Source organism: Chiloscyllium punctatum, chromosome 13, assembly GCF_047496795.1.
Source record: "Chiloscyllium punctatum isolate Juve2018m chromosome 13, sChiPun1.3, whole genome shotgun sequence".
NCBI lineage: Eukaryota > Metazoa > Chordata > Chondrichthyes > Orectolobiformes > Hemiscylliidae > Chiloscyllium > Chiloscyllium punctatum.
This window is the reverse complement of record NC_092751.1, coordinates 41110852-41182940: the sequence shown is the minus strand read 5'-3', so window position 1 is coordinate 41182940 and position 72089 is coordinate 41110852. Positions and strand designations below refer to the sequence as shown.

Sequence of the window (72089 nt, the reverse complement as noted above, 5' to 3'; positions counted from 1 at the left end):
GAGATCAACACCAATGTCTGGTTACAGCAAAGAAAGGAAGCATTCAGCCCCTCCCGTCCCAGTGTTCTTTGCCCATTGTTTCCCCATTACTCTGTAGTTTATACTGCCTCACCTCGTTCTTGCTGCCAAACTTGATCACTGCTCACGCCCGCTATTTCCTGTCCTGCCAAACGGGTTGCCTCAAGTTCTTGGAATGAAAAACAGGAATCGCCTATTTCAAGCACTTTTCTAGCTTACAAGGACAGTGTTATCACCACTGAGCAAGCACATTGCCAGCTCAGAGAGAAGGTCTCATCCTTTAGAAACTGAAATGCAAAGATGATTGGATAGCCTCAGTATTGTAAACCAACCAACAAGACCGGAATCGGGCCGAGGGGATCACGCACAGAAGGATGGGAGAATAGAATGGCGAATCTCATGGTGTCCTGGGTGATGTTGACAGAAATCTTCCCTGGTAGTATAGTGATGAGGATTCAGTGATTTCACTGTCATGGCTTGTTAAAGGTTAACGTTTACAGTAATCAATATGAAATACTGCCTGATATTTCGAAGCAGAATGATGTTGTGCAGCAGACAGAATCGTTTCCCTGCATGACCTAATAAGAGAGCTCAGAAGAGCCAGGAGGAGACATGAGAGCCAGGAGGAGACATGAGAAGTTGTTGGCGGATAGGATCAGGGTTAACCCGAAGGCTTTCCATTGGTATGTCAGGAAGAAAAGAATGACGAGAGTTAAGTTAGGGCCAATCAAGAATAATAGTGGGAAGTTGTGTGTGGAGTCAGAGGAGACATGGGAAACACTAAATAAATATTTTTCCACAGTGTTCACTATATAAAATGAAAATGTTGGCGAGGAAGATACAGAGATACTTGCATCTCGACTCGAAGAGATTGAGGTTCACAGGGAAGAGGTATTAGAAATACTGTAGAGTGTAAAAATTGACAAGTCCTCTGGGCCAGATGGGATCTATCCTAGAATCCTCTGGGAAGCAAAGGAAGAGATTGCCGAGCCAGTGCCATTGATCCAGAAATCATCATTATCTACAGGAATAGGACTGGTGGATTGCAAATGTGGTTCCCTTGTTCAAGAAGGGTTTTAGAGACAACCCTGGTAATTACAGACCAGTGAGTCTCACTTCAGTTGTTGGTAAAGCGTTGGAAAAGATTATAAGAGATAGGATTTATAATCATCTAGAAAAGAATAATCTGGTCAGGGACAGTCAGCATGGTTTTGTAAAGGTCGTGCCTAACGAATCTTATGAGTTTTTTGACAAAGTGACCAAGCAGGTAGATGAGAGTAAGCAGGTTGATGTTCTGTATATGGATTTCAGCAAGGTGTTCGATAAGATTCCCACAGTAGGCTATTATACAAAATGTGGAGGAATGGGATTGTGGGAGACATAGCAGTTTGAATCAGTAATTGGCTCACTCAAAGAAAACAGAGTGTTGTAGTTGATGCAACATGTTCATCTTGGTGTCCAGTTACTAGCGGCATTCCGCAAGGGTCGATGTTGGGTCCAGGGCTATTCGTCATTTTTATAAATGACCTGGATGAGGGCTTAGAAGGTTGGGTTAGTAAATTTGCGGGCAACACTATGGTTGGTGGAGTTGTGATCGTGACGAAGGATGTAGTAGGTTGCAGAGAGACATAGATAGGATGCAAAGCTGGGCTGAGAGGTGGCAAATTGAGTTTAATGTGGACAAGTGTGAGGTGATACACTTTGGACGGAGTAATCGGAATGCAAAGTACTGGGCTAATGGTAAGATTCTTGGGAGTGCAGATGAGCAGAGAGATCTCGGTGTCCATGTACACACATCCCTGAAAGTTGCCACTCAGATTGACAGGGTTGTTAAGAAGGAAAACAGTGTTTTGGCCTTTACTAATAGAGGGATTGAGTTCTGGAATCAGAAGGTTATGCTGCAGCTGTACAAAGATCTGGTACGGCCACATTTGAAGTATTGTCAACAGTTCTGGTTCAGCATTATAAGAAGGATGTTGTCGTTTTGGAAAGAGTGCAGAGGGGATTTTCTAGCCTGTTGCCTGGTATGGAAGGAATGTATTATGAGGGAAGACTGAGGGCCTTGAGGCTGTCCTCGTTGGAGAGAAGATTGAGAGGTGACTTAATAGAGACATACAAGATAATCAGAGGTTTAGATAGGGTGGACAGGGAGAGTCTTTGTCCAAGTTTGGAGACGGCAAACACGAGGGTCACAACTTTAAAGTGAGGGGAGAAAGGTATAAGACAGATGTCAGAGGTAGTTTCTTTACTCAGAGAGTAGTTAGGACATGGAATGCTTTGCCTGTAGCGGTGGTAGATTCGCCAAGATTAAGTGCATTTAAGTCATCATTGGAGAGGCATATGGACGTACATGGAATAGTGTAGATGGGATGGGCTTCAGATTAGTATGACAGGGCTGCGCAACATCGATGGCCGAAGGGCCTGTACTGCACTCTCATGTTCTATGTTCTATATGCTACAGTTCCACATCAGCAATGTCATCGGCAATTGCCTGACGTTCAATCAGTTTAAAACAAGAACGGAGGGGGCGTCAGGAAAACGGAAGGGGAATAGTGGTTTGTGAGAGTTAACTACATGCCTCGTGGAGCCAGGTTCAATGTAGATACTGAATATCGGTTTTCCTGTTTACCTTGGTATACTGATCACTTCGGATCAATTGCCCAATATTGTCTGCCCTTTGTGTGCTGTTCTTTGTACATTGCACCTCGGTTCAGTGCTCTGGGGGACCACGCTTTTTTAAAATTTGGCACGTTTTACTCAGGTCTGTTTTGCAGCTTCATATTAAGGCCAACAATTTTAGGAACAAATAGTCACCATTCAGACCACCAAGTCTGTTCCACTATTGAATGGTTCCATATCTGATCTGATAAACTTGAACTGCACTTTCTTGCCTTTTGCCATAACGCTTGCTGTCTTTGCTCTTTGAAGATCTACCGATCTCAGCCTCATTACACTTAATGACACTTCCTCAACAGCCTTCTGCGACAAGAAAGTCCACTGATACAGAACTGTCTGAGAGAATAAATGTTTCTTCGTCTCTATTTTAATTGTGAGATCCGCATTCTTATACGAAGTTAAAAATCGCACAACACCAGGTCATAGTCCAACAGGTTTAATGGAAACAATAGCATTTGGAGAGCTGCTCCTTCATCAGTTGGCTGTGGAGTACACAGTGGTAAGGTACAGAATTTATAGCGAAAGGTTACAGTGTAATGTCACTGAAATTATACATTGGAAATATACCTTGATTGCTTGTTAAGTCTTCCATTTGTTAGAATGACTCTGTTAGGTTCATTTCTTTCTTATGTAAATCGAAAAACTTTCTTTTGACAGTTACATTCTCAGGTGGACTTTACCAGTTAGTGTCAGCACAGATAATATGTTGAAGGTGCTAGTCCCTGAGTGCTGCGTCTATGCCATAATATTTAGACTGACGCTCATCTAAAAAAACAACATGGTACATTGGTGAAGCTGAGCAGAGGCGACAGCAATGGAACGGGTGCTGCACATCAATCAACAGACAGGTGTGCCCCTTCCCAGTTGGAGAACACTTCAGTGATCCAGGACATTCGACCTCGGATCTTCGGGTGACAATCCTCCAAGGCGGTCTTCGGAACAGGCAGCAGCTAAAAGTGCCCCCGCAGAGACTGAAAGCTAAATTCGGTACCCATGGGCATTGGGTTCATGTCACAGTCCAGGTGATCCCATTGCCCTATCTACAAACAGAGACCCTCCTACACACGAGTGTGCACGCGCGCGTGCACGCACACACACACACACACACACACACACACACACACACACACACATACGTCTGTGGGGTGAATTTATACTTGCACAGTTACATTGTACTTTGCTCAAAAACTGCATGAATCCATGTAAGTCTCTGGTAACTCATTTTTATAAATTAGAATCAGTCTAAACATTTTGGAACAGACAGCAGCACACGGGTGCAGACACCAGTTGTTAAACTTCACCTGAGAGTGAAACTTTAAAATAAAAAAGTTTTGCACTTTACATATGAAAGAAGTGAAGCTCACATGGTCATTCTAACAGATCGGCGACTTAGCAAACAATCAAGGTATTTTTCAATGTACAATTTCAGTTACATCACACTGTAAACATATACGATACATTCTGTGACTTACAACTGTGGACTCCACAATCACCTGATGAATGAGCAGTGGTCCGAAAGCTAGTACTTCCAATTAAACCTGTTAGACTATAACCTGGGGTTGTGTGATTTTCACATTTGCATACCCCAGTCCAAAACTGGCATCTCCAATTCATTCGATACGAGGTGCTCTAGTCACAGAACCAAACTTTCTGCATCCAACTTATTAAATCCTTGAAAATACCTCTATGTTTCAAAAAGGATCATTTTGTAGTACTGAGTCTCAGCAGGCAAAGGCAACTGATTTCAGCGTTTCTTCCCATTTGATTTCATCTCCGATATGAAATTCTCACTGACTCTGACAGAACTGCTACCTTTGCTGTTCTGTGATGTCAGGAACTCATGTTCAATTTAAGATTTCCATAAGGAACAACAATATTTTTTTTCCCTGACTGGAAATCAACATTGGGAAATAGCATTGAGACAGCTGCATTTCAGCACTTTCGCACCAAGGACGACATATGTTTGCTTTTTGCTCAGGGGCCAGTGAATCGGTGGAACTCCTTGCCGAAATTGTTGCTGAGGCTGTTTTGTTGCGTTTTTTTAAACTGTGCCAGACAGATATTTAACCAGAAAGACGATGAAGCTTTGTCGAGGCAATGCTGGAGAATGGAGTTGTGGATTATCAGATCAGCCATGAGTTTGTTCAATGGTGGAGCAGACTCGATGGGCTGAATGGCCGACTTCCATTCCTACATCATTTGGTCTAACGCCTTATTTTATTGATACCTTTAGAATTCTGAGGGGATGGAATGAAGTAATAGAAAAGGTTTCTCAAACTGATCAGACAGATCAGGAACTAAGCTCATTAGTTCATGAACAGGAAATGTGCTGTGGCCTGGATACAACAAATGGCACTGGGCACACCGAGGATGGGTATGAGCAGATGTTGTGATTGCTAAAGAAAATTGGTAGATCTAATAGTGTTGCCAACTTGGTGATCATGCTGGATGATGGATCGCGGTATGATTCACACAGCAAAAGGTTTTAAAAGAATGAAAGATTCGTTTCATTGGAAAAGTTTTCTGCGGTTCCAATTCAATTGACAGTTAAAAATACTGATCAGAACTTTGTGTGGAGTGTTACATTAAAATTCACAATCCCACTGGATAAACTATTGCACCCGATGTCTCCTTATTTATTCACCTTTCATTCGATGTAAATTCATAGAAAGTCAAGATGGAATGAAAGGAGAAAAGAAACGTTTGCACTCCTTTTCATTATCCCAATGTAACTTAGAACAGAATCAAATTGCTTTACTTCGACTTTGATGAGGTATCGATTTATCACAAATATCCGGTGCAATGAAGGGCAAGAGCAAGATTCTCCACGTTAAATGTTGCATTCAATTTTGCTCCGAATTTATTTCAGATTAAAGAAAATACTGATGAGAAAAACAGAAGGTTATACTACAAAACAAGATGGCAGTTTTGATGCTCAGTTACTTTGGCTGATTTCAATGGGTATCAAATGAATCCAACATCATGGCGATCGTCGTCCCATCTTTATGGCATGGGATTAAAACAGGAAATCGATCTCCAAGAGACGGGTCACTTCCTATTCATTATGGAATAGCTGTCCTTGACAATAGACAAAATCTGCTCAGATGCATTTATAATGATTCATGTGGAATATTAATAGAAATCTTTCAATACTATGAGTTTTTGTTGCTGAATCTTACTCAGCTGCATACGTTTCCGGTATTTCTTTGCATCTGAAGTCGTCCAAATTAGATATTGTTTCCTCGCACCTTCTCCCCCCTACACCCTCCTTTACACTTTTACCTGGCCATAGGCTATCTCTCTCCTAGTGAAACTCACTGCTTCTGTGTCTCTAAATGTGCCTTTCCAAATATTTTGGAAACGGATTGTCTGAGTGAAAGAAATTCTGCTCCCATTATGTCTTTGTCCCACATCGATGGTTTTGAAATCTTGACTTTCAGAAATTTATGATCTTGAAAGAGTGAATTTGCCACATATTTACTCTCTCCAAACCTCAAATACTCCGGAAAACTTCCATTCGGTTTTTCTTGGTTTAGTTTCAAATTTTCCAAAACACAAATAAATAAAACTCCATCCCCACTAAATGCCGTCAGCATTGTCTCCAATGTCTTAGCAGCCCAGTAAATGTGGCAGTGTCCTCTCTGATAGAATCTCCGATTCCCTACAATTCAGAAAGTGCAGTTCAGCCAATCGAGTCTGTCAGGAGACTCTGAACAGCATTTCAAACAGACCTAGCTCCCGTCTCTATCCCCGCAGGCCACTGGCTTGTGATTTCAAATAAACCTGCTGGAATAAAACCTGGCATCGTGTGACTGCTGACCTTATCACTGCGTTACCCATGGCTAATTCACTTAACTTACTTAATTCACTCCCTGGACATATCAGCACAATTTAACATGGCAAATCCACCTAACCTATACACTTAAGAGCAGTGCGAACCACTGAACAAATGTACCATCACATTGAACACTATCTGTATCATTTATACACTGGCAACTCCGCCTAGTGAAAGCAAGCTGTGCCCACCAACCCGAATTCAATGCATCCAAACGCGGTTCTACGCTGTACAACCTCAGTAGTTCTGCTGGAAATGTATCTATGCTCAGATCTGAATGGGTTTATTCTGTTTTCTTCCTCAGATTCCTGCTTTAAATAAACATATCAGTCAGGAACAACTCTATATAATGGTTTTCATTGCAACACAAACACAATGTGCAGTTTGCTGAAGTTACGTGTTTGCACTATCACTGACAATTTGTCTTCCCAGGAGCTGCAGTCCTTCCCCAGGTGATTCAGACAGCACTGTCCTTCCTGTGACATGTCCCATCGAGAATGAAATGCCAGCCATGAATAACCTTCACTGGGGAACAGAGCGACAGGTTTAAAACATTTACGATGCCCCCAGCGGAGAATTGAGCCCTGTGACAGGAGGGGACACTAACCACGATACTGTGGAGGACAACATCATCGAAGGATGCCCTTCAGCCTGTTGTGGCCGCACTTGTCAAATACAACTGCTTAACGACCTGAATCAAGTTCCATCGTTTAGCCCAAAACCTTACATCTTTTGGCATCGCAAATTAACATCTCAATTTTTTTAAAGGTTAGAATGATTTTTGCCTCTCTGACCCTTTCCGCAAATCTACTCCAACCTTTCTGCCTTTTCCCGAAATCTCTTGGCCCCAGTGTTCCATCCCTCCATCAATAACAAAGGCTTCTTTCAGTCTATCCTATCCATATCCCTCAGCATTTAGTACATCTCAGTCATGTCTTCTCCAATCTCCTCTGCTCGGCGACAAACAACCCCAGTCTGTCCAATCTCTCCTCACAACTGAAACTCTTCAGCCCAGACAATATCCCAGTGAATCTTTTGCAACGTTCCTATTGCGATCACATCCATGCAGTACTCTGAATTGCAGAACTGCACACAGTAATCTAGCTAGGGCCGAATGAACTTTTGTTTCCTATTCTGTTACAGTATGAGGGCGTCGCTGGCTCGGCAGTATTGATTGCTATCCATAATTGCACAGCGGGCAGTTGAGACTCAACCATATTGTAGTGAGTGTGGAGTGACATGGAGGCCCGAGCAGGTAAGAATGACAGTTTCATTCCTTAAATGACGTCAGATGGATTTGTTTTTTTTCAACAATTGGACATGGATATATCGGAGTTATAAGAATCGTAATTCCAGATATTTATTGTATCCCAATTCTACCACCGAGCATGGTCGGAGTCAAACCCAGGACCCTGGTGTCTGAATTAACAGTTTAGTGTTCAGTGGTAATAGCGCTCGGCCATTGCAAAAAAGCAGTGAAACTGATCTTATCCAATTAAGTCGCTTTTCCCCGATACTGTTCTGTGCCAATTTTCTGAGCTTGACCCCCCCCCCCCCCCAAATAATATCTGGTCCATATCAGTAAAAGCTGCTACATGAGTATTGATCTCACAACAGTGGTAACCAAATGGATCAAATGGTCTGCAGTCCCGATGGAGGGGTTGGGGCACGTTCACCCAGCAACAGTGACCGCAGCCACACAGACTGATCAGTATCAATGGGAGAGTCTGTATTAGATTCTGCAATGCCTTAGTAAAATAGGAAATGACTCCGCAAACACATGATGAAAGAGCTGCGCTTCCATTAAACCTGTAAGACCATAACCTGGTGCTGGGTCATTTTTAACTTTGTACTCCATAGTCCAACACCAGCATCTCCAAATTAATGAAATGGGGGGATAGGATCGTAGGAGGGAAGAAATCTCTGAGAACGGGTGGATTTGAATTCTGACATATGAAACACAGAGATGTGAGCGAGCAGAGTTTGAAGGAAAAAAAAATCACCTTGGAGAAAATCAAAACATTAAAACAACTGATTCCTTTGTGTTTCATAAAAGACTGGGACACACAGAACAATTACTGCCGTAACTCGGATTCGAACCGAGGTTGCTGCGGCCACAACGCAGCGTACGAACCACTATACGGTCACGGCAAACCACAAACGAACACACTAAACTCATGCAATAAGTACAGTATCATACGAAATATTAGGCAGCGCACCAAATGCACAATATCAGTGCTTAGCGAACAGTAGCAGATATGTGGGAACTCAGAATGGGCTGACCGTTTAATATCGGTTCCCCCAGTGGCTGTGGTGATTCCATCATTAATGTGTTGAGGGCTGAGATAAATAGATTTCTCCAAAACATCAAAGACTCCGGGGACAGTGCAGCTTTTGTTTCCTGTATATCCACCAATATCATTTATTGTATCCGTTGCTCCCGGTGCAGTCTCCTGTACATTGGGAAGACTGTGCACCGCCTAGCAGAGCGCTTCAGGGAACATCTCTGGGACACCCGCACCAATCAACCACACAGCCCTTTGGCCCAACATTTCAACTCTCCCTCCCACTCTGCCGAAGACATGGAGGTCCTGGGCCTCCTTCACCGCCGCTCCCTCACCACCAGACACCTGGAGGAAGAACGCCTCATCTTCTGCCTCGAAACACTTCAACCCCAGGGCATCAATGTGGACTTCAACAGTTTCCTCATTTCCCCTTCCCCCACCTCACCCCATTTCCAAACTTCCAGATCAGCACTGTCCCCATGAATTGTCCTGACTTGTCCTCCCTGCCTATCATCTATTGCACCGATCCATTCCACACTCCACCCCCCCGACCTATCACCTTCATACCCTCCCCCACTTAACTATTGTACTCTCTGCTACTTTCTCCCCACGCCCACCCTCATCTCACTTATCTCTCCGCCCTTCAGGCTCTCTGCCTGTATTCTTGATGACGAGCTTTTGCCCGAAACGTCGATTTTACTGCTCCTCGGATGCTGCCTGAACTGTTGTGCTCTTGCAGCACCACTAATCCAGAATCTGGTTTCAAGCATCTACAGTCATTGTTGTTACCAAACTTTTGTTGAAATGTATATTTCAACAGCAATGCAGTTTAACATCGGTTACTTCACGAGTTTCTCCACACTAGTCAGTAACCACTGGTGCCACAGAGTCCCAGTTCCCAGCCCCAGAATCAGAGGAACTGAGTGGCGCAGTCGCGAATAACCAACTTGAAATCAAGATGGGAATGAGGTCGCAGAGATACTCGATGGCTCAAGTGACTCAACCGGAGAAAGTACGGTGTTTCTATGATGGTTTAGAGGCGCAAGCAATTCCGAGGTTGGGAGTGCTTCTGGTCAAAGGCGGGGCAGAAGGGAAAACCTGTTCCCGTTTATAATAACAGCAATCTACAGTGCATCTTGCTGAGACAGCAGAGTGCCACAACTGGACCGTGGGCAGCTGGTTTGAAGTTTAATTTTGCTTCATTATCACCCACGTCCCTGGAATGAATTGCTTTCACCATTTTTATTTCCAATTGTTTAATATCTCCCTGTAGTCTGTGGCTTTCTTCCTCATGGTTAATTGCATGACTAACTATTGTACGATCTGCACACTGCTGAATCACGGCCACTAGAAGTAAATATGAATTATTGATCGATATGAGAAAACAGTAGAACTCACAGCAGGCATGCTTCATAGGTTTGCAGGCTACACCAGTATTGTAGACAGTGAGGAAGATGATGTAAGTTTCAAAAGGATCTTAATCCAATGAGTCGTTGTACTGAAAAATGTAACGTGGAGTTCAATCTGGATAAATGGAAGGTATTGCATTTTTGTACAACAAAAAGAGTATGGCTTTGCGTATGTTGGAGAACACGGAAGCTCGGTGTGCAGGTACATAATTCCTTGTAATTTGCATTACCAACAGACAAGATGGTTCAAAGGCATTTAACATACTTCCCTTCATTGCTCAGTTCTTTGTGTATAGTAGTTGGGACGTTATGTTGAAGTCTTGCAGGATATTGATGAGGCCTCTTCTGGAATATTATGTCCAGTTCTGGTCGCCCAATTGTAGGAATGATATTATTCAGCTGGAGTAGGTTCACAAAAGGTATACACGCTTGTTGCCAGTGGAAGGTTTGAGTTATCATGAAAGGCTGGATAGGCTGAGTCTATTTTCAGATTCGAGATTGGGGTGCTGGAAAACCACATCAGGTAAGGCAGCATCCGAGGAGCAGGAGAATAACTTTTTTTCGCGCAAGTGTCGTTCATCAGGCTCTTTCCTGAAACGTCGATTCTCCTGCTCCTCAAATGCTGCCTGACCTGCTGTGCTTTCCAGGCACAACACTCCCGACTCTGATCTCTCATCTGCAGTTCTCACTTTCTCCTAGTTGAGACTGTTTTCACTCGTGGTTAGGGGTTTGTACGGTGACCTGACAGAAGTTTATGAATTATTGAGATGCAAGTTTAGAGTTAACGATAGCGGCCTTTTCCCAGGAGGGGGATTTCAAGACGAGAGGGCATATGTTTAAGATGAAAAGAGAGATTTTATTTTTAAAAAGACATGTGAGGCATTTTTTTTTAGGGATGGTGTTTTACGTGTGCGATTAACTTGCTGAGGAAGTGATGGATGAGGGTATGTTTGCAACATTTAATGGACAATTGATTGCAAACATGAATTGGAAAGTGGGATTTTTAAAATAAATTTATTCATGCTGAGTACATCAGTTATTTCCCAGAGGGCATTTAAGAGTCAACCACGGTATTATCCATCTGGAGTCTCATGTGGGACAGAGCAGATGAATATGACAGTTTGCTTCCCGAACTGGCATGAGTGAATCAGATGGAATATTCCACACAACTGATTCAGGTCATCACGAGACTCTTCAATTCCAGGTGCTTATTGAATTCAATCTCCACCATCTGTCAGGCCAGGGCTTGAATTCATTGTCCCCAAAATATTACCTGGTTTTTTGGATTAACAACACAATAATAAAACTACAAGGGCATTATCACCACTCAACGGGTACAGGAGGAGGCAGATGGGACTAGATTAGTCTGGCAGTGTGTTCAGCATGGATTGGTTGGACTGACAGGCCTGTTTTCATGCTGTATGACTCTATGATTGACGCTATGGAACAAATAGCTGGTTTGTATTAACAGCAGCATTGACAGCATAATTGAACACCTGATGGGATATGTAATCCTGCTGGAGTCTCCGGAGTTTGTTTTGCTCAGTGATCCCTTCCCACACACGGGACTGGTGAACGGTCTCTCCCCAGTGTTACTGATTAAATGAGATTCCATTTCTATGGTTAATTAACTCCCTTCCAGCAGTTCCCACATTGCCCTGCTTTCTCTGTGGTATCAGTGTCCTATTTTCTACACAGGGTGAACGATCCTTTCAACTTGTGTCCACACAGATACAAATCCTGTTTTCCATGTTGTGAATGTGTTTTCAATCTTCCTCATTCACCCACAGAGTGTGAGTATGACTGGTCTGAACAACATTTATTCTTCGCCCCTCATTCATTGCTGTCTGGCTACACCACAAACCCGGTTGTGATCCCAGCCTCGGGTGTCTGTCTGTGGGCAGTCTACACATTCTCTGTGGGTTTGCATTTTTATTTATCCCTCTGACCAAAGATGTGCCAGTTACAGGGATCAACAATGGGAAATGCAGGCTTATGGGACAGGGAATACCGTGGGGTCTGGCGGGATGCGCTTCGGATGTACCGTGTGCACTGGAAGGGCCGATTAGACTGCTTCCCCACGCGGTGGAGATTCTTGAATTAAGGATCAGCTCATGTTTTTCTGCTCCTGGAGTCTCTCGTAGGCAGGACTGGGTGAAGATGGTTGAATCCACTGCATAAGGGACATGAATGAACGGGATTGCAGGAAATTAAAGTCATTATCTCTTTTCCTGAGGTCAGGCTTGTATTTCATGTTTTATTCATCGAACGTAAACATCACCGATTCCGTGTCCCAACCCCCAAGGATGACTAGTTTAAAATATCACCGCCAGCAGCACCTTCTCCAGTCTTGACTGTGTGGAAGAAACTGATACTGAGCTGATGAGCGTATGGCTAGTGGGGAAGGTTTGAGTTATAACGAAAGACCGGATAAGCTGAGAATATTTTCACTCGAGCACTGGAGTTTGAAAGGCGACCTGATAGAAATTTATAAATTATTGAGAGTTCGGCTCGAGTTAACTGCAATTCACTTCCAGGGGCAGTGATGAATGAAAGTACGTTTACAATATTTACAGGATATTTGGATCGATAAATGAATTGGAAAGTATCAGTGGAATTAACAAAAGCTATTCATTCATGCCTAGCACATAATTTATTGCCCAGAGGGAAGTTCAGAATCAACCACGATATTATGGATCTGGAGTCACATACCAGCCAGACCAGATAGGTATGGCAGTTTCCTTCCCTATCAGGCATTAGTGAATCAGATCTACTGATTCAACATCATCATTAGACCCTAGGTATTTATTTAAATAAAATTCCAGCACGTGCCATGCCAGGGTTTGAACCCGTGTCCACAGAATTATATCTGGACATTCATATTAACAATGCAGTAATAATATCACAAGGGCATTATTAACCCTCAGCAGTTACAAGAGCCGTCAGATGCGACTCGTTTGGTTTGGCATTATGTTCAGTATGAACTGGTAGGAGTGAAAGGCCTGTTTTCATGCTGTTTGAGTCTATGACTTTGACGCTATGAAACTGACAGCTGGTTGGATTAACAGCAGCATTGACAGTTTAATTGATCTCCTTCTGGGATATGTAATCTTGCTGGTAACTCTGGAGGTTCTTCTATTCATTGCGTCTGTCCCACACACGGAATTGTTGAATAGTCTGACTCCAGTTTGACTGAGTAAATGAGGTCATTGAATCCCGCATTGCACTGGTTTCTCTGTGATATCAGTGTCCTTGTATCTACCTAGGATGAACGACTGGTTCAAATCATGTCCATGCAGACGTAAGTCCCGTTGTCCATGTTGCGAATATGTTTTTATTTTCCTGATATACCCATAGGTTGTGGATGTCGCTGGTCAGGACAGCATTTGTTGTTCATCCTGATTCGCTGCTGACTCGCTGCAGAAAAGATATGGATTCGATCCCAGTCTCGTGTGACTCTGTGCAGTTTGCACAGTCTCTCTTTGATTGTGTGAGTTTCCTCCCACAGTCTGAAGGTGTGTGGGTTACTGGGATCAGCCATGGGAAATGAAGCGGAACGGAATAGATATGGAGTGTGAGTCTGCATGGATGTGCGTCGGAGGGATGGTGTCGACTGGAAGGGCCGAATGGCCTGCTTTCCCACACGGTCGTCATTCTCGGATTAAGGGTCAGCTATGTTGTTCAGGTCCTGGAGACACAAGTAGGCAGGATTGGGTAAAGATGGTAGCATACCCTGCAGAAGGGACATGCATGAATGGGATTGCAGGAAATTAAAGGCATGTTCTCTGTTCCTGAGGTCAGGCTTCCATTCCAGGTTTTATTCATCGAACTTTAACATTACCAGTTCCGTGTGTGAGTCCCCAAGGATGAGTGTTTTTTTGATAACCACAACACCACCTTCTCCAGGTTGCAGTATTTATTGGGAACTAGAAGCTGATTCTGAGCTGATGCGAACAAAAGCAGATGCCAATTTCAAAACCACTGATCCAAACAGGAAAATGAAATTTCGAACCTTGCCACCTCAAAGTTAAAGTCTCCACACGCTTTAGATGCGCCAATCGGCTGTCTCAGCAACATGTACTGTTTATGGTCATAATATTATAAATGGGGGCAAGTATTCCCTTCCGCCCCTCTTTTGACCAGGAGATGTCCCAACCTCGGAAATACACGCGCCTCTCTCCCGTCATTCCAACCCAGTTTACAATTGGATCTTCGTGAATGCTTCAACGTGAAAATGTATGTTAGATTGTGCAATGCCTCAGTCAAATGGGACGAGGGACGGAAAAGAGAGTTAGGGAGAGTGCGAGGGAGAGACATCGTCGAGAACTTTTGGGTTTAAATCCTGATACATAAAACGCAGAAACATCAGAGAACAAAATTCGATGGCAAACAGATCATCACCTCAGAAAATATTATCATGTAAAACTTATTAATTTCTGACCGTCTTTCACCAAAAGTAAAACTTTGCATGAACTGACCGCCATGATGTCGATTCGAGCCAAGGTCGCTGCAATCACAACGCAGAATATGAACTACAGTTTCTCTGATTCCGGGTCTGGAACTGGGATGATGTGTGATTGCCTGCAGCAGTTGGTACTGCCTTGTGTGGGCACAGCGATGAAGAAGCCGATGTTCAACTATAATGCTATTGAAACATACGTTTCAACAATGTTCTGCACTCTCCTAAGAGTTTGGAGAGTTTCATTAATCCCATTCTCCAGTACTCTCATTCATGGAACCTCCACAGTCTCTGGGGACGCTAAAGTTAAAGATTTGGTTCATTCTGCGTTCCCACATGCCTGTCGCCAAGTCCTGATATTGTACATTCTTCCTGACATTCCCTCTGCTACCATACTGGTTGTAGTTTACAAGTGTGGCCTGTGGAATGCTGTAACCGTTTAGTACTTCATATTCTGCGTTGTGATTGCAGCGATCTCGGCTCGAATCGACATCATGGCGGTCAGAATAAAGAGTTCTTGGCTAATTGTTATATTCTTGGAAGTGTAGATGTGCAGAGCGATCTCGGTGCCCATGTACCTCAAATTCGGAAAGTTACCACCTACGCTGACAGGTTTGTTTGCAAGGAGTACGGTGTGTTAGTTTTTCTTGGGAGAGTGATTCAGTTTCAGAGTGAAATTATCACTTTGCAGCTCCAGATGTTAACTGGTGTGGCCGCAGTCGGAGAGTTGCGTGCATTTCTGGTCGCCACATTATACGATGGATGTGAAAGCATTGGAAAGGGTGCCGAGGACATTTTCTAGCATGTTGCCTTCTATGGAGAGATGGTCTTACGAGGAAAGGTTGAGGGACTTCAGGCGGTTTTTGATAGCGACAAGAAGTTTGAGGGGTGAATTTAGAGAGACATAGAAGATGATCAGAGGTTGCCATAAGGTGGACAGTGAAGGTATTTTTCTTCAAATGGTAATTTTGGCACAAGGGCACATCGATGTAAATTGAGGGTGATAGATACCGAGGTAGGTTCCTTCATCAGTGAGTAGAAAGGGTGCTGAACGCCTTGCCTTCAACACTCGTGGACTCAACAACTTTCAGGGCAATGAAATGGTCATTGTATAAACTTGCGGATTATGATGGTAAAATACTAGTTAGATTGGTATCACAGGTCAATGCAACGTTAGGGCCAAAATGAACTTTATTGCGGTGTAATATTCGGTGTTTGAACTGTTCTTCAGCTTGAAGTTGCAATCATCTCTGGTCACTATCAGTAAAACCAACACCTGGCGAGAACCGAATGTGCAACTTTGACACCTTATGCACTTCCAGTCTGTCGTGCAATTACATCAAACTGACGAATTGCACCACTGGAGCGGTCGTGTACTGATGACCAATGGCTAATGATCTTACCACTAGGCCCCTCAAACCAATTACTCTTTTTTTGCTGAAGATCTGAAATGAAACACATAGCAGAGGAGGTTATACTGATGATGGATCATCGATTATGGAGCATCAGGTTCAGGAAAATGAATTGTAAGATGTGGTGAAAATAGGCATAATTGAATTCTGTGTTCATTTACCGTGGCTTCCTGCGTTGATTACAGGCAATGTTATGTCGCTACTGTACTGGGATTTTCCTTCTATCGGTATCAATACGTCAGAGAATTCGATTTACTGGTACTTCACCAGCATCCTTTGGAATGTTCATACGGCACAATGACCCACACTGTACACAACGTCAACAATCTTCTGTATTACTACATCCAAGGGCACGTGGCATAGTTTTTTTATAAATAGTGAAAAATTAATCATGTTATGCAAGGGCAAATTGAATTTTAGTTTAATTAGTAAAGTCGCAAGAATCCAGAGTAAGTTTCAAAATGTCAGAAATTCACGTTCATTACCTTGGCCAGAATTCTAGCCCAGCAAGAGGGAAATCTGTCCCTCAATCCCCAGCATCCATGTAATCGCTTGCTCCATGTGTCCACTTGGAAACCGATATGAAGGGATGTTCAGCCTGACAGAGAACTTGTGAGAATCCTCCACTGTCTGACCTAAAGCTGAAACAGGAGCTATCTATTCCAGCTTATGGCTAGCGAGGTGGAGGTGAGACAGAAAATATTACTTGGTGTCGATTCACATTGTTCTCATTGTGATTGTAGAAAAACCTGGGCCAGAAAAGACTCAAGCAGAAAGGAGCAGAAGTAGGCCATTCTTAACACCGCTCCTGCCCCGTCACGCCATTCTGTACCATCATAGCTCACACAGCACTTTTATGTCTTTTTCCAGTGTATCCATATCATCGTGTTGCCAAGTGGTTAACACATATTTATCGATCTCTACCATAAATAGACATCGAAGTTATTCATCGCTGTGAGGAAAATGTTGCATTTCGAGACAGTTGGGTTTCTGCATGAAAGTTATAGGTTTTGCAGATGAGCAGCCGAGTCTGGTCTGAACACCTTTCAAACCATAAACTAAAACTCGACTCTGATGAGAGTTACATCCACAACTTTTGAATGGCAGTCTTAAGAAAGACTTAGAAATTCAACGCGCTTTCCATTGCACCACAGAGTCGCGGCCTCACCCAGTTTTCACCACAAAAGTCTGCCTTAGAACGATTTCATTTGGGACACCCATCCCAGGTCTGTCTGACCTCGTCACACTTTCCAGTATCTGGTCCTTATCCACGTGTGCTCTGGATCTTTAAGTGTTCGGATATATACTGCTGAAATGTCCTCATAACACTTAGCATTACCACACGTTCAAATAAGAAATTCCAGATGAACAACACTCTATGGGTGAAAACGTTCTTCCTAAATCTCCTCTAAACCGCTTTTCTCCTGCTTTTCATCTATGTCACTGGTTATTATTCCTTCCAGAAAAGCCTTATTCCTGTCATACATATCTATCCTCTTCAAATATGTGCATGTTAATCAGTTTCTCACTCAGCCTTCTCTGTGCTTAGTTACACAGCCCCAGCTTAGCTCATCTACCTTCACAATGGGAATGGTCCAGCCTTTGGCATTATTTTCATCTCCTGTGAACTTCTCCTCCTGCAATCAGACGGTTCCTGCAGTCTTGTGATTACAACAGAAAAAGAAATGCTCTTTGATGAAATGCCAAAATGTCTGAACAAAATCAGCAGTTCTTGTCCATCTATGATAAGAAAGGACAGTGAACGCTTCGAGTCCAATGATTCGTGTTCGGAACTGATGGGATGTATGGGTGGGTGAAAAAATGTGGAAGAGGGCGGACAGGATCCAAAATGATTGAACTCGATGTTGGGTCCTGAAATCTGCATGGTCTTTCAGTAGAAAATGAGTTGCCCGATCTTCCAGCTTGCGCTGTGCCTTGAAGAAGAACCGCAGCAGACCAGAGACTGGTATGATGGCTTGGATACACAATTCAATGTTAAAGTGACAGGACACTGGAAGACTGGGATAATTTTTGTTGATTCTGGGCAGAACTTAAGTGATCTCAGCTTTGTCATCAACTCTATTTTCCTCTCTCCATTGTAGAGAGATCACATTCTCAGCAGGAACTACAGTTTTCTGGATTGAATGAAGTGTAGACAAATCACTGGAAGATGTGTCTGGAAGTTTCCACAGTGAGGAGAGGCATCGGAAACCAGCAGGAAAAGTATCTTACAACATAGAAGGTTACAGTGGAGTACAGGCACTTCGGCCCTCGATGTTGCACCGACCTGTGAAAATAATGTGATGTCCATTGCAATGGAAAATTAACATTTCTTTTGAAACCAATAAAAGCACAGGGAAACAAAAAAAGTAAGGTCCTGACTTTGCAGAGGGCAAGTGTTGCAGACAGAAAGAAAATCTATATATATTTAAACCGAACTAATAGCAGACTTACAAGGTCAGCAAACTATCATATCAACAGCCAAGGAATTAGAAAAAAAACAACTCCATATCTGGAAAGGGACTCGAATGTTTCAGGCCACTGACCTTGAAGTGTTGATAAGAAGAAGCGAATTATACTTTAAAGGGAATATGTAAAAGCTATCAGGCGCCCATTACATGAGACGTTTGGCCAATGTATTACCTGGGACACAGGAATCCTGAATTTGATGGAACTCCACGCGCTACATGCTGAAAACTTTCTGGACCAAGAGAAGGAAAAACAGAAATTAAAGATGGAACAGCAAATACTTAAAGCTCATCTTACTATGATGCAGATGGTCGCCCAGCTGCTGGAAGGAGGTACTGCGTGAAAAGAAGGGCTGGCAGAGGTAAATCTGGCGGATGCTTTGTTTGCAGAGCATTGGACCACTGAGTGAGGCAGTGCACGCCCAGACAGCCTCAATCAGCCCTGGAGGCTGGGCAGCAGGGTGACTAATGGAGGAAGGCTGAGGTGGCGGTGGGCAGCCCCAAAGTTATGGGTACGCCTCTTTGCTTTAGGCTTGGCAACGAATACTCGCTGATGCTCATCTCTATTACTAACCTTATGGGCACTGAAATATGTTCCACCTCTATACTAAGCACTGAGTTTGCGAAGCGTGAACTATATTTTCAGTACAACGATGATGCATATAAGTCAATGCTTACATCTATGTTATGTGTGGAAGGTGCACCTCTTACTTTTTTGGAAGATACAAGGGCAACATATTCAGTTCATAAATCAAGGCAGTTCAGAGAGTCGACACAAATAAAGATGAACAGAAGCTTCCTAAATTTAATGGGCGCATCAGGAGTCGTGACACGAGAGAGGTTTACCGCACCCCTATTGTGTGAAACCAGTAATGGGGAAACAGTCCAATTCTCATTTTTGTTATCGGAATTCTGTACTTTATATCTGATGTCTCGGGATCTCATAGTGAGACTGGGGTCCGATTTGCGCAGTACCCCGACGGGCTTGCAGGTAATATAAAAAGAAGATTTAACAGCGCAGGCTGGAAAATACGAATCACGACCCCTGATGCGTGTCAGAGAGCGTTAGTTTCCGTGAGCGATTCACTCAACCAGGAAGCAAGTAGCCATGTTAATCCCATTAACACCGATTTTCTTGCTGGATATATGCTGCACTGCACAGCACTCATACACCGCGATGGTCCTGACAAATCATAAGAGAAGGCTTGGTTCAGGAGATTGGTTAAACCAGATCAGTTGTTATTGTGCGAATTTTATTGGAATGATCACAGATGTGCTGTCACCTTAAACTTTTTTAAGTACCTGTGACGGTAAATAGACCCTTTTTTTTATGTGGAAGGCTCTTTTCCTCACGGATCATTGGCGAAGGCATCCAGCGACAGGTGTCAGAATTTAGGACCATGGGTACGACAGGCACAAAAAATGAAAGAGTGTATCTTCAGGGTCGGTGTGGGTATCTGCTTCAATGCAGTTATAAGGACGTATAGGAAGAAACTAAATTGGCTACCTCAGGCAGACAGGGCAGTCCAGGTAATCCCTGGCAGGAGTGTCGTCTGGCGTTTACCTATGGTAGATGTCTCGGACCCAAGATTAAGAAGGGTCCCAACTGATTTCAGGGCAAAAGGCAAACACGATGTGGGACTCATACGAATCCTTAAGAATAACCCCGAAGTCTGAGTATCGTCCTTGCAAAGCAAAAGAGCCGTTAAAACCCGAGGCTGTGCAAGGAATTACTTCAGTCTTTGAATCTCTCTTATCGGCTGGAGTGATAAACCCCCATGAATAATCACTGGTGAGAACACCCATTTTTTTTCGTTCAAAAAGGCAAACATTCCAGGTGAATCGGGGGAATGGAGGTTTGATCATGACCTGCAGGTTATCAAGAACGCTGTTGTTCCTCACACCCCAAATGTTCCAAACCCCGATATTATTTTGGCTCAAATTCCACCGTATGTAAATGGTTCTCTATTCTGGATTTAGCAAATGCCTTGTTTTGTGTACCGTTACACGCCAACAGTCAATTCTGGTTCACTTTTCCATTCAAAGGCAAATGGTATACTTTCACGTGACATTTTCAAGATTACTGTGAGTCCCCACCATAATTAACGAGACTCGACACAGGATTCTGGAGACTCTTGTTTTAACGCGGGGGAGGTGGGGGGGTGTCAGCGCTTCTGCAGTATGTAAACGAATGCTTTTTCGCAGCATCAACAGAGAAACAATGTGAGAAAGGTAGGCTTGCGATGCTCTGCCTTCTAGTCTCACAAAACTACAACTTGTGGAACAACAGTTGAAGTTCTTAAGTCACTTAATATCTGAACAAGGAAAGACCATTGGTCAAGACAGAGTTCAAGCAAACCAGCAAAATTCAAAGCCTCACATGAAGAAACAATTGTTATCCTTTTTGGTCATGTGATCCTACTTAGAATGTTCAACCTGCATTACGCAAACCTTTAGGCGCCTAAAAGTGACATAGTTCATGGTTCAGGTTTGCAGAGCTGCAGTCCGTTGCAGTGACCCCTGAGGCCTAGAGTGCCTTTGTTGAATTGAAATGGAACTCCAAACTACACAGACACTGGGATTCCAAATCCAAACAAGCCTTTTGTACAAATAGTGGATGAGAAGCGTGCCTGCATGACATTTGTGCTGATGCAGAATTATGTGTGTAAAATTGAGGTCAGTAGCTTATTTTTCACCTCAACTTGGATCCCGTAACGGCAGGATTGCATAAATGCCTCCGTGTCGTGCCTGCATTTGAAAAGGCTGTTGTAGCTTCCAGGGACATAGTCGGCTTTGTTGAATTAAACCGACTGGTCCCACATGCAGTACCCTTACTGCTTTCTGAGCAAAGGACAGCACACATGTCGGCAGCACGTTGGCTCACATGCAATGCTATGCGATTGGAGAAGCCTAACATGACAATAAAGTGATGTAACGTCCTTAATGCTGCTTGTCTTCTCCTCAAAGAAGGAGACGGAGACCCACATGACTGTGTCGCTGTAATTAATGACATTTGAAGCCCGAGACCAGACGTGTAGGATTCACCAATTTAGAATCTGGACACGGCGTTTTATTGTGGATAGGTCAGCATTCAGAAGCAAAGAGATAGGCCAATGTCTGGTATGTTGTAGCAACTACCCACGAGGTAGTCAAAGCGGGATCACTTCCTTCTCATCTGTCAGCGCAAGCAGCAGAGCTGATTGCCTTGATTGAGGCATGTAAATTGGCCGAAGGAAGAACAGTGAATATTTACATCGACAGCAGATATGCATTCGGGGTTGTACATAATTTTGGATCCCTGTGGAAAAACAAGGGCTTCTTGACCTCCACTGGAAAGCCAATCACATAAAATGGCCGGATCTCTGACCTCCTGAAAGCAGTCCGATTGCCTAAATCAATCACTGTATGTAAATGTGAAGCCCACAGGAAAAAATATGATTCAATTTCTCAAGGCAATGAAAATGTAGACTGAGCGGCAAGGACGGCAGCCAATCAGCCGCTCATGTGTATGTCAAATATTTCTAATCAAAAGCAGACTTATGGGAGTTACAGTCTCAGGCCACATCAAAGGAGAAGCGTGAATGGAAAAGAGCATGGTGCAGAATGAGGGAATGGGTGTGGTGTGACCACAGTGGGAAACCCTGTCTACCACGATCTTTATTCCCTTTCTATGCCAAAGTAACACACGGTAAGGACCATGTGTCAAAAGTGGGGATGTACGACAATATTTCAGCACGCTGGTACAGAAAGGGATTTACTCATTACTCATAAAAATAATGTGAATAATGTGTTATCTGTGCCACTAATAATGTGGGGAGGGGAATACAAATGAATCAGGCAGAACACCCCCAATCCCAAAGACCCTTTGAACATTTACGGATGGATTTTATTGAACTAACACCCAGCGAAGGGAAAAGGCATTGTCTGGTAATAGTTGATGATTTCCCAAGGGGTGGAAGTGCTCCCACGTCTAAACAGGATGCCAGTGCAGTAGCCAAGGCTTTGCTAACTGAAATAATTCCGAGATGGGGAATCTTGAAAGGCTAAGCAGCGACAATGGAAAGCCATTTATAAATATTGCCCTTCAGCAGATCAGTGATTACTTGGGAATAAAGGTGAGGCAACATTGTGCCTACCACCCAGCGAGCGGTGGGGCAGTGGAAAGAGAGAAAACTATCCTTAACAATAAATTGGCAAAATGTTGTGAGGAACTAGAGGTGACATGGACAAAGGCATTTCCAATTGTGCTAATGTATATGAAGGAGAGGAAGAGTAAATATTAGGACGTTTGAGAATTTGTTTGGAAGGTGGCCCAATACAGGAATTGGCCAAGTCCGATTGTAAAACAGATAACAGACCACTGTGAGGACGAGATATTATGTTACGGTATAAAACTCTCCACACTTCTGTCTCAAATACAGAATCAAAAGAAGGGCAGCACTACCCCAATCAGCAGAAGGGAAGATGCACAATCTAGAACCTGAAGACTGGATAGTGCTGAAAGACTTCAGGAGCAAAAGCATGAAGGCGAAGAGCTGGCTGGGACCGTTCCAAGGGCTCCCTACAACACAGACAGCTGTTAAGATCTCCGAAAGAGCCACGTTGATACACGCCAGCCGTTGCAAACGTGAAGCTGACCTTGAGGAGACATTGGACAACACCGGATCCAAATAAGGTTAAGTAATGATTAGAAGACTCATAGAAATATGGGGCTGCATGGCAGGACGAGTCGTGAAGGCAGGGGTGTCTGGGATACAACAGCAGACGGTAATCTTAACCAAGGATGTTCAGTTGACCTTTACATGCTACCCATGCCCGTTTGGTAACCAGGACGACTATAAATAAGGCAATAAATATTTATGCAGAGATCCTTGTGTACCCAGTTACTGGCACTGAGTAGTATCCATCACGGCTACAGGTACACCTGACACGGGATATCGGTTTCCTGTTATCAAAGAAGGAGGTGCCATGGCAAGGGTAATAATAACCAAGATTCATGAGCGATGAGGAAGCCTGGTGGTGTGGAATAGATAGACCCTTCTCCGATATCTACAGACAGGTGAACTTAGTGGTACAGCCTCGCACCCACCCCACCCCAGATGCAGTGCAGAAGGTCCTCCAAAAAATAGTAGCTCCTGGACTCGAAAAAATGAATGTCCAATGACCCGCACTGCAGATGGGCGGAAAGGCCTTTTCCAAGCTGACAGAAATGGAAGAAAGAAATAAACTGAATGGGCAGTTAAAATGATCACAAATGAAAAAAGTAAAAGTGGATTCATTGATAAAGCATACAGCGCCATATTTCACTTTCTGTGGAAGTCTACTGTTAAGGATACGGTGGTCTCACTGCTGTAGCAATGGGGGATTTCCTCTGACCGTTTATGTTGTTGACAATCTTCCCAAAGCAGGGAATTTGTATGGAACTGGCAATTAATCCAGTATTGTCACAAACAGGATTCAGACCAGCATAAAACAAAGAAGTCTGAATCCTGGAAATCTGAATCAACAACAGGAATTGACAGAGAAAGTCTGCAGGCCTGACAGCATCTGTGGAGTAAAAGAAATTTATTGTTTCTTATCACAGATTCAGGCTATTTATGCTTTTTATTGTTTTATTGCCTGGGTAATTGTCAATTTCACTTCACAAAACAGTATACTCATCAGAATCTCTCAATAGCTGACAAATGTCATGTGTAATAATGCAAAATTCCTTTATCGGCTGTAATGCTGTTGCTGTTGCACTGAGCTGGTGAAAGGCTGGCATTCATTACCTTTTTCTTCTCCTTTATGTCGATGAGCATCCATGGTGAATGGAGAATTTCTGTTTGTGTCCCTTAGTCTCTCTGTACCACCTCACTCTCTTCTACATTCTCACACTCTCTGTCTGTCAATATCCCTCATTTTTCATTTCTACTCTTGGAAAAGTGTTAACATCGGAGGCTGTTCCGTCGCTTTCTCCGTCGCCCCCTCCACCGGCCAGAGTGTGTAGAACTGGGCTCAGTCTCTAAGTAATGTCTGTGTTACCTGGGTCTGAGTTCAGGTGACATTTGTTCATTCAAAACGTTATGAGCTTTTACAATTCTAAATAGTATTCATAATAGACCAGAAAAAAAGCAGTTTCACTCCAATTATAGGATTTCTATGATGCCATTGCTGTTTGCCGAAAATCAATGAATGGTGACAGCAGACAATGAGAGCCATTATCTCATTGGATGTGTTATTACTACAACATTGTCCTGCAAGTCTGCAGTGTCTCTTGCGTCTCTTCATTATCCCAAAAAACTTGAAAAGACGGACGGAGAATAATAGTAGAAGAGATAGACAAATCCTTGTCGAACAGAGTAAAAAGAACTCTGCGTTGAATTAGCAGGATAGAACATAGACTAATGGGTCCACATCAGGAGGTAGGGCTTGGTAGCACGAAATAATAACTGTCTGAGCTCTAACACAAGAAGCATGCTGAGCCGTTACTTTCGCGATGTTGGATAAACAATACGGCTTTTACAAGAAGTTTAAATAATGAACTTTCAATGTACAGAACATTTGACAACATTTGACACCATTAACGTCTGGTTATTACCACATGCTTTAACTGACGAAACCACAAACACGGTTCTTCAAATCAATAAGGGCATTTAATGAAGTATTTGATCACAGTTAATCGGACTACCTTTCTGTAATAAAGCTGTTAGATGAGAATTTATATCAACGTCCGTTTGTGCAGGAAAGAAGTTCGCAGCTGGTGACTGTCCACTGAAAATGTACAGGAAGAGGCAATCTCTTCTTGCTTTGATTTCAAACTGATGCCTTCACCTCTTTAACCTGACCGGAAAAACAGTATGCGTTCATCCTCTCGGGGCCGATTTACAGCCTGAATGTGCACAGAGGGAAACTCATACCAAGAGACCAGGGTAATTGTGGTGAATTTACCAGGAGTGGTGTGTGAGTTGGTGTTAACAGTGGGCAGTAAGGGCTAAACCATTAGCACTGACATTAATCCTTGTACCAACAGCTCCTCACTCACTTTCTGCCTCATTCATCTCAGTCATCATTGACTTTCAGTTTATCCTACTTTCCCTTCGAAACTTTACTTTTGTTCCGGACCACTTTCGGATGTCCACTTGAAAACTGCAGTTTTTTCCAAACGAAATTCTGGAGAATGCACGTCACTCTTTGGGAAAGGCTTCACTGCCCAACCATAATTACTCAAGAGACTGAGTTGGTAAGTTAGTTTACTTCGTCCTCGAAGTGCTCAACACAGTGTTACAGCCATGATGTCGATAGGGAGGGATTTCCAAGAATTAGACGCAGCGACATTGAATGAACAGCGAGATAGTTTCAGCTCAGAAAGGCGAGATCCTTAGATGGGATTTGCAGTGACAATTTATTCGGTGTACGTGCTGTCATGGCTGCCAGAGGATGTGGTGGAGGCTCGTACAATTGCAACATTTAGGAGGCATTTGAAATTGTATATGAGTAGGAAGGGTTTGGAGGGATATGGGCCGTGTGCTGGCAAGAGTGACCAAATTGGGTTGGGATTTCCGGTCAGCATGGACAGGTTTGAACGAAGGGTCTGTTTCCCTGCAGTACATCTTTATGACTCAATGATTCCAGTTGGATGCAATCAATCACTGGATTCCTTCTGGCAGAACCGGGTCTGTGCTCTCTGTTGAAGCAGAAAATGGTTTTCATTCAGACTAGCCACAAGAAGAGAAATAAATCTTCATTTCCTGACTTGGAATTTTATCTAGGCTTAGCCGATTCAAACCTAGACTCTGAAGCAGGGACTCCATGAAGTTGACAATAACCCTTTCGACCTAACCTGTACAAACTCTTGTGCCTATCGTTCTTTGTCCCCACATTTTGAAGCACTGGTCCTTGCCGTGGGTCATGAAGCAGCTAACTACTGCCTCGCAGAAAAACCGTGGGGTCAGAGACCCGATCGATCTGTCATGCAGCGGGGATTGCATTGCTCAGAACAGACGTGTTTGCTGTGTGGGACTGAAATTGAGCTCGAACACACACAGATACGGTGTAACAGCTGCCAGCAGATGTGGAGACGGTTGGGACAGTTTCATTCGCACTCTGGGAAAAAGACTGGATCTTAAATTCAGGGGAGATAAGTGTCACAAATAGAAGGCTGAAAATTGGTTTGGGAACTATATGAGTCATGACCGAATGGCGGGCAGACCATGGGCTGAAAGCTCTAACTGTCCTCCGATGCCTTCTGGTCTCTGACCGTCCAGTATCTAAGGAAATAGAAACAGAGTTAATCGTGCATTTCAAAGTCCTCCTCTCATAACTCGGCGAGGTGATAGATGGAACAGTTCTGTTATTAAATTGTGAGAATGGGAGAATGTTTGGAGACGGAGTAATAAAAGAGAAACTGATTACAAAGTTGAGAGTCAGGAGATATTCAATAAAATAGGTAGACGGAAATGGACATGGAGTAATAAGTGTCACTGGTCTTGAAGACTTAACTCGGTTTTCCATTCCAAGATTCTACAAGACCTGCTGAGATTTTCCCGCAATTTCTTTTGTTGGTACTGAAACAGAGGGAAAAGTCTGATCCTGGACCAATCAGCTATGTCTGCTCTGTGGACGTTTGAATTCCCTATTCGAACAAATCACTTCTGACCCACACGGAGACCTCACTATCCTGCATCACCCCCACCCCTGTTACTGACAATAAGCTGTTCATTACGTAAATGCATATGGGTACACAACCGAGTGAATTGGGAAAATTTCAGGGAGAGTTCCATTCGGTTTCCATCTGGGCATTCTCATTCAGTTAATTCTATTGCAGCACCATTTGACATGCAGCTGTCACTGTCATGTGGCCATTCACATTCGACGTCTCTGGACATTTTGGTTGGGGCACGTTTGGAATGGAACCTCACGTTTTGGAAGGGACATCGTTTATAGCATATTCGGCTGAACTGATAACCTTGTCTCTTGCACCTGCAGTACAGTGGAGCCAGCTTTCACTCAGAAACCAAGAGATGATCAAAAACGGAGGAAAAAATGTGTCAACAAAACCTGCCTCAGCAAGCGAATTCGCTCTTACAACATTAAAGGAGAGCGGCAAACCTATTAACAAACAACAGCGCCCTGCGTGGGTCTCGACCCCACACCAGTGAGATCAAAGCTCTCAAGCTGTACCGACTGAGCGTACCAGGACAGGATTGGTGTTGGTTAATTTATCATTTCATAATTAGTTTAATTCAGCTGACACGGCAATTTTCAAAAATCTCGTTCATTCCTCCCCAATGCAAATAACATTATCCAAGTCTTTCAATACTCAGATTTATTCCTTGAGACCATGACAATCCATTTAGGCCTTGCCCCGGGATTTTCGATTCTCTGTTCATATTTTCATATTTTGACCCTGATCCTTAGGTCACCGAAGTGATTCCCAGACAATCTGGCAGACTGCAAATCAATCGGGAAAATACCTCAGGAAACCAAACCATTTCTGATTAGAGTGTAGGGAATCCCATCTGCTGAAGAGACAGAGTCCTCACAATCAACACTTTATTTGTTCTACCTGCCTACAAAGTTTACCACTTCTAATATTCGAGAAAGGAATTCTGATTATAAAATGTTTTAAAAACAGGAACAATCTTCTGAAGCCATTTCCAATTTGAATTCGAATGTTTTACCCTTTCACACGGTAACAGCCGTTCCTGAGGAAGGAGTTTCCAAGAGCTGTGTCCCGGGGCTGGGAAGGAAGCCGCTGATTGAACCTGAAGTGGCCCCTTTCTGTTGGCAGCAGGGGCTTGTAGAGAGTGGGGTCACATTTTGTTGCACGTAACCGTCTCACTCATTGCGGACTCAGGGTCAATCATGGATGAGTTCTCGTGGTTGTATTGTCAGTTCATGGTCGATCTCAATACTTGTTGTGAAATATTTGAGGGTCTGTGCTCTTTTTGGGTTTGGACAACCAACATTTCAGCCAAATGCTCTGATCATTTGACACACAGCAACTGACAGCAAAATTGTGCGTGCACACATCCAAACGCACAGTGATCGAGAGGCTGTGGACAGCAGTAGTTCTCATTATTTTAAGAATCAGTTGTTCATGTTCCCGTGTTTATCGCGGAGAGGGTGAGAGACCCGAGGAGTAACAAACACACCCACAAAGCAATATCAGGGCCTGTGTAGTTCTGTCATAAAAAGCTGCCTGCAGTTGATCTATTGCAAAGTTGGGTTTCAAACCCACGACGCAATAGAGACTGGATCCTCAACCCAGCACATTAAAACTCTCTGGATTAGTGGTTCTGTAAGAGCACAGCAGTTCAGGCAGCATCCGAGGAGCAGTAAAATCGACGTTTCAGGCAAAAGCCCTTCATCAGGAATGCAGAGTTTCACTCGAAACGTCGATTTTACTGCTCCTCGGATGCTGCCTGTACTGCTACGCTCTTCAGCACCACTAATCCTGAATCTGGTCTCCAGCATCTGCATTCATTGCTTTTACCCACATTAAACCACTCGGAGACGCGCCCGGACGATAACTAAGCGCCAAACCTGTCAAGACGAATGTGTCAGCATCGCTTCACTTCTGCAATATCCCCTGGCACTTTCTATGAATACCTTAGCATAATTAAAAAAAATATTTACAACGATTTGAAAGGTTTACACGGTGTGGACATTATTGAGAAGCTGAATATTCTTCGACAGTTTTCCCCGGAGCTTCAGGCCTGAGGGATGTCCTTGGAAAACTTTACAAAATCATGAGGTAGGCGAGCAAAGAACATAGTCAATCTACACTTTTTCAGAAGTCACATGAGTTTACAGTGAGATAGCATAGGTTCAATGTGAGAGCAGTACAATTTGAAAGGGACGTGAGCGACACTTGTTTTTAATACAGACATTTTTGTGCGTGTGGAATAAATTGCCACATTTAGTGGCAGATTTTGGTGCACTCACAACACTTCAAAGGCATCTAAATGGCTATGCAGACAGGAATTGTTCGGACAGATAAGGGACAAATATTGGCAAATATATTTAGATTAGTTACTGTCATCTGTTGAACAGGTGCAAGTTGGATAGGAAGGTTTGCTTCCGTGCTCGGTAATTCTGTGACACTCCAGTACCTGACAACAGTTTGAATAGACCACTTGCAAAAACGCATGCTGTTTGTTACTAAGTCAGCGTGTTTGCATTTTATTTTTTTCTTGAAGCGTAATGTTTTGAAATGACACAGAGAGGAATGTTTTCCAGACATTTACAGATAATGACCATTCTCCTTGATACATTCCCAAGTTCTCCATCAAATAATTTCGTTGACTAAAAAAAGCCTCACAAATCGTGTTTTCGCCTTAACTCTCCAGTGAATCCAAAAACTGACAGCTCTTAACGTCGACCAGGTGCAAAACTCAAAAGGCAGAGTTATTATTAGTGTAGGGGGTAGTGTAATTTTTAAACGGTTAGCTGCCTTTTAGTCTTTTCTATCTCATAGTAAACACAAGCAGACACTCGAAACTGTTGCCGGACCTCCCCCACGTTTATATGAATGAAACAGTTGTAACAGCTTTCCTCGATAGTTGAGAGGCCGCCCTTAACCACAGTTGTACAACATCATCCATATAAGGGAAGAATGGGAAGCTCAAACACTGATTGGCCAAGTGAATGATAAAAGAATCGCAGGCACCAGAACCCAAAAAAGGAAAACAGTGCGGAATCCGAGCACTCGTTGGTCAAGGCAGCAGTAGTAAACCCAGCCCACATATACATGTATATAATGTGTGGAGATTACTATGCTTGTGTGTGTGTACCTTTGGGAACAGCACCCGACTTTGCAAAGTTGAATGAAAAGTTTTGGACTGACTCCTCCGTGTCTTTGTTCCTGGGAAGGGAAATGAAAAGTGCCGTAGATGGGGCTGGATAGCTACCTATCTCGCACAATTGGGGGCTCCTCCGGGATGAAATAATTATTGCCGGGGGGGCAGTCTCTTCGGCTCACGGATCAAGCCTGATTACAACAAAGACGCGTCTAGTATATATTTATACTTCTCACTGATCGGCTTGGTCCGTTGGCCGTCGGCCAAGGGACGATGTGACCCGGCTCATTTAAAAATAATTTTGAATCCTGGAAAAGGAACACACGGACGAGTGCTGGGACGACCGGTTAGTGACTATACACGGGGGTACACACATTTAAAAAGGCCAGACAACTCCGTGCACGGATCAAGGGAAGAGATTCTTTTGTTCTTCCTTGTTGGCCGCGTGGTTTTGACGGTCATCTGTGAAAACGCTTTGGGCGTTTAAGACCAGGACTGAAGATAAACCACGGGAAATTGTGGTTTTGACGGTCATCTGTGAAAACGCTTTGAGCGTTTAAGACCAGGACTGAAGATAAACCACGGGAAATTGTGGTTTTGACGGTCATCTGTGAAAACGCTTTGGGCGTTTAAGACCAGGACCGAAGATAAACCATGGGAAATCAGACTTCTAGATTTACTAAGGAAAAGTCAGGGAAGACTGCAAATGGGAAAGAAATACCCCCCGATAGTCCATTAGGTCGGAAGTTAAGTCTATGGACGGACAGTAGTAGAACGAAGGACTTAAAGAAAGAGACCATGATAAAATATTGTTGTTTTATATGGACCAAAGAACCTATCCGCGCCCCCTCGGTAGTTTGGCCCGAGTATGGGTCTGATGAAGACTGGGTGTGTCAAATCCTAAATGTATATGTTAACAGAAAACAACCGTTTGACCCAGAGGAGAGCAAATATGCCGCCGCCTGGTTGGCGGGAGACGGCGAGAGTCCCACGCGTCTCTATCCTCTGACTCCCCAAACAGACCCGAGGAAGCCCCAGAAGTCTTGGGACATCCTCACCGACGGTTTGCCACCGTCTTCCCCGCCCCCATATATACCACCCGCGCACGACCAGGCGTCCAGCGCGGACCTCCCTCCTGCGATGGATAATTCCGAGTCCCAGCAGGCTACGACCAGTGAGGAAGGGACTGCTGGGGGGTGTACAGGAGGGGGCACAGAACTCACCCCAGGCACTAGGAAATCAGTCCGACTCGAGATGCGGAGAGGTCGAGAAGAGGGATTGAGAGCTGGGAGGAGTGATAATATTGAACAGCTGAACCCCTTACGAGAGGTGCCGTTTGGGAACGAACGGACCGGGTTTGTAGTACAACCTTTAAATTCTGGGGATATCCGGCATCTCCGTAATGAACTACCCCGTCTACTGGACGACCCCATCAGTGTGGGAATACAACTGGACCAATTTCTGGGGCCCAGTATATACACATGGGCTGAACTGCAGGCCATGATGAGAATACTATTTAATTACGATGAAATTGTTATGATCCGGAATAGTGCAATGGCCATTTGGGATAGGGAGCATCAGGACGGCCCTCAGCGTGGAGAGCAGAAGTACCCCTTAGAGGACCCACGGTGGGATCATAATGACGCGGGGGGATGGGCCAATATGACAGACCTCAGAAGCCTTATAATCAGGGGGATCCAAAACTGCGTGCCCAAACAGCGGAATTTAGCAAAAGCATTTGAAGTTGGACAGAAAAAGGATGAATCCCCGAGTGAGTTTTTAGACCGTTTGCGGGAGTCCATGCGAAAGTATACAGGTTTAGACCCCGATGGGGAAATAGGCAAGAGCATGCTTAAGGTGCACTTTGTGACTAAGTCATGGCCTGACATTCAGAAGAAATTACAGAAAGTGGAGGATTGGGCTGAAAAGGATGTTGCAGAATTATTACGGGAAGCACAGAAGGTGTACGTTCAGAGGGATGTAATAAGGGAGAAACATAAGACAAAAATGATGGTGGCAGCCGTACGGGAAGCTTGTAAGTCCACCGGAATGGGGGAGGGAGATTATGGGGTGGAAAGAGGAACGTCGAAGAAAAGTTGGAGAGGGAGAGAAGCGAGACGGGGCAGAAGTGAGAGAGGAGGATCTTATGGAATTGAGCGCCCTCAGAAGGCCGGATGTTACCATTGCGGGAAACTGGGACACTTCAAAAGGGATTGTCCCGAGTTTAAAAGGGAAAGAGAAGGGATGTATGAAATGGAGTGTGAACAAATGGATTAGGGAAGTCAGGGGAGGATCGGAACATGGGCCTACCAAGAACCCCTGGTAAATTTACGGGTGGGCCCATTTAGACAAGATGTTACCTTCTTAGTTGACACAGGCGCTGGCAGGTCCTCAATTCCCCTCCATCCGAGGGGGGTTGGCTTCCAAGCTAAAACATTAAACATTTCAGGAGTTAAGGGTGGGGTTTTTAGTGCGAGAATATTCGAACCACAACCCTTGCGGCTGGAGGAGGAGGAACTCCAGGTGGAACTCCTTCACCTCCCCCATCTTCCCTATGGGTTGTTGGGACGGGATTTGATAGTCCGTTTCGGATTGCGAATAGAAGTGGGAGAAGAGGAAGAATTAGCCGTTACCATGTCATACCTTAGTGAGTCCCGATTGACAGAGATAGACCCTAGGGTTTGGGTCGCCAAAGGGAACCGGGGGGGACTCGCAATTCGACCTGTGGAGGTAAAATTAAAGCCCCAGAGCCCCGACGTCAGAGTGCGCCAATACCCCATCTCTTGGGAAGGGAGGCAGGGCCTGAAGACAGTTATGGAAGACCTAATAAAAGATGGATTGGTAGAGCCCTGTATGTCACGATACAATTCCCCAATCCTGCCGGTCCGGAAGTCGGATGGGAGCTACCGAATGGTCCAAGACCTAAGGGAGGTAAATAAAATTGTCCAAGTACGGCACCCTGTGGTACCGAACCCATACACTATTCTGGGGCGAATTTCCCCGGACCACGGCTGGTTTAGTGTTATAGACTTAAAGGATGCCTTCTGGGCGTGTCCCCTGGACAAGGACAGTAGGGATCTTTTTGCTTTTGAATGGGAGGATCCTGATACTGGCAGAAAACAACAGTACAGGTGGACCGTACTCCCCCAAGGATTCACTGAGTCCCCGACTCTGTTCGGGCAGATTCTGGAACAATTATTGGAGGGACTAACCTTGTCCCCGTCCCTTAAGCTTATACAATATGTGGACGATCTCCTTTTATCCGGACCGGCGGAGGAGGACGTCCTACTTGGGACTAATGCCCTGTTAAATTACCGAGCTGAGAAGGGGTTAAGAGTGAGTCAGAAGAAGCTCCAATATGTTGAGAAAGAGGTTAAGTACCTGGGACACTTGATAAGCCAGGGACAGAAACGAATAAGTCCGGAAAGAGTGCGGGCAATAATCGAACTAGGCCTCCCAACGACCAAGAGGGAGTTGCGGAAGTTCTTGGGACTCTTAGGCTATTGTCGGTTATGGATAGACGACTATGCCCCCCTTACTAAAGACTTGTACCTAAAACTCATTGAGGAGGCACCCAACAGAATAAAATGGGAGGAGGAGGAGAAAAAGTTAATTGAAATCCTAAAAGGAAAATTGATGGCCGCACCTGTTTTAAGCTTGCCGGATTTTAGTAAGACAGTTCGCCTCTTTGTGAACTCCAGAAAGGGAACCGCTCTTGGAGTATTGACCCAGGACTGGGGGGGTAAAAGGAAGCCCGTGGCTTTCCTGTCAAAAATTCTGGATCCAGTCTCCCGAGGGTGGCCGGAGTGTGTCCAAGCGGTGGCAGCCACGGCAAAGCTGGTAGAGGAAAGCAGGAAGTTGACTTTCGGGGCCCCCTTGACAGTCACTACTCCCCACCAGGTTAGAACTATCCTGAATCAGAAGGCCGGGAGGTGGCTGACTGACTCGAGAATTATGAAATATGAAGCCATATTGTTAGACCGAGAAGACCTCCGAATAGAAGTCGGGGGCTGCCAGAACCCGGCGGACTTCCTTTGGAAAGGGGAGGGCGAGGAGGAACTGGAACACTGCTGTTCACACATAATAGAGTACCAGAGTAAAGTGAGGGAAGATCTGAGGGATACCCCCTTACATGCAGGAAGGCGGTGGTACATTGATGGGTCCTCTCGAGTGATAGATGGGAAGAGACACAACGGTTATGCAGTCATTAGTGAGACTGGTTGGGAATTAGTGGAAAGTGGACGGCTACCGAATGCCTGGTCCGCACAAACGTGCGAATTGTACGCCTTGCACCGAGCTCTGAGGAATTTAAAGGGAATAGCCGGGACAATCTACACTGACTCTAAGTATGCCTTTGGGGTAGTACACACCTTTGGGAAGATCTGGAAAGAAAGGGGAATGATAAATAGTAGAGGAAAGGAGTTGGTCCACGAGGAACTAGTAGCCATGATCTTGGAGGATTTGTTGCTGCCACAAGAGATTGCTGTAGTACATGTGAAAGGACACCAGAAAGACGATAAAATAGAGACCCTGGGGAATCAATTGGCAGATGAACAGGCAAAATTGGCTGGGATGGGGAAGGAAGTAATAAACTGCCTGGTAAGGATTCCACAGATATCCGAAATTACCGAAGTGCCCACGTTTACTGACAAAGAAGAAACTCTTCTCGCGTCTCTGGGGGGTACAAAGGATAGGGAAGGCAAGTGGACCTTACCCGATGGCCGCCAGCTACTAAATCGACCGTTGACGCGGGACATTATTGCCCGTTTACACCAAGGGGGTCACTGGGGCGCCCAGGCACTGTGTGATGCCTTCCTGCGCCGATATGCTCACCCTGGTCTGTACACGGTAGCCAAGCAGGTCACAGGAGATTGCATAACGTGTCGAAAGATTAACAAAAGGGGGCTGCGGCAGCATGCAAGACAAGGGGGTAGGAGTCCGGCCTATAGGCCGTTTGAGTATATCCAGGTAGATTACACTGAGCTCCCCCCCATAGGTCGACTGAAGTATCTATTAGTAGTGGTAGATCACCTGACAGGATGGGTGGAAGCTTTCCCCACTACCACGGCAACGGCAACTCAGGTTAGCAAGATTCTACTCGAGCAAATCATCCCACGATTTGGGCTACCCCGCGCTATTGACTCTGACCAGGGGAGCCACTTCACCTCGACCATCCTCCAGAATGTAGTGCAAGCAATGGGGATTGACTGGGATTTGCACACCCCCTGGCATCCCTCCTCCTCGGGCAAGGTCGAAAGAATGAACCAGACCATCAAAAAGCAGCTAACCAAGCTCACTAGTGAAATCGGCCTGCCTTGGACCAAATGCCTACCCCTTGCCCTGTTGCAAATTCGCACCCAGCCAAGGCGGGATTTGGGCGTCTCCCCTTTCGAAATGTTATTTGGCCTCCCGTTCCATGGGCCGAAGGGGGAACCTCCTGTATTTGAGTCTCGGGATATGTTTGTGCAAAAATATGTGGTGGCTCTGGGGTCTGCTCTATCTCGTTTACGCCAACAGGGACTTTTGGCACAGACGCCGCCCCTCGAGTTTGCGGTGCACACCGTCAAGCCGGGTCAGTGGGTCCTGATTAAAAGCTGGAAGCAACGTACCCTCGAACCAACTTGGGATGGTCCCTTCCTGGTACTTTTGACGACCGAAACGGCTGTCCGTACGGCCGAAAAGGGCTGGACACATTACACTCGAGTCAAGGGACCAGTGCCACAACCGACGGAGGACGAACGAACCTCTCTGACAAAGGCATCTAAGGAACAGAGACCCTGAGAACGAACTAATCGGACTTTGGCGAGTCTAAAGGAACTGTGCCCTCGGGCTACGGGTGTCGCGACAAAATGCGGTCAATCGTATTGTTAACTTGCTATGCCATTATCCTTGGGCTGGGTCTTTGTGTGCGTGTTACCCAATTTGGCCTCTGGTTAAAACAAGCAGAGGACCGTCAGTGGTTCACCATCTCCGTGCTTGCCAACCAATCAACACAGACACTTAGCTTAGACCTATGTGAGTTGGTGCCCTGTAGGACTAAAAGTCAACTGAATCAAACTAAGCAGAATCTAGAGAGAGAAAGGGGATTCCAGGGTCAGACGTTAGTATTACAATTGCATGGTAGGGAAGGCCTAAGTAGGCCACCAGCCCCCGGGGTCCAGGCTATGGTGTCAGTTGTCCGTGATCCCATCACCCCTGGACGGGATTGTGGGCAGAATCAGTGCAATCCGCTTTATCTGACCATAAAGAACTTGGAAAAGAACGAGGCGAGACTTAATAGAACAATACTGGGTATTAGAGTTGGGGGCCAGGCAGGATGGGGGGGAAAGCAGCTGTGCTGCACGTATATCACGGTCATTGAAGCTGAGTCTGGGGGCTCATCCACCACTGATAAGCAGGAAAAGATTAGAATAATTGAGACAACGGATTTGGAAAAGACCTTTGAAATAGAAACGGGATACGGGGAGGCGAATGCCTGAATGGAATGGGTCAAATATACTGTGAGGAGCATAAAAAAGAGTGATTGCTACGCATGCACGAGTGCCCGCCCTAACCCTCAGGTGGTCCCATTCCCGCTGGGATGGGAGAAACACCCACGAGCCATGGACTGCATGATAAGGCTGTACCAGGACCGAGAGGCCTGGAACGACCCCACTTGTCGACCCTTGAGTTTGAAGTTTCCCCCCGTCAGGTCTGAGGGGGCGCCCCGCCCGCCATCATTCTCAGGGGTAACGGGTACGCACCAGGCCTGCGTCTCTCGGACGGGACTACAGTGGGACGACGATGTGGGGACATTTGACAAGTGCAGCGGATCAATTCGGCTAGTCAATGAAACTACCGGGGGCGGGAATTACTCCCACATTCATGTGCCTAGGGCAGACCTCTGGTGGTACTGTGGTGGGAGGGTTCTGAGACCGACTCTGCCCCAAAAATGGACGGGCACTTGTGCGATCGTTCAATTGGCCATCCCATTCACCCTGGTATTCGAAAAACAAGAGCGACCCCGTTCTAGTGGAAGAACGGAGAGAGCTTTGGAGACCTCTTTCGATGATAACATATATTTAGATGCCATAGGGGTCCCCAGGGGTGTTCCTGACGAATACAAGGCGAGGAACCAGATAGCGGCGGGTTTTGAGTCGTCACTGTTCTGGTGGGTGACCATCAATAAGAATGTGGATTGGATTAATTATATTTACTACAATCAGCAGAGGTTCATTAATTATACCCGGGATGCAGTGAAAGGAATAGCAGAACAACTGGACGCCACTAGTAGGATGGCGTGGGAAAATAGGTTGGCCTTAGACATGATGTTGGCAGAGAAGGGGGGTGTTTGTGTCATGATAGGCACTCAGTGCTGCACTTTCATCCCCAACAACACAGCCCCTGATGGGTCCATCACCCGCGCCCTGGATGGACTCACCACATTGGCGGACGAACTGGCTGAAAACTCAGGCATTGACTCTGGCCTCACGGACTGGTTGGAAGCTTGGTTCGGTAAATGGACGGGGGTGGTCGTTCCCTTTCTTGTCTCATGTATAGTGGTGGCAGGGGTACTCACTGCCCTTGGGTGTTGCGTTATTCCCTGTGTCCGGGGATTAACTCAACGACTGATCGAAACCGCCCTTACTAAGAAAGATGTTCCCTATGGGCAGGTTGAACGAATAAATCTCGAGATGGAACAACGTGAATCCCTCTTGGGCGGGGGTAGTATTAGAGAAGGGCAGTTTGATGAACAAGCTCGGGAGTTATTAAATGCCCTGGAGAAGAAACTTACGGTTGAAAAATTACAGGCCGTAAGAAAAGACACGGGGGATTTGTAGGGGGTAGTGTAATTTTTAAACGGTTAGCTGCCTTTTAGTCTTTTCTACCTCATAGTAAACACAAGCAGACACTCGAAACTGTTGCTGGACCTCCCCCACGTTTATATGAATGAAACAGTTGTAACAGCTTTCCTCGATAGTTGAGAGGCCGCCCTTAACCACAGTTGTACAACATCATCCATATAAGGGAAGAATGGGAAGCTCAAACACTGATTGGCCAAGTGAATGATAAAAGAATCGCAGGCACCAGAACCCAAAAAAGGAAAACAGTGCGGAATCCGAGCACTCGTTGGTCAAGGCAGCAGTAGTAAACCCAGCCCACATATACATGTATATAATGTGTGGAGATTACTATGCTTGTGTGTGTGTACCTTTGGGAACAGCACCCGACTTTGCAAAGTTGAATGAAAAGTTTTGGACTGACTCCTCCGTGTCTTTGTTCCTGGGAAGGGAAATGAAAAGTGCCGTAGATGGGGCTGGATAGCTACCTATCTCGCACATTAGACACACAAACTCATTACTTCTGTCTGTGGGGCAGTGCGAACGTGTATGTCAAGAACTGCTCACACAAATAACACCGAAGCAATTCCAAACGGAGCTTCCCGACATTCTGGAGATTTAGTGCATTGCCAAGTAACAGAAAGTGCTCAAGTAACATTAAACAAAACAGAAAAATGTACCATGCAAAGTGAATATGACCAATTATATTCTCGATTAAATTAGGTCAACAATGCGCTGGTGCCTCCATCTGATCGAGCGAGCCAATCTACAGTCTCCCTCACCAGGACAGTAATGAAGGAAATGAGAGAAATATAACAAAGTTTCACCTTGCAATTGCCCACCTTTTAGCCACAACAACAAAAAACGAGGGAGCAGATTCAGTGCAGGATCTGGCTTCACAACAGCGGTGAAATAACGACGTCCACTCACTTTCAGGGAAAACTGTGCACAACTCACATTGTCCAGAATATGAATATACAGCGCAGGCTGTTTGATTCCCATATTCTACTGCTGCCCCGACATTCATACGATAATGTACCTTTCAAAGAGAGCGTTTGTAGCTGTGGAATGACAGTGGCAGCTGTTACCCCTCGCTCTTACGGCCGCCCTTGGTCGTGTAGGGGCTGCAATTCTCATCTTACACGCGGTAGTTGAGTGTGCAATTCTCTGTTGTGGAAAAGCGGAGTGTTTTGGAGCAGAAAGATGTGAAGTTTGGATGCTTCTGGAGTTCTTGTTGAAAAGTTCGGTGACGCTAGGAAGATGGTTTGCAGACTTTTCCTCCTTTTCTGCGTGACATTCTCAGCGCTGCAGAGGTTCCTCTGAAGCGCTGCTCTCATGTTTTGGTACGAATTCATTTGGTTTCATTCCCGCTGCTTCCATTTGTTGGGATTGCAGATTGGGTCCAACGGATGGAATCCGTGGATGAATGCCCTGCTTCCATGAATTGTTTGGCTGTCTTGTGCTTGCCCTGTCCTATTATTGTTGTGCTATTCTAGTCGAATGTGTGGCCCTTGCCGTTTGTACGTATTGCTACTAGGGACGGTTGGACTGACGCCCACACAAATTCTTTGCCAAGAACCAATATCCACCCACGTTCATTCGCAAATGCATGGCACACAATGTTCGCAACGTGGATTCGCTATGAGGTAATTTTTAAATCATGCTTCCCTGTGTTAAAAACAAATTCTGGAAAACGATATCCAGATTCTTCCGAACATTCAGACATATGACAGCGCAGAAAACGAGGGCCTCACTCAGACAACTCACGAGAAAACAAGGTCCAATACCCCATCATGTGCAGTTCAAACGTGGTTGACGAGATTCCACGCAGGGACTGCACGAAACACGACATAGGAGAAAGAGGCTGACAACTAGAGAGCTGCATTCATAATTTCATCTGGACTGTAAAAACGCCTCGGACAGCTGTTCTTTGCAGTTATGCACAGAATATTGAATGTCTCTGATTCCAGGGCTTGGAATTCGGATGATATGACAGTCTGCAGCACTGGTTACTTCCTTGTGTGAGGTAACTCCTGATGGAACACATGTCACACTCTATTGCTCATTGAGAAATACATCCAAAATAGGAGCTTAGAGAAGCATTTCTGTTGTCCTTCTGGTGCTGTCCCTGACATGCCCTGTGGCACTGCACTATTTCTGTGTTTCCTGAGGGTTCAGCTCATGGTTCCACGATCCTTTTATCGGCAGAAATCTGCATTTTCGCTTCAATAACGGGTGTATGAAGCTTAGGTCCACCATTCTCTATTCTATTTTTCTCTTCTTATGCACAACTGCAATACAGTAAAGGATCAATTGATATTGAAAGATGATATACAGAGGCATGTGAAATACCGAACTTTTAATGACATTTATGCAATGGTTAGAGATTACCTTGATTCAGGAAATAAGGATGTAAAGTCTGTTTGACTGGAGTTGAGGAACAGTGAGGAATGGACTCACAAGCATGTGTAGTTTACAAGCCCACTCGCAGTAACCACAAAGCAAAATAAATCGCACAAGGGGAAAAAAAATGCGTGACAAAAATGGCAATAGTCGTGCGTGATCTTAACTTCCCATCTAAAACTCTCGGTTCCATTGTAAAAACGTTTGGAGAACCAAAATCAAAAAAAAAATCCCACATGTCCCATATAACATCACGAGGGATATCTTGGTAATTGATTACTCTACTGGTGACTTAATTTTCCTATTTTCTTGGAAACCATCTCTTTAATTGTGAGCATCAGAAAAGGCTTTGTTTTGCCAGCAAGAAATAAATATGTGATTAACCTTTGTCCGTTTCATGTATAAGAACACTGAGACTCCTCTGCACCGCACTTCTTTTGCGTTTCTATTGATTTTAACACTAGTGTGTCTTTTGATTCTTCCCAACAAAGTATATGACCTCTCATTCCCTACATGAAACTGCATCTGCCAAGAATACTCCAATTGTTGGAGGGAATCCTGAGGAACAGAATGTACATGTATTTGGAAAGGCGAGGACTGATTCGGGATTGTTAACATGGCTTTGTGCGTGGGAAATCATGTCTCTCAAACTTGATTGAGTTTTTTGAAGAAGTAACAAAGAAGCTTGATGAGGGCAGAGCAATAAATGTGATCTATATGGACTTCAGTAAGGCGTTCAATAATGTTCCCCATGCGAGACTGATTGGCAAGGTTAGATCTCATGTAACAGCAGTGGACCTAACACCAACCCTTGTGTTACGGCGCCAGGACCTGGACACCAAGAAGAACATGTTCCATCAACGACAACACTGTTTTCTATTGGCAAGCCAATTACTGATCAAAGCTGGAATCTCTCCCACAATTCCATTCCTCCGCATTTTGTATAATAGCCGATAGTGGGGAAACTTATCGAACAACTTGCTGAAACCCATATACACCACATCAACCAGGTTACTGTCATCTACCTGTTTGGTCACTTGGTCGAAAAAGTCGACAACATTCGTTCGGCAAGGCCTAACCATCACAAAACTGTGCTGACTGTCCCTGATCAGATTATTCTTTTCGAGATGGTCATAAATCCTACCTATAATAACCTTTTCCAACACGTTACCAACAACTGCAGTGAGATTCACTGGTCTGTAATTACCAGGGTTGTCTCTACGAAACATTTTGCACAAGAGAACAACATATGCTATGCTCCATTTCACGGGCTCTATTCCTGTAGAACAACGATGATTTGACGATCAATTCCAAAGGCTCATCAATCTCTTCCCTTGCTTCCCAGAAGTATCCTAGGACAGATCCCACCCGGTCCAGGGGACTTGTCTGTTTTCACAATCTTCAGTATTTCTATACCTAATCCTTGTGAACCTCAATCTCTACGACACTCGACGCAAGTATCTCTGTATCTTCCTCGCCAACATTTTCATTTTCTATCGCGAACACTGTCGAAAAATATTAATTTAATGCTTCTCCTATCTCCTCTGACTCCACACAAAACTTCCCACAATTATCCTTGATTGTCCAAAATTAAACTCTCGTCATTCTTAGAGATAATGCTTTAAATATGGAACATTTCTGATGAAGAACTCGAGTTTCCCAAGTCTAATCAAATTACCGGCCTGGTTTGCAAAAAAAGCTTTCTGAACTTCGAGTAGAAATTGTTCCAGCAGGAAAGCATTCACAACGTACGTCAGCAGGACGCGAACCTACGTGGGGAAACCCCAAAGGGCTTCTAATCCATCGACTTAACCACTCGGCCACGACTACAGACAGTAGCAGGCCCTGAGCACTGACCAAATCAGCCGTGATCTCATTGAAAGCCGCCGCTGACTTGAATTAAATGTTTCACTCTCCATTCATACCTTTGCTGTCATTTGTAAGGTGCGAGACACCAATGTAAAAGAAGAAAAGCACAAAGTTAGGAAAAGATATTTGCAGCAAAATTGAGTCAAAATTATTTATTGAAAGGAAAATCACACTTGGCAATTTGCTAGATCTCTTTGAGAACATGACTAGCAGAGGTAATCAAGGGAGCTATTGATCTGAGTATTCTTGGACATGAAACAAACAAAGGTTAGTGACAAATTCGTTTCTTTTTTTTAGGGAACGAAATGGTCTTTCCTGATAGTTACAATGAAAGAGATGGTTCCCAATAAAAGACAGAGATTAAGTCGCTTGTAGATATACTTCAATGTGATACGATTCACTTTCAGCTCCTAATTACCCCAGAGATGGAGGGGGTGAGTTGCTTTTCTTCACTCTTCAACTCCACAGCATGGAGGTACAGACATGAAACCGCGAGAGATGGAGTTCTTGCATTGGGAACCAGCGAAACTGAAGGAACTAGGCAAAAGTGAGGACTGCAGATGCTTGAAAACTGATTTTAGATCAGAAAATGCTGGAAAAGCACAGCAGCATCCGAGGAGCAGGAAAGTCGATGTTTCTGTTGCCAGTCTTTCTGCGTTCCGCAAACAATTTTCGTTTTTGGCTCAGATTTCCAGCAACTGCAGCTATTTATATTATACTGGATTAGTGGTGCTGGAAGAGCACAGCAGTTCAGGCAGCATCCAACGAGCAGCGAAATCAACGTTTCGGGCAAAAGCCCTTCATCAGGAATAAAGGCAGTGAGCCTGCAGCATGGAGAGATAAGCTAGATTATGTTAACATTCATAATGTTTTGGACAAAACCAATGACCTGCTAGCATTGGAAAATCGGCAGAAGTACTGGTACACCGACATGTTAGCTGAACAATACAACCATTCCATGAGCGGGAATACGATCAGGGCCACGGTGCTGAGAGTACCGAATCCTCACAAGTAAATTACAAGACAATGCGATAGATACTATCGTATTTGGTGTAAATAAAACACCGTTTATGAACATTTTCGTTGCAGATTATTTTCAACTTGTCTTCGTAGATTTACAAAGTGGGAAAAGGCCATTCCGCCTGTGTGCATTGCGGTTAATCAGAGAGCCATCTATTCTAGTCGCAGTTTCACAACTTCGGCCCAAAGTCTCGTGTGTTCTAATGTTCCCAGGGCAAATGTCAACGTCTTTATCCTGTGTTCTTACAATGGCACAATAATGGGGCAGATGTATGACACTTGCACAACGACTTGTAATTTTTTTGAGGAACTGACGCTCATTTTCACCCACAAAGGGAGACACACAGAAAGATACCCCCAAACCGACAGAGGTCTCCGTTGTGGTGAGCTGGAGTTTGAAATGGACAATAGGACAAATGCAACTTTTAAATGCGGAAGCACAGAAGCGACGCCCGGGCAGGACTTTACAGGGGAGCATCAACGTGGGGCATGCTTGAAGCAAGACATCCCTCTCGAGCCAGGTAGGGCTCGAACCTACAATCTTATGATCCGAAGTCGGACACGTCATCCATTACGCCAGTGGCCCAATAGACACGCTTGCCAACGGCAGAATGTCGATATGTAATGCCATGGACTTTCACGGAATCAGAATTAAAAAGGTGAACAAGCAGCGAAGATAATCACCAACACTGCTTCACTTCGAAGTTTCCAATTTGTGAAGCAGTGCCTTTCACTGGCAAAGGAGAAACATTTGTCCACAGCTGCCTGCTTCAGGGTCGCCTCCTTCTCTGCTGGAAGTGTCCATCGTTTTACTCACAGTCACGACGCGATTTCCTGATCCAGTCCAGTGAAAACGTGTCATGGTGTCGTCCAATCAGGACCCTGCCAAAACTCAGCGAGAGACCTCTGGTCATTTCGAGCTCAGGATGTGAAATTAGACGAGCTGCGTGACACCTTTTCTTGGCGCCGCCACTTCACTGCAAATTAGCGGCTCAAAACGAGCCGTTGTTAGCATCAGCTTGATTTGTACCTTCCTGCAATGCATTTGCGAAACAACATCAGATAGATCCCATCCGGCCCAGGGGACTTATCTATTTTCACACTCTGCAGTATTTCTAATATCTCTTCCTTGTGAAGCTCAATCTCTTCTAGTCTAGACGCAAGTATCTCTGTATCTTCCTCGCCAACATTTTCATTATCTATAGCGAACTCTGTCGAAAAATATTTATTTAGTACTTCCTCTATCTCCACTGACTCCACACACGACTTCCCACTATTATCCTTGATTGTCCCAAATTTAACTCTCGTCATCCTTTTATTGCTGACATACCTATGGAAAGCCTAAGGGTTAACCCTGATCCTATCTGCCAACGACTTCTCATGTCTCCTCCTGGCTATTCTCAGCTCTCTTTTTAGGTCTTTCCTGATATCGTTGGAACCCTCGAGCGCTCTAACTCAGTTTTCACATTTTGTCCTAACATAAGACTTCTTGTTCTTCTTGACCAGGGATTCCACTTCCTTAGTAAACCACGGCTCACGCGTTCTATATCTTCCTCCCTGCCTGACAGGTACATACTTATCTAGGGCACACAGGAGCTTTTCCTTGAATAAGCTCCACATTTTTAATGTGCTCACCCCCTACAGTTTCCTACCAAACTCTGCGCTTCCTAAATCTTACCTCATTGCATCGTGATTTCCCTTCCACCAGCTGAAACTCTTGCTCCGTGGAGTACACCTATCCCTTTCCATCACGAAAGTAAACCTGAGAGAATTGTGATCGCTGTCTCCACAGTGCTCACCTCCTTCCAAATCTAAAACCTGGCCAGGCTCGTTACCCAGTACTAAATCGAAAGTGGCTTCTTCCCTTGAAGGCATGTCTACATACTGTGTCAAGAAGCCCTCCCACACACACTGGACCAAAACTGACCCATCTATTGTACTCGTACTTTAGTGATCTCAGTCAATATTTGGATATTGTCTTGAGTGTTCCAGAATTTCTCATTGTCCCACAGTCCAGATGAAGTTTGTATTCCTCACGTACGGGAGCGAGAATTCTTTCAATGTCTCAGATCAGTTCCTGTGCCGAGAACATCAGAGTCAATGTCCCTTCCTCTACTCGGACTGACAATTTACACTTCTTCAATCTCATATGATCTATTTCCCAAAGAGTTTCTCAAGATTTCCAAAGCTGGAGCCTAAATTATATGGTTTGCTTCCTAAACATTTTTCCAACTGCCAACTGACAATATTTTCACAGTATCTCTTCACAATCCTCTGGCTTGCACCATGTCCGGGATGGGAAGTCCCATTTGGTGGAGAGAGTTCCTTGGCTGGTGAGTTTCACTTTGGAACAAAGATGGTTAAGTGACAATTTCCTGCGGTTGTTTGTAATGGTGGGAGAGGGAGCGGTGGGGAATGAGCACTCTGACGAGCAGGAGGAAGTATTGCCACTGATCAGAGTCAGAGAACAGAGGACAAGGGATTAAAGGAATCTAATGAAAAGCAGCACTTCTGCTCAGGGAGTTCAATAACAACTGCAGAAACCCGATGTGTCGAGCAGTGTATCTGGAAAGAGAAACCGAGATAATGTTTTAAATGTGGAGCATTTCTGATGAAGAACTCGAGTTTCTCAAGTCTAATCAAATTACAGGCCTGGTTTGCAAAACAGGCTTTCTGAACTTTGAATTGTTCCAGCAGGTAAGCATTCATAACGTAGTCAGCAGGATTCGAACCTACGTGGGACAACCCCAATGGATTTCTAATCCATCGCCTTAACCACTCGGCCATGACTACCGACAGCGCTGCGTGCTGAGCACTGACCAAATCAGCCGTGATCTCATTGAAAGCTGCCGCTGACTTGAGTTAAATGTTTCACTCTCCATTCATACCTTTGCTGTCATTTGTAAGGTGCGAGACACCAATGTAAAAGAAGAAAAGCACAAAGTTAGGAAAAGATTTTTGCAGCCAAATGGAGTCAAAATTATTTATTGAAAGGAAAATCACACTTGGCAATTTGCTAGATCTCTTTGCGAACATGACCAGCAGAGGTAATCAAGGGAGCTATTGATCTGAGTATTCTTGGACATGAAACAAACAAAGGTTAGTGACATATTCATTTCTTATTCTGCCGAAGGAGCTGGTATTTCCAGATGCTCACAATGACAGAGATTTTTCCCAATTAAAGACGGCAAATAAGTCCCATCTCACGCTGACACCATCGTGAGCGCTGCTGTTTCACAATGCCACAGAGTCAGGGTCAATTCCCGCCTCAAGCAACTGAATGTGTGCAGTTTGCACATTCTCCCCGTGGCTGTGTGCGCTTGCTCTGGTTTTCTCCCACTGTCCAAAAATGTACCGGTTTGTTGAAATGGCCATGCTAAATTGACGGAGGTAAAGGAGAGGAATGCATTTGGGCTCAGGCGAGTCGGTATGGAGTTGCTGGGCCGAAGGGCCTGTTTCCACATTGTAAGTATTCTAATCTACAGTAATCAATGACCAAGGTACGGCGCACGTTGTTCGATGGGGGCATATTAGACTTTTCGATTGTTTTTCTTCAAAGTTTCTTTACAATTCAAACGGGAGAGGAAGAGGGGAAATGAATGTCTCCCATAATTCTTGCCTTCTTTTATCATTCACAGGCGGTATTTTTTCCTGTACGTTTTTCTTTTACACTGTGGTTACTGTTAGTGTTCTTGTAAGCTACACCGGCTGGTTTCCTCTTTCCTCAATGTTCCTCATCTCTACCCAAACTCACTTTCCATCCTTATCTCCTGAATCAAAGTAATCTCAACCATTGCATAATTGCCACGGAAACTGGGCTTTTCACACGCATGTGTATGTCATTTTCCAATATTAATTGATCGTTTACTGTGTTGCAAATGCGCACGAGAAGAGTAAAACAAAATAGAGGCCGGTGGTCCTGGGTTTGAAACGCACGTAATTGCAGCTAAAACGCAGATTACTGCACACAATGCGATCACGGAAGCATGCAGCGAACCGCCAGGAAGCACACAATAAGTACAATGCTGAATGTCATGTCAGGAACAGGACTAGAAACACAACAGAAATACGTCTCTTGGGTACTATTTTGGACGTATTTCTCAATGAGCTATCGTGTTTTACATATGTTCCATCGGGAGTTACCTCACACAAGGAAGTAAGCAGTGCTGCAGACGGTCATATAATCCGAGTTGCAAGTCCCTGAGTCAGAGACACTCAGTGCCCTGTGTGTACCTACAAGGAACAGCTGTGCATGTGGTTTACAGTGTAACTGAACTGCATGAATGCAGCTCGATGGTCGTCTGTCTGCTTCTCCTCTATAGTTTTCTGTGCAGTCCCTGCGTGCAATCTTGTCAACTACGTTTGTCCGGCACAAGATGAGCGTTGGTCACTTGTCTCTGAGAGAGGCTGTTGGTTTATGTGTTGTCATAATTCCGAGTGTAAGGAGGAATCTGGCTGTCAGTTCCCAGAAACTTACTTTAATAAATGGAAGCGTGCTTTTTAACTTGCCGTGTGGCATGTACTCGTTGCAAAGTTCGTGCACTGAGAATCACGTTTCGGGACTATCCAATTTTGGCAAAGAATTTGTGTGGCATTCACGAGTTGCCACGACCAGCTATCCCTAGTAGCAATAGGGACAAATGGCAAGAACTATAAATTCGATTAGAGCAGCACAAGTTTAATGTGACAGGGCAAACAGAAGGCAGCCAGAAGATCTCTGGGTGTAGGGCAATCACCCAAGGTACCTTTACATATGAAAGTCTGTGCATCAGTGGAATCTGGGACCAAAGTAGTCTATGTTGGTTATTCATATTCCAGACAACTTGCGTTGTTCCCCGTTTACTCTGAAAGTGAATAGACATACTTATTTCACCGTTATTTCGAAAGAAGATCCTGCATTGAATCTGTTCGCCGTTTTTAGATGTTGTGGCGAAAAGGTGGGCAATCACGATGTGAAACGTTGCTATACTTTCATTTCCTTCATTACTGTCCTGGTGAGGGAGAAAGGTGATTGGTTCTCTCGATCAGATGGGGGCACCGGCGCATTGATGGCCTAATTTAATCACGGATATACTTGAAAATGTTCACTTTTAATGGTTCGTTGTTGTGTTTTGTTTTATGATACTTGAGCACTTTCTGGGACTTGGCAATACACTAAATCTCCAGTAGGTTTGGAATTGCGTCGCTGTTATTTGTGCGAGCAGTTCATGTCAGAGACGACTCACGGTGCCTCACAGACAGCACTTAATGGTCATTGGAAGCAAATATCCTGTAAACCTTCATCTCTGGATCGGTTGGGCTCACCCACCCTCCAAACAAAATAGCCAAACTCGCTGGCTGAGTTACAATCATCATGCGTTTTTTTGCAAATGGTGTATTCAAACTGTTGCCGGTGGCTTCAGCATCTCAGACTTGTCGAGCATGGAAACAAATCCCGCGATCCAACTTGCCCTTGCTGAATAGATAAACGAAATTAATCCATACATTTCTGCCAATATTTGTGCCTTATCTCTCCGAGGTCTTCCTGACTATACACCCATTCAAATGCCTTTGAAATGTTCTGAGTGCACCAGACTCTGCCACTAAATGTGGCAATTCATTCCACACACACAAAAGTTCTGTGTGAAAAATATTAGTCCCTCACATCCCTTTTAAATTTTTCCTCTCTCACATTAAACGTTTGCTATGTAGATTTGAACTCGCGTGTCTTGTGAAGAAATGCTCCCTGACTATTTACTGTGTTTCCTCATGATTTTATAAGCTTCTGTGAGGCCATATCTAAGCACTGAAGCTCCTGGGAATCTGACGAAGCCTATTCAGTTTCGTTCTCATGTCCAAGCTCGGCAAACCTTGCAAACCCTTGTAAATGTTTTCTAAACTTACACTTGCAAGAAGTGTGTCCAGCTGCAGCACTTGTTTGACCGTGTGGCCACTCTGGAGCTACGGGTGGACTCACTGTGGAGCATCAGCAATTCTGGAGAGTTATGTTGCCTCCCAGGTGCTCAGGCCAGGGATGTCGCCCATTGGCTGAAGAGATTTGAAAAGGGGATCGTGAACAGTCAGTTGTCTTGGTGCATACAGGCACCAACGAAAAAAAAACGAGATGAGGACCTGCAGGGAGAATTCAGGGAGCTAGGAGAGAAATTAAAGAGGAGGAACTCAAAGGTAGTAATCTCGGGATTGCTGCCAGTGCCATGTGACTGCCAGCGTAGAAGTGATTAAAAAACGGCACGGTGAACACGTGAGTTGAGGAATGGTGCTGCAGGCCGGGTTTCAGATTTTTTGGATTTTGTGACCAGTTCTGGGGAATGTGGGACTATAAGAAAATTGACGATCTACATCTGAACCAGACGGGAACGAATGTCCTTTCGGGAGTTTTTGCTACTGCTGTTGGAGAGGTTTTATACTAATGTGGCAGGGGGCTGGGAACCACAAGAGAAAACAAGTCGGCAGTGAGGTGGAAACTGGAAACGCTAAGAATCTGGAAGATAGCATTAATAATGGGAAGAGTAGGCAGACAGCAGATGAATGCAAAAGAACTGGTGGCCTGAAATGCATCTACTTTAATGCATGGAGTATAGACAGATGAACTTAGGGCTTAGGTTGGTGCCTGGGAATATGACGTTATTGTGATCACAGAGATTTAGTTGAAGGAAGGGCATGGTTGGCAACCAAATGTTCTAGGATATAGACGCTTCAGATAGGACAGGGAGGGAAGTAAAAGGGGAAGGAGTTGCATTGCTGGTCAGGGATGGTATCATGGCTGTGCGAAAGGAGGACACCATGTAGGGCTTGGGTCGTGAGACACTATGGATGGAGCAGTGAAATAAGAAGGGTGAGGTTAGATTTTTGGGGCTGTATCACAGAGAGCGTGAGGTGTAAGAAAAAATAGTTCAACAGATCATGGAAAAACGTAGAGGCAATAATTTAGTGTTGATTGGAGATTTCCTTTTTCCCAACATTGACCGGGATACTCTTAGCGTCAGAGGTATGGATGGGATACCATGTGTAAGAAGCCTCCAGGTGAGTTTTCTGGAGCGGTATATCAATAGTCTGACGAGGGAATAGGCCATATTGGAGCTGATATTGGGGAATAAGCCAGGGCTGGTGATAGCAGTTGCCGTGGGTGATTTCTTTGGGAAGTGTCCAATATTCTGTAAGTTTTAGAATACTCATTGACAAAGATGAGAGTTGTCCTGAGGAAAGAGTACTAAACTGGGCCAAAGCTAATTATATCAAAATTATGCAGGAGGTCGGAAATGTTGATTGGACACAGCTATTTGTAGGAAAGTCCACAGTTCATATGTGGCAGGCTTTCAAAGATAGGTAAAATATAGTGCAGGATAGGCATGTCCCGTTGAAGGAAAAGGATTTAAAAGGCAATATTCGTGAACTGTTGATGACAGGACAATTGTACGAATCGCCAAGAGGAAAAGGGAAGCATACATAATGCCTCGGCAGCTAACAACATAATGGTCCCTGGAGGAACATGAGAAGAGTAGGATATGTATTAAACGAGGAATCAAGAGGGTTAAAAGGGGTCATGAAACAACTTAACGCTAGCATAATTAAGGAGAATCCTAAAGCGTATTATTCATATATAAGAAGCAAGCGGGTAACCAGAGAAAGGATTGGTCCACTAAAGGAAAATTAAGGAAGGCTGTATGTCGAATCTGAGAGAGTGAATATGGTTCTGAATGATTATTTTGCATCAGTGTTCACTGAGGAGAGGAGCATGATGAATGTTGAGTCTAGAGTAAGACATTTGATTAGTCTGGATCATGTTGACATAAGAAGGGAAGCTGTGTTTGGCAGGCTAGGGGTACTTAATGTGGACAAATCCCCAGGAACGGATGGGATCTATTCCTGGTTCATGAGTGATGTGAGAGAGGAAATAGCTGGTGCCCTGACAGATATCTTCGTGGCATGCTTCAGCACAGGTGACGTTCTGGCCGACTGGAACGTTGCTCATATTGTCCCTTGTACATGAAGGATAGTCGGGATATTACTGATAACTACAGAACAATGGGCCTAACATCAGTGTTGAGAAAGTTGCTGGAGAAGGTACTGAGGCATAGGATCTATTCATATTTAGAAAATAATGTGCATATCAATGAGATCCATAGTGTTTTTCGGGGAAGTGCCCAAGTTGATAGATGAAGGAAAGGCTGTTGATGTCATATACATCCACTTCATTAAGGAGTTAGATAAGGCTCCCCATGGTAACCAAATACAGAACGTAAAGTAATATGGTGTGCAGGGTGTTCTAGACAGGTGGATAAAGAATTAGTTGAGCAATGGGAGACAGAGAGTGGCAGTGGAATGGGGTTTCTGGAAATGGAGAAAGATGACCAGTAGTGCTCCACAGGGGTCAGTGTTGTAGCCACAGTTGTTTGTGATATACTTAAATGATCTGGAAGAGAGCACTGTTGCAATGATCAGAAAGTTTGCAGATGACACGAAGATTTCTGGACTAGCAGAACTTATAAGTGACTGTTAAAGAATACAGGAGGATATAGATATACTGGAAAGTTGGGCGGAGAAGTGGCAGCTGGAGTTCAAAACAGACAAATGTGAGGTGACGCATTTCAGTCAGTCTAATTCTAGATGGGGTTATACAATGAACAGAAGAGGTTTGGGGTAAAAAAAAGTTGATGGACAGAGAGATCTGTGAGTGCAGATCCATTATACACTGAAGGTTGCTGCACAGGTGGATAGAGTAGTCACGCAGGCATATAGTATGCTTGGCTTCATTGGATGGGGTATTGAATAAAATGGCTGGCAAGTCATGTTAAAATTGAACAATACATTGGTCTGGCCACACTTGGAATACTGTGTAAATTTCTGGTCGCCACATTACGAAAAGGATGTGGACGCTTTGGAGAGGGCGTGTAAAAGGTTTAAGCGGATGTTGCCTCATATGGAAGGTGCAATCTAGGAAGAGAGGTTGAGTAGGATAGGTTTGTTTTCATTAGAAAAAAGTAGTTTGAGGTAGACCTTTTTTGAGGTTTACAAAATCATGAAGGGTACAGACAGGGTAGATAGAGAAAAGTTTTATTTCCCAGGTTGAAGGATTAAAAACGAGAGGTCACGCTTTCAAGGTGAAAGGTGAAAAGTTTAAGAGGGATACACGTGGCATCTACTTGACACAGCGGGTGGTGGGTGTCTGGAACGCAGAGACGGGAGAGGTAATCATGGTAGATACATTAAAGAAGCGTCTGGACAGATGCATGGGTAGGTGGGGAGCAGAGGGATACAGATGCTTAGGAATTGGGTGACAGGTTTAAACAGTAGATTTGGATCGGCTCAGGCTTGAATGGATGAAGGGCCTGTTCCTTGTCTGTACATTTTTTTGGTCTTCTTAAATTACGCCAACTTCATTACAAAATTTGCGAGGTCTAAGTGTCTGAAGTGAATCCATCCTGAAACACTAGTCATAACAAATCTGAGTGTTGGTTATTGTGGAGTAGCGTAGTCGAGCGGTCTAATGTGCTGGATTTTAAGCTTCAGTTTCTATCGAATCGTGGCTTCAAATACCAGCATTGTCAGTGAGCAACTCTGTGGACATGTATGTGAGAGAAACTGCGCATGTGTGGATGCCTTTTAATTTGAGTGTTTGCAGATCCTCAGTGTGCTTACCCTCTCGGTGATAAAATCAGCGACCGTCTCTGAAAACAACGCAAGTTCCTGCTGTCCAACATATCCTCATATCCCGTCGGTAACTTTGCTTTTGGATATCTGCGTTGCCAGTTTCTGTATCTGAAATGGTCAGCGCAGTTGGCTGAAATGTTGGTGGTTTGAGCCCACCCAGGGAATAAGCCTCAAATATTTCAGCACAAGCATTTACCCGACCATGTATTGCCATTGTAACCGGGAAAACTCATCCATGATTCACCCCAAGTCCGCAGGGAGTGAGACGTTTTCACGCAGCAGAATATGGCATCACTTTCTAAGCTCCCGATGCCAACAGAAAGCGGCCACTGCAAATTCAATCAGCGACTTTCTGCCAAGCCATGGGAAACAACTCGTGGAAACTCCTTCCTTAGTAACAGCTCTTTAACAGCTCCTGTTAAAGGAGCAAAACTGTCACTTTAAATTGGAAAGGGCTTCAGGACATTGGAATGTTGCTCCTGTTCTTGTAACGTGTTATAAATAAAACTCCTGACTTCAAAATAAGAAGTGGTAAATGTTTTAGGTAGAAAGAACAAAGAAAGTGTTGATTGAGACGACTCTGTCTCGTCAGCAGATGGGAAATGCCCAAAACTGTAAACGGAAATGATTGGGTTTCCTGAGGTAATTTCCCGACTGATTTACTGTCTGCCAGAGAGATTGGAAATCACATCAGTGACATAAAGGTGAGGGTAAAAATATGAAGATATTAAGGTTGAACCTTAAATCCAGGGAATAGATTGTAATTCTTTGAAGGAATAACTGAAGTGAATGGTGTGAATGATATTTTTGTGATTAGGAGGAATGAACTGGATCCTAACAAATTGCTGATGAATTATGCTTGCAATGTAATAGCAAACTAATCCACAGTGCACCGTGCTTGGTTATCTTTGTCGGTGCAGGGTGAGATGCTTCATCTGAGGGTGGTGGGTGCAAGCCTCACAATGGGCGCTTTCACTGCTTAATACAATTCCAGCTCTTCGTTCCACGTGCAGTATTGTTGCTCTTTCATTGACACATCTGTCCACCTGCTTTTGATCACACGTCGGTTTCTGAGTGAACACTGTTTCCATTTTACTGGAGGCGCCAGAGACAACTTTATCAGTGCAGCCAAAAATACAATGAATGATGTCCGTTTGAAAACGTGAAGTTCCAAACCAACCGTGCACTACCCAAAGTGTTCAAAGGCATGGAAAGCGAATTGCCACTTGCGAAGGGTCTGACAGAGACGGATCAATGTCACATGGGTCCTGAACCAACTTTCAGTGATTCAGATTGTTCTGATGGAAACCGAAGGGCACTCTCCCTCAACGTTTTGCAATTGCTCCTCTTGTGTTTAATGTAATGAACAGTTTATTGTCAGTAACGAGAATGGAGGTGCGGCAGGATCGTGAGGTTTCAGTGTGGGACATAGACACAGTAAGTCAAATATCGCCAGAGCACGGGAGAGCTGTTTGGTCCAGGATCACTGCCATCTTCTGTTTCTAAACCAACAAATGAAAATACTGGAAAATCTCAGCAGGTCTGGTAGCATCTTGGAAACATAAATCGATTTAAGACTGCGGGACTAGTGACACGTCTTTTCCATGTCCATCTCCACCTGCTTTTGCACACTCTTCCTTTTTATTGAATGTCTCCTGACTTCCAACTTTATATTCAGCTTCTCTTTTATTACTTCCTCTCCAACCATTTTCCCAGTCTCCAATTTTGTATCAGACCTGTTCCATCTTTCACATTGCCCAGGACTTAGAACTGAACAAATAACCCTGTGTCTATTTCCTTAGATAGCAGATGGCCAGAGACTGGAAGGCAGTGTGGTTCCGAAAACTCATCCATGATTCATCCCGAGTCCACAGGGAGCAAGACGGTTACACGCAGCAGAATACGACACCATGTTCTCCATTTCCCCCGATGCCAACTGAAAGCGGCCACTGCAGCTTCAATCAGGTCTTCCTGCCAAACCCTGGGACACAGCTCGTGGAAACTCCTTTCTCATTAACTGCTCTTCCCGTGGGAAAGGAACAAAACTTCAATTTTAAATTGGAAACGGCTTCAGGAGATTGGAAAGTTGTTCCTGTTCTTGTAACGTGTTATAAACAAAACTCCTGTCTTGAAAATAAGAAGTGGTAAACGTTTTAGGCAGGAAGAACAAAGAAAATGTTGATTGTGAGGACTCTGTCTCGTCAGCAGATGGAAAATTCCCAATACTGTGGACAGAAATGATTGGGTTTCCTAAGGTAATTTTCCGACCTATTTACTGTCTGCCAGAGTGACTGGAAATCACTTCATATGAAAATATTCGAGTTGAATCTTAAATGCCAGGACAAGTGTTAAATAGATTGTAATGTTTTGAAGAAATAACAAAAGTGAAAGATGTGAATTATGTTCTTTGTGATTGGGAGGAATGAGCTGGATCTTTGCAAATTGCTGTGCCAGGTGAATTGTGCTCAGAATAAAATAGCAAACTAATTCGTCGTGTGCCAAGCCTGGATATCTCAGTTCGGTGAAATGTGAGGTTTTTAATCAGAGAGTCGTGCGTCCAAGCTCCATAATAGTCGTTTTCACTGTTTAATAGATTTCCACCTTTTCGTTCCACATGCAGAATTGCAAACCAACGCTGGTGGAGCGTTCTTGTTGCTTTTGTTGACACATATGTCCTCCTGCTTTGATCACATGTCGGTTTTTGAGTGGAAACTGTCTGAACTTTACTGGAAATGCCAGAGACAACTTTGTCAGTGCAGCTGAAAATACTATGAATGACGTCCATTTCAAAACGTGAGATTCCACTACATCCGTGCACCAACCCAAGTGTTCAAAGACATAGAACGCGAATGGCCATTTGGTAGTGGTCTGACAGAGACGGCTTAATGTCTCATGCGTCCTGAACAACAATTAACTGATTCAGAATGTGCTGATGGAACGGAACGGAGCTCTCTCTGAACGTTTTGCAATTGTTCTTGTTGTGTGCTCATGTAAGTTTATGTCATGAACAGTTTATTGCCAGTAACGAGGGTGGGGGTGGGGAAGCATTCTGAGGTTTCAGTGTGGGACAAACGTGATTTGATCGAACGGGTAAGTCAAATATTCCTAGAACATGGGAGAGCTGATTGGTCCAGGATCACTCCCATTTTCTGTTTCAGAATCAACAAATGAAATTGCTGGAAAATCTCAGCAGGTCCGGTCGTATCTTGAAAACGAAAACCGAATGAGATTTCGGGACTGGTGACACTTCTTTTTCCATATCCATGTCCCTCTGCCTTTCTACAAACTTCCTTTTTATTGAATATCTCCTGACTTCAAACTTTATATTCAGATTCACATTTATTGCTTCCTCTCCAAACATTTTCCCAGTCTCTAAAATTGTATCATGCTTGTTCTATCTCTCACTTTGCCCACGACTTCCAACTGAACAAATAACTCTGTTTCTATTTCCTTAGATGCCAGATGGCCAGAGATTGGAAGACATAGGAGGACGGTTAGTGCTTTCAGAATATCTAGTCTGCTCCGCCATTCGATCTTGGCGAATATCGTTCTTAACCCCATTCTCCAGTCCTGTCCCTGAACACTTACTCCCCAGTCTTAGGATCCAGTCTTTTTCCCAGAGTGGGTCCTAATCCGTCCTAAAACCCTCCACATGTGTTGGCAGCTGTTACACCGTGTCTACGTGTCATCAATCTCAGTTTCAGTGATTCTCGGCAAACACGAACTGTTCTGAGCAGCTCAGTCTGGTCTCTGGCCCCACTGTGATCCTGCGGGGGAGCAGTAATCATCTTCATCTCCTACGGAAAGGATCGGCGCTTCAAAAAAAAAATGGACAGAAAGAAAGATAGGCTTGTGTGTCAAGATATGTGGAGGTAATTGCTTTCTCACCTGGTCAGTAAACCTTACTCTGTATATCCCCACACATTCTAGCTGTTGTGGTGAAAGGGAATACAAGTACAATTAATTGCCATCTATGCTTTTATTCGATATGTATTCTTCCTTGTTCTGAATATGCAGGGATGTTTCCAGCACTGATGGTCACCATTTCTAAGAGTGCATGCCGCGAGCCCTGATATTTTCTGGAGAGTAGCCGTATCAGTTTGTGCGAAAATGTCCCAGTACAAAGCTTAGAAGAAACATTGTTGTTCCCTCTTTCCGGACGACAGTCTTTCATATCATGATCGATGGGGCTTTATTGCATACTCATCAGCAAGCCTTGTTTTGAATTTATTCGCCCAATACTACTGTAGCGGTGGAATGAATATAATTCCGAATACCTGCTGCGTGAATTTCATTTTCAAATTACTATTCGCAGTGGTCCTTCATATGTGGTGATGTTTATATCACTGCTGGCCATCCTGTTTTAGAGTACAGTTACATAAGTTCCTCTGTCTTGGCACTGCAGGGAAAATTGTCTGCGCCTTTTCAGCCAATATTTCCTGGATAATTCAACATGCTATTCTTTATTTTTTCGATCATGTCCACTTTAAAGACACAGTTACCGGGCACTGATCCTTTCTGTAACAACAGTACCGCATTTGCTTTACATGCGAAGGTGTCCCGGATCAGTAACAAGGAGAGCATTCATTTCCTTCTGTCACAGCGAACACTGGATTCATGATGTTAGCCTCTGTCAAATGCATCCGAAAATGTGCTCTGAAAGCTTCATTTGAACGCTGTCTGGCGTTTCTCAACGTGTGTCAACCAAAACCAGAAATCCTCGATCATAGTTTGGAGCAGTTCACATATTCGAGTTTCGAAGCAGCAGACACGGATACAGTTAATTCACAATGAAAAGATTTACAGGCACAGATGAACTATCGACTCTTGTTCTCATACTGTTACTCATATTACCGTGTGGCCTGAAGTCTAAGCCATGTTGTCACTGAAAATGAGGAAATCACAGACAGGCTGCCGAATGACAGTATGTATTTTGTTTTCTTGTTCTCACAGAGTTCCAGGAAAGTATGACAGCTAGGGAGAGGAATGCAAGTCACGTGCAGCTCTGGTGAAACACCTTCTGTCTGATTCAGTCATCAACAAGAAACGTGAATGCGACTAAAGCGGGAAACCTTTTCACAATCGAACAAAGAGCAATCACGGACAGTGACCACCTCTTTGACATCTCAGATCGCCTTTGACCTTCCCTGAATATGTATAGGAACTAATTTTTGCACACCTCAAAGTGAGAACTGTTTGATTTACCGACAATAAGTGAGTCACATGTCCTTGATTCCCACATAGGTTTCCAACTCAGCTTGCAGCCAGGTGGCAGTTGCTCATGGCTCTGCTGGATAATGCACTATTATGGAGAAATAAAATGAAAGTTGGAACTCTTATTGGCTCTGGGTTTCGAATACTCTTGCTACGTGTTCTGCCATTCTCGGATTCCAGTGCTAAACCAGTTTTTCAGTTCATCTGAGCAGCAGGAAAGTCGGCGTTTCTGGCAGGAGCAGAATTCATCATCTCCAGTGATCACTTTATCTGAGGAGAGCAACGAGCAAAGTTTCACACAGCGACTAATCGGAATTGCATTCTGTTTCAACAAGGCAGCAGATATGGTCTAGCAAATTCAAAGCCATATTTGCTGATGAGAACAACAAGCACGACCGCTCAGATAGAGCAATTTCTCCCCACCGCTTTTTCTGCAGAACTGGTACAGTTGCTGTGAGTCTGCTGCAGGGTATCATCAGGTACATGCTCTTGGGTTTCTGGTTTTGGCCTGTGTGCTCGCGTGGCTGAGCGACCTGAGACTCTGATTTCAGATTTCAAATCTTAAGAAGGCTTGTGTTTGCATCCCTGCGTGGCCACGTGTACTAATGGATTAAGCTGGCAAAGTTTTGCAGGGATGAGTTTTGTTAAAGTTGAACAGAGAAAGTAGTAATTTCTTCTAACCCGGCTGTGATGTGGCACAGCAGAAAACAACCAATATGTCAATGCCCATGTTTTCTCCTTCTGCTCTACTTGTCACGTTCCCCTCCAGCTCGAAAGGCCACCAGCATAATATACGACTCAAAAACAGGCTGCGCCAAACTTTCATATTCCAGACAATTTGCATTTTTCACAGTTTCTCTGAAAGTGAATGGAGATATTTATTTCTCTGTTGATGTGAAATTAGGTTCTACATTGAATCTGCTCGCAGTTTTTGCGAAACGGAGGGAAATTGCGATACGAAACTTGGTTACTTTTCCCTAATTTCCTTAATTTCTGTCCTGATGAGAGAGGCTGGTGATTGGTCCTCTCGATCCGGTGGAGATATCAGCCCAATTGTTAACCTCATCTCATCGAGACTGTAATTGGTAATCTTCACTTTTCATGGTTCATTGTTCGTCAGTTCTGATTCATGTTACTTGGGCACTTTCCTGGAAGAATTGGTGCTCTAAGGCGCCAGTACGTTGAAAGCACCATTTGGAATTGCCTCGCTGCAATTTGTGTGAGCAGCTCATGACCCAGACGACTCGCTCTGCCTCACAGACAGCATTCATGAGTCCGTGTGTATGAAAATATGTTCTTTTTGTCAGTTCTGCTTCTGTTCATGAGTTGTCAGGTTTTGGTTTCGCTGGAGACACACACACAGGCAAAGATCCACATGCACACATATATTTTGCGTGGTGAATTTTTTTGGTACTTTCAGAGTTACATTGCACTTTGCTCAGAAACCACATACATTCATGTAGAACTCTGAGCTCAAAAACTGCATGAAATTATGTAAAACTCTGTTATTTCACTTTTTGGATTGGAATCAATCTAAATATCAGGTCATAGACAGAGAACTCAGGGGGCTAACATCTTCAACATATTGTCTAGCTATTGCCATTGTTAACAGCTAACCCGAGAATGCAATTTAAAAAAAAAAGGGTTTTGTGATTTACATAGAATACAGTGATAGTTTCACTTCTTTCAACAGATGAAAGGCTGAACAGACAATCAATTCTTCAGTGTATAATTTCAGTTACATCACACTGCAAATTTTTGCTATAAATTCTGTGTTACGATCGAGCCCTCCACAAACACCTGATGAAGGAGCATCGATCCGAAAGCTAGTCTGCTTCCAATTAAACCTGTTGGACTATAACCTAGTGTTGTGTGATTTTTGACTTGGTGCACCCCAGTCCAACACCGGCATCTCCGAATCACAACTTATTCTCGACAGCTTGCAAGTGTTCCCTTAGAAACTGCAGCTTTTTGGAAACGTATTACTGGGACAAAGTCATTGCTCAATGGGATGGGATGCACCGTCAATCCCTAATTACTCGAGATATTGAGATTTTGAGTTACTCCGCAGAACCCTGGATGTCCTCAGTAGCGGGGTATAGGCATGATGCCATGAGGCAAGGATTTAGAAGTAATGACATTGAAGGAACAGCGAGATATGTTCAATTGGGAAACGCGAGAACTTTGGAGGGGTAATTGCGGTGATAGCTTTCGCTTGTATTTGCTGCCATTGTCCTTCCAGACAGATGCTGATCGATCACTGAATTGTTCTGGCAGGACCCGTGTGTGTGTTCTGGGTGCAACCAGGATTTAGTTTACATTCCGATTAATCACAAGAAGAGAATGAAATCCTGTTCTGGGCAATGCAAACTCAGACTCGTATGCAGGGATGTCCATTGATACTGCAGTAGCCTTTGGGACCTGTACAAACTCTAGTGCCTGCTCTTCACGTCATAATCGTCTTCGTCAGCAGTGTTTCTCTCTCCAAGTTTCCAAGTCGGTTCATATTATCACCCTTGGTTTCACTGTGAAGAAGGCAATGCTGTGATAATCTGCTGTTGTTCAGCAGATATACTGCAGCAAGTTAAGTAAAGACTGATGCTAACACGAGCTCGTTTTGAGCTGCGCTGATGTGTTGGCAGCAAGAAAGGCACCGTTCAACTCGCCTCATTCCGGATGACGGGCCCGAAATGACCAGTGGGTTCTCGCTGAATTAGTTCAGGCTCTGGAATGTAAAACACTTCAAGTGTGAAAGTACAGTGTAATGAAATGTTTCACAGAGTGGGGCATTCCAAGTTAAACAGTGACGGTGATAAAGTTTGCTGATTTTTCACCTTGTGAAAGCTGTTTCCCTGATGTGGACGTTTACATTACCTATAGACAAATTGTCACAGCCAGACCTGGTCTTTGGGTCAGTGACGGAATTGATAACACGCCTGACATCGAATTAGGGGATTGTCGGTTCGCATTTAAAATCACGAGGATGCAGCGAGCTAGTCCATTCCTGTTGTCTGTCGGGAATGGAAGGGTTTGGGTTTTCGAATTTTCAGTTTCTTTCGTCCAATTCAAATTCTAGCTCAGATCAACGTCTCTCATTGTCTGTAGAACTGGCTTTGGTTTAACCAAAAGCTACCTTTTGGCGGTTGAACTTGCATGTTGGAGCGGACATCTGAAGTGAAGCACAAGGAGCTGGTGAAATCCTGAGAACTCTGCCACTCTCTGGGAATGTGTCTGTATGTCTCTTTCTGTGGGAGACACGACGTGGGGAATAACACAGTGTGACTATGTCAAACTTCAATCCCATTGTTGTGTCATCTAAGATCAAAGCGAGAACCTCACTGCTATTTGCACTGGAAAAATCAGAACACATAAGGTTATGGACCAAAGCTGGAAACTGGGAATAGAATCGATTAATGTCTTTAAACCAGACTGCACCATGAGCCAAATGGGATTTTCCATTCTGCAAACCTTGAAGACGAGTAGAAACCAATCTGCAGTGAAACTGATCAGAAATGAAATGGCAAATCCATTTCATTGAGAATAAGTGCAAGAGCGTCTGTCTTCATTCCATGTAATCTCGTAATTAGGATTTGGAACTCGAACCGCAATAGTGTTGGTTCTATTCTCGGACAGGGAATGCATGTTTTATTGTGCAAATATATCGTGGTACCAGTATTTCTTACCACTGGTCCGAACCTGGTAATGCTTGGTTTTGTGCCGGGTTATCAAAAATCAAAAAGAAATATGAACTAAAAACGAGAATTGATAGAGAAACCTGCTACACCTGGCAACATCTGTGGAGAGAAACAGGTTTTTTTCTTAAGATGGACAGGAAACAGGTTAGTTAGAGATTTCTAGATTATACTGTTGGGAAAATGATAATCTTACCTGTCGAACCAGGATATTTATCAAAATCACTCTTGACCTTACAAACATCGAATTTACAATCTTAAAAGGACTTAATCAGCTGTCATGCTGCTTTCATTTTCCTGAGCTGGTGGAAGGCTATGTTTTAATGGCTACATTTGCTTTTAGTTTCCATTATTTAGCAGTCACGCCGAATGGAGAATTGTTTCTTTCAGTGTCTGCCTCAATATGTGTTTTTGTTTTTTCTATATTTGTCTCTGTATCCTCCTGGGCCTTTTGCACATTCTCCGACTCTCTGGCTGTCCATATCCCTCATTTCCTATTTCTGCTCTTGAAAAGCCTGACATTCAGAGACAGTTTGAGATTCGAACTGCTGAGAGGCTTTCCGACGTCTGGCTGGAGTCGGTCGAAGTAGTCTTACATTCTCTGGATAATGCGTCTGTCACTTCGACCTGAGGCAAGGAGACATTTCTTCCTCAAAATCTAAAGACTCTTTCGATGTTAAAGTTGATTTCCTTATCCAACAGAAAAAGAAAGTAATTACATGATAGCTGAAGAAGAACAACGATGCATTTACTGTTGGTGTACAACGAATAAATGCTGACAGCAGAGAATGAGGGTGATCATGTCGTGGTGTCAGTGCCATTACCACAACATTTCCCGGGAATGCTGCAGTGTCTCCAGCCTCACCACTTAATAATCACAAAACTGGGAATGAAGGAATGAGAATAAGAGGATGAGAAGCAGAAGTGCTTGTGGAACTGCGGGAAGAATCTCCAGGTTAAAATAGTAGTTAAAAAGAGCAACCTACTGGATTTAAACAGGAAAATGAAGCCGGAACGCGAAATCAGAATGTACAGCAATTCAAACAGGACACTGAGTTTCTCGATCAACAACACAATACTTGAGAGAAATAACGAGCTTTCAATACAATGAGCAGGCACCAGTGTGATGGGAGCTGCTTTCACCAGCTAAGCCATGGCGCCACGTTAAGAGCCAGCTTTCTCGTCCATTTGTGCAATGCCTGAACCACTTGATCACAGGAATTCGAAAACGCGTTTTCTGTATTAATGTTGCTCAGTATGAATGGCAATCAAACTCTGCTTGTGCAAAAACAGACGTTTCAATGCTGAGCATGCACAACTAAAAAGGCACAGAAAAAGACAGTATCCTCTTGCATTGGCATCCAACAGATATTTTCGTCTGTTTAAACTGACAGAATAAAGAGGATGTGCTCATCTCCTTTCACGTCCCATTAACCACGTTAATACACACGCAGGGATTTTCAAACCAAGATGAACAGGCTCATTGTTGTGAATTGGCAGCAGTGGTGTGTGAGTCATTGCGAACAGTGAGCAATAAATGCTGAACCAATAGCACTGACACTGAGCCTTGCACCATCAGCTCCACACTCACATCTTGTGTTATGTCTCCTCGGCATCAGTGCATTTGACTTTAATTATTCTACCCTGCACCTCTCCTCAAGTTATTCCCGACCACTTGCAGTGTCGAATTAGAACATGCATTTCTGGGACACAGTTGTCTTTCAATGAGATAAGATACACTGCCCATCCCTAATTATCCCAAAGATGTAGGGGACGATTTACTTTTATTAACTCCTCAAATCCTTAGTATGGAGGTACTGACAAGAAACCACTAGAGATGGTGATCCAGGATTGCGGAAAGCAGACCGACCCCAAACTGCTAACGTAACTCACCCAGGGAAGAGCAGATGGATCCCACTCTGTCAATGTAACTCAACCAGGGGACAGAAGTCTGACATCACACGATCAATGTAAATCAACGAGGAAATTATGGCCTGACCACACTCTGTTAATGTAACTCACCCAGGGAAGAGAAGACTGGCGCCACTCTGTCAATGTTAGTCATCCAGGGAAGAGCAGACTGACCCAACACTTTATATGTAACTCACCCAGAAGCTTATATCTCCACGCTTCAGGCTCACTGCCTTTATTGCTGATGAAGGGCTTTTGCCCGAAACGTCAATTTCGAAGCTATTTGGATGCTGCCTGAACTGCTGTGCTCTTCCAGCACCACGAATCCAGAATCTGGTTTCCAGCATCTGCAGTCATTATTTTTACCTCGTTTTCACTCAGTAAATGGCAGAATGACACTACTCAGAGAAGAGCAGGCTGTACCCATTCTGTCTCTGTCACTCATCCAGTAAAGAGCAGGCTGATCTGATTCTGTCAATGAAACACAAACAGCGAGACGAGCCTGACCCCACTCTGTCAAAGTAACTCACTCAGACAAGAGAAGACTTATTCCATTCTGTCTATGTGAATCATCCAGCGAAGACAGTAATGAAACCATACTTGCTGTTAAACTCAGACAGAGAAGAGCAGACTCTCACGACTCTGAGAAAGTAACACGCCCGTGGAGAAGCAGACTGACACCACTCTCTTAACGTAGCTCACCCAGGGAAGAACAGACTGAGTGGACTCTGTGATATTACTCACTCATAAAGGAGCAGACTGACCCCATTCTGTTAATATGACTCTCCCAGGGAAGAGCAGATGAAGCCCAATCTGTCAATGAGACTCAACCAGAGAAGAGCACTCTGACCTCACGCGATCACTTTAACACAACTAGGAAATTGCAGCCTGACCGCATTCTGTCAATGCAACTCACCCAGGAAAGAGCAGACTGATCCCACACTGTCCAAATAACTCACTCCGTGAAAAGCAGACTGACGCCACTCTGTCAATGTAACTCGCACAGGAAAGAGTAGACTGATGCCACTCTGTCAATGTAACTCACTGAGGGAAGAGCAAACTGACGCCACTCAGTCAGTGTTACTCACCGAGGGAAGGGCAGACTGACCCCACACTCTCAGTATAACTCAGCAGACTGATCCTACACGGTCAATAAAACTGCACTGAAGAGTAGTCTGACCCTACTCTATAAATGTAATTTACTCAGGGAAGAGCAGACTGATCCCATTCTGTCTATGGCACTCACCCAATGAATGAACACTAACCCCACTCTAACAATGTAACTCGCCAGAGAAGAGCAGATAGAAGCCAGACTGTCAACATAAATTATCGAGGGAAGAGAATACTGACGCCGCTCTTTCTGTTTCACTCAGGCAGGGAAGAGCAGACTGTCACCACTCTGTGAAAGAAATTCGCCCAGGGAAGGGCAGACTGACCCTACTGTATCTGCGTGACTGACACAGGTAAGAGCAACTAATCCAACCCTGTCAAAGTCTCTCCCTCAGGGAAGAATACCATGACCCCTCTCTGTCCATGTAGCTTACCCAGGAAACAGCAGACTAACCCCACTCTGTCTATTTAAGTTCACTAAAATCCTCTGAAGTACGTCCTATTCAGACACTCTCCACATCACTGTCTCTGTAACCGTGTGCGTTCAATGGTGAATCCAAATAACCTGCAAATGTTTAGAATGTGGCAGCAAACCAGAGCTACCACACAGAAATTGGGCGAATGTGCAAACTTCCATCAGGCAGTCACCTCAGCCTGGAATCGAAACCAAACCCGACAGCAGTCGTGATTATAAAATGGTAGAACAGAAACCCAGCAAAAAGAATTGCATCACTGTGTGTTGCAACGATTCTGAGTATTAATTAAGCCCCCCTCATTGTAGTTAATTTCCATTTTCATCACTGCCAACCTTCTTCAAAGCAAAGCACGCACTTGCTTTTTTCAGACTTCTGATATCCCGCTTTCATCCCGCTTTTTACCTAATCATATTTCTGACTTTACAAACTACGTCATAACAGGTTTGAAACTGCAGAATGAGCTTTGTTCCGTTCTCCACTGATGTTGAGAGTAGTAACACAACATATTCGAGTAGGACTTGATGCGCTTGCGTGTGGTGTATTCGCGGCATTATGGACTCTTTTTTTGATATTCGGTCTACTATTTCGAGTTCATTGCGCAGACTTCTGAAGAAGACATTTTGGAGTCGAAATGGTAACTGTGTTTTCTCTCGAAAGACAGACGTAGCTTTATTTCTGTTCTCTTATAAGTTGATCTTCTTCTGATCTTTGCAAGTGAAATTGGGTGCATTACTATTGCTCGGTTTTAGTTTCAAGAGAAACATGAAGGAGACAATATCAAAGAACACAAAGTTCTGAGTTGTTAAGATAATTTTTGCAGCAATGGTGGACATTAAGATAACGGTTCAAAAACATATAGTCTGGAAGTGGTATGTGACTTTTGTTGCAAATATATGTTTCCGTTCTTCCAGTACATCTTTTTGATTCCCAGAAAACATTGATTGTCTTCTGTATTCACTTTGTTTCGTGATATCTGTCTTCTGGTCGACCGGGACAACTTGAATTTGCGTCTGTATTGAATAAGATTTCGCTCTTGCTTTCGAGAAGCAAACTTGTGCTTTATGTAACACTTATTATGCTGATGGCTAAGAAGTTCAAAATGAATTACGGTTTATGGATCGTGAGCAAGAATGAAGTGATCCACTTGCGAACACATGTCACCACGCCCTATTCCTACATCGGGCCTGAACGGTCTATTGGCAGAGTCTGCAGAAAGGAAATGTCTAAGTGAACTAGTCCTTTGTTCAGTTTGATTTGATACCAATGGTAGTGCTGTTTTGGTGCAGAAATGTGTCCACATCTCTGACGTTAGAGTCAAAATTTAAGTCACATCTACTCCATGGAGTGTCTTCTCATATCGAAACATGCTGACATGAAAACATCTAGCTCTGATAGCAAAGGTTTTTACATTAAACTGGGAGTATGTTTAACTAAGCAATTCAGACAGCCAAGATGAATAATTGTCATTTGGTTCTTCAAGCTGAGCTCTCCACACCAACTGCTCCAACGAAGGCCGTGGATAAGATCCCCATTGATTATTTTGGTCAATTTTAGCCTCAACAACAACCTATTGTTCTGAACAATGCTTCACCACAAGCAGAGGAGCAGAGGGCTAAGTCTGATTTTCATCGTTAATTTTCAAATTCTGTTCTTAATGCAGTTTCTTACGAATATGGACAGCAGAAGGCCGTTAACATTCCATTTCTAATATTTCCAGAAAATTCTACTCCGCTGATATCGCCTTGCCTTATCACACCTCAAGCCAGGAACCTGGACCAGTCGAGTTCCTTTCCACAGAGGGAGTTGCTTTTTCTAATTCATTGACTGCTGATATAATAGATTATTGGCCTTGAGAGTCAGTTGTAAATTAGGTTGAACTTTCTCAGCTTGACTTTCGACTGATCCTAAAAAAAACTCATGACCTGCAGGTAAATGCATTGCATTGCTTCTTGTTTTGCTTAATCCCCACCCCCCCCGCCCCCGAACATTCAAATTTCACGATAGTTCGACAAATGTTTTGAAACTGATTCGTGTTGGAAGTTGGTGGCTTTTTATGTCTCGACATATAATTTATTCAATTAGACGTCTTGAAATTACTTCGGATTCTTCACAGTTGACAATTTACTTTCGATTGAATGCAAAGCTCAAGCTCCACGAAATCCAAATACTGCAAAGGAATTAATGACTTTTAGAAGATTCAACGCTGTGAACAGGATTCGACCCTGCGCAGGGAGACCCCATTAGATTTCAAAGCCAATGCCTTACCTTCTCGGCCATCACAGCTGCAGCGAAGTTGCCAGTTTTCATAGTAAAAGAACTGAATTCATGAAATACGTAATTTATTTGAATAAGTTAGCACTGCTGCCTCACAGCGCCAGAGACCCGGGTCAATTCCCGCCTCAGGCGACTGAATGTGTGGAGTTTGTACGTTCTCCCGGTGTCTGCGTGGGTTTCCTCCGGGTGCTCCGGTTTCCTCCCACAGTCCAAAGATGCGCACGTCAGGTGAATTGTCCATGATAAATTGCCCGTAGTGTTAGGTAAGGGGTAAATGTAGGGGTATGGGTGGGTTGCGCTTCGGCTGGTCGGTGTAGACTTGTTGGGCCAAAGGGCCTGTTTCCATACTGTAATGTAATGTAATCTAATCTAAACAAATTGTCAAAACCCAAAGATTTTGCCAAATCCTTTGCAGAGACCCCGACGAACGTTACCTTAGCAGATTGACACGCTTTCACTGCAAACTAGATTCTGACACAGCTGAAGTTGTGGGAATGATACTTCATCGAATTTTAGAGTCACGGATGCACACCACATGAAGAGAGGATCATTGTCTCACTGTGTCCGATCGACTTTGACTCAATTGCTCATCATCTGGTGCCAAAGTTGTGTTTTAATATTCATCGAAATATGGTATTAGAAATATTGATGCTGAGTCCATAAACACTAGCTACATTCGTAAAAAAAATCGGAATTAGAAAGAATGCAGAACCAATTTACAGGAATGGATCCAGCAACTAATCCGTAAGTTCTGACATCAGGTAATGAACTTGTGAGCACAAGAGAGGAAGATTGACCGAAGATTTGGAACTTGAAATCGTCTTGACGGAATTATTTGCAAAGTTTTTGCGATTGTTCTAGAGACATAAGTCCTTGAACAATACAATACGGAAAGTGGCCCTTCTTTCCAACTTGACCATGGTGGACAGTTATCCTAAATTAATAGGTCCCATTTGCCCACATTTAGCCCACATCCCTCTACACCTTGTTACTCATATATCCATCCAGATGCCATTAAATGTTGCAGTTGTACCAGTCTCCAACAATTTCTCTGGCAGCTCATTCTGGACACGACTGAAAAAGTTGCCCCTGACGTCCCTTTTAAATCCTTACCCACTAATTTTACACCGATGTTTTCTAAATTTTGACTTCCTCACCAGCAGGAAAACACCTTGACCAGTCAACCTATCCATGTCCCTCATGATTTAATAAATAGCAACGATTTGACTTTATCATACTTGTCAGGAGGGAAATGTGTGGAGATGATTTGTCGAAGGTTTGAAGTAGAAATTCTGATGTACAGATTTTTAGAATTGCATCCTGGAGAAGTTTTTAATAAGTCATTGAAATCCAGTAGCAGTTGTAGAAGTCTGTTGTGAAAGCTGCAGAAGGATTTCAGGGCACGAGAACGAAGCATTATTTCCAAAGTATTGTGGCTCAGTTCGACCACACTTGGACTACAGCATGAGGAATTATAACCCTCTATTTAGGAAAGATACTAATGCCATATGAGGAATACCACGAATGGTGATTAGTTTTGATGTCATGGATGAACGTTAGTCCTGTGAATTGAAATTGGGCAAATCCGATGTTTTTTAACAGTTTCAACACAAGAGAGGTAATCTCATTGAGAGTTGCAAAATATTTGAAGAGATAAACAGGGTGGTGCAATTACATTTTGTTCCCTCATTGGTGAATCTAGAAACAGGAGAGGACAAATTTAAAATTGTGATTTATGACCAGGATGAGAACTATTGATTTTTGTCTTAGCCTTGAGAAGTATCGCTATTCAGCACTACAGTGAGCCTTGGATATTTGGTATTAGAATGCATCACTATCAGCCTGACCTGCTGACACTTACTGCATCACTATAGACCTGATCCCTCACACTTACCGCCTTAATATCAGCGTGAACCCCTCAAACTTACTGCATCACTATCCATCTGGCGCCCTCACATTTACTGTGCCACTTTCACTTCGAGACCCTCATTTTGACTGTTTCTCTGTCAGCCGGACTGCCAAATACTTACTTTGTCACTATCAGTCACGCCCTTACACTTCCTATGTTACTATTATCCTGACTCCTTACACTTACTGTGTCACTATCAGCCTGACTCCATCACACTTATTATGTAAGTACCAGACTGACGCCTCATATTTATCGTGTCACTACAACACTGCTTCCTCACTTACTATGTCCCTATCACCTTGACCCTCTCACATTTACTGCGCCACAATCACACTGACCACCTCACACCTACTGCTTCACTATGAGCTTCAACACTCACACCTCCAGCATCACAACCAGCCTGACTCACTCACACTTATCACCTGACAATCAGCATTACTCTTTCAAATTTATTTCATCATTATTAGGCTGAGGCACTCACACTGACAGCGTCACTAACAGCCTGAACCCCTCATGCTTACTGCGTTGGTATCTCTCTGATCGCCTCAGAATTACTGCGTCACAATCACTCTGACCCCCTCATACTTAATGCGTCACTATCCCTCTGGCACCCTCATACCTCCTGCACCACTCACACCCTGACACATACACACCTACTGCATCCCTATCAGCCAAACCCCACTCACTAACGGCGTCCCTCTCTCGCTAACCTGCTCACACTTCATGCGTCACCATCACCTTGACACTCTCACTTAGTGCATCAATATCAGCCTGACCCCCTCACGCTTACTGCATCACTACCAGCCTGATCCCTTCAAATGTACTGTGTCACTATCAGACTGACCCACTCATAATTACAGCATCACTATCACTTTGACCCCCCAAATTTAGTGCGTCCAGATCACACTGAACCTTTCACTCTTCTTGCGTCATCTTCAGCCATACCCTGCACACTATCACTCTGACCTCCTCATACTTGCTGCATCACTATAACTCTATCCCACTCACACCGTTTGCGTCACTATCACCCTGACAATTCATACTCACTGCACCACTATTATCCTGACTCCATCACAATTAGTATATCATTATCAGCCTGACCTCTTACACTTCCTGTGTCACTATCAACCTGTCCCCTCACATTTCCAGTGTGACTCTCAATCTGACACCATCAAAGTGTCTGCGTCACTGTCACCCTGAACACGTCACACTTACTGCATGGGTGTCTACCTGAAACCTCACGCTTATTGCGTCAGTATCATCCTGAGAGGCTCACACTTACTGCATCACTAGCACACCATGACTCTCACCTTTACTGCATCACTATCGGCCTGACACCTCACACGTACTGCATCACTATTAGCCTGACCCGCTCACACATTTTGCGTCACGACCACACTGACAGGCTCTCAATTGCTGTGTCTCTATTAGCCTGAGCCCCTCACTATCACGCTGATCAAGCTTACAATTACAGCATCACTATCAACCTGACCCCCTCACACTTTCTCTGTCATTATCACCCTGACCCTCTCACACGTAATGCGTCACTGTCACACTGAGACACTCACATTTTCTGAGATGTTATCAGCCGGACCCGCCGGCACACAGCGTCATTATCAACCTGGCCCCTCACACTTGTATGCCTCAATATCAGCGTGAACCCCTCACATTTATTGCATCACTGTCCATCTGCCATCCTCACACCCGTTTCACCTTGACATCCTCATTTTTACTACGTCACTATCAGCCTGACAGCCACACACATATTGTGTCACTATCAGTGACGCCCTCGCACTTCGTATGTTAATATAACCCTCACTCCTAAAACCTACTGCGTCACTCTCAGCCTGACTCCATCACACTTTTTGTGTCAGTATCAGACTGACGCCTCACACTTACCATGTTAGTAAAACTCTGCCCCATCACACTGACTGTGTCACTAACAACCTGACCCCTCAGACGTACTGCGTCAATATCACCCTGACCCACTCACACTTTTTGAATCAGTTTCAGTCTGACGCCTCGCATTTACTGTGTAACTAAAACTCTCCCCGCTTCGTACTTACTGCGTCAATATCAGTCTGACTCCTCAGACTTACTGCGTCACTCTCACTCTGATCCTCTCTCATTTACTGCGTCACTATCACCCTGACACACTCACACAGTCTTTGCCATTTTCACCTTACTAGCCTTATATTTATTGCATCCCCATCAGCCTAACCGCCACACACTTATTGCATCACTTTCAGTCACGCCCTCACACTTCCCATGTTACTATCACCCTGAATCCTTACACTTATTGTGTCACTATCAGGCTGACCCCTCACACTTACTGTGCCACTATCAGCCTGACTCCATCACATTTATTGTGTCAGTATCAGACTGATGCCTCACA

The 72089-nt window shown here is 44.2% G+C and overlaps 1 non-coding gene across 1 annotated transcript; it reads right to left on the bottom strand.

The window, feature by feature from the left end:
* Nucleotides 1-46168: 46168 nt before the first annotated feature.
* trnas-aga (transfer RNA serine (anticodon AGA)) lies at nucleotides 46169-46250 on the bottom strand. Its single transcript has one exon. It is a non-coding gene; the product is annotated as a tRNA-Ser (tRNA).
* Nucleotides 46251-72089: the final 25839 nt, after the last annotated feature.